The sequence below is a fragment of the Pipistrellus kuhlii genome, unplaced genomic scaffold (genome assembly GCF_014108245.1).
Source record: "Pipistrellus kuhlii isolate mPipKuh1 unplaced genomic scaffold, mPipKuh1.p scaffold_m20_p_4, whole genome shotgun sequence".
NCBI classification, from domain to species: domain Eukaryota; kingdom Metazoa; phylum Chordata; class Mammalia; order Chiroptera; family Vespertilionidae; genus Pipistrellus; species Pipistrellus kuhlii.
The window spans coordinates 34,097,162-34,167,969 of NW_023425540.1; the positions used below are offsets into that span (position 1 = coordinate 34,097,162).

General features: G+C 48.1%; 2 protein-coding genes across 3 annotated transcripts; both read left to right on the forward strand.

The window, feature by feature from the left end:
• Positions 1-286: 286 nt before the first annotated feature.
• TMEM171 (transmembrane protein 171) lies at positions 287-7,945 on the forward strand. Of its 2 annotated transcripts, none has more exons than XM_036410409.2 (3): positions 287-1,002; positions 5,278-5,419; positions 7,667-7,945. In XM_036410409.2, the coding sequence occupies exons 1-3, from the start codon at positions 360-362 to the stop codon at positions 7,863-7,865; spliced, it is 984 nt and encodes a 327-aa protein (XP_036266302.1). In that variant the 5' UTR covers positions 287-359; the 3' UTR covers positions 7,866-7,945. The 2 variants fall into 2 exon arrangements, with proteins under 2 accessions (XP_036266302.1, XP_036266303.1); XM_036410410.2 differs by having other exon boundaries at positions 7,670-7,945.
• A 23,319-nt stretch (positions 7,946-31,264) lies between these two features.
• On the forward strand, positions 31,265-32,731 carry TMEM174 (transmembrane protein 174). Its single transcript, XM_036410173.2, has 2 exons — positions 31,265-32,013; positions 32,201-32,731. The coding sequence occupies exons 1-2, from the start codon at positions 31,385-31,387 to the stop codon at positions 32,304-32,306; spliced, it is 735 nt and encodes a 244-aa protein (XP_036266066.1). The 5' UTR covers positions 31,265-31,384; the 3' UTR covers positions 32,307-32,731.
• The last annotated feature ends 38,077 nt before the right edge of the window (positions 32,732-70,808 follow it).

Sequence of the window (70,808 nt, forward strand, 5' to 3'; positions counted from 1 at the left end):
TACTTTACATCTCCGTAAAGAGTTTTATTTGTTTTAAAGATCCTCTTAGGTGCATGGTAATTGCATTTCTTCCTCTTGAATACCTTCATAAAGTTAACTACTCAGGAGTTTCTGAATGCCTGTCCTCCTGACTCATAAACCAGCTCATTGTTCTACAGTGGAGCGGTTGGATGGAGTTCTATTCCCCATGACTTCACCGTGGTGCGATTTCTGCAGTGGCCAGCAGAAGGACAGGAGGGTCGGGAACACCGTCCCGCTTTAATTCGGTGTTTGCTTCTGTTTGCAGAGCTGAGGCAGCCACTGGCGGGGAGGAAGCACGGCCCACCCACCCCGCTGCGGGGAGGGGGCCTCTTCTGGCCATGTCTCCTGCAGCAGCTGAACCAGCAGCAGATGGCGTCCAGCGAGACAGGCATGTCAGCATACTCATTTTCTTCCTGTTCGTCTTTGGAGCCATCCTGCTGTTTGTGGGAGTCCTGCTCTCCATCTTTGGGTTCCAGGCGTGCCAGTACAAACCCCTCCCAGACTGCAGCATGGTGCTGAGGGTCGCCGGGCCTGCGTGTGCCGCAGTTGGGCTCGGGGCCGTGATCCTGGCCCGCTCCCGGGCTCTCCTTCAGTTCCGGCAGGGGCGCCGAAGAGGCAGCCGGGCAGACCCTGACCGGCCCTTCATCTGCGGGGAGAGCCGCCAGTTTGCCCAGTGCCTCATCTTTGGGTTTCTGTTCCTGACCAGCGGCATGCTCATCAGCATACTGGGCATTTGGGTCCCAGGCTGTGGCTCAGACTGGGAGCAGGAGCCACTGAATGAGACAGACACTGCCGACGAGGAGCCCCAGATCTGTGGATTCCTGTCCCTGCAGATCATGGGACCTTTGATTGTGCTCATGGGACTGTGCTTCTTCGTGGTCGCCCATATTAAGAAGAGAAACAACTTGAACGAGGGCCAGAATGCCCCTGAAAGCGAAGAGAGACAGACCCAGAACACGGAGCCTGTGCAGGTCACTGTAGGTGCGTGGCTTCATTCCTGTGCGTGCTCACGTCACAGTGGCTGGGTCTGGCCTACGTTCTCTCTCTCTCTCTCTCTCTCTCTCTCTCTCTCTCTCTCTCTCTCTCACACACACACACACACACACACACACACACACACATACACACACGCAGTGCTGCTGCTATGGTAGGCCCCAAAGAAGTCCATGTACACATCATTTTGCTCCAGTAATTCCATATTATTCAGCAAATGCTTTGGGACATTGAGTGGTAACCTTGAGCAATGTCACAGAGCAAATTTAGGGGAAAGTTGAAAGAATCTCAAGGACAGCCTGCAAGTCCTCTATCACCATGGGGACCCTCCTCCCCCTGTTATTCTCACACTAAAACCTGCGGCACTTCGAATTGCTGGGCACATGAGTTCTCATCCCTGTCACTGGCTGACTGTCCTTGGCTAAGTCCTCACCCTCTCCCGGCCTTGGTTTATGTATCCATAGAGTGAGCCTTTCTAAGATTCCTTTCAGCACCAACTTCCCAGGATTATGAGTCTTTCCCAAGTCTATCAGTCTTCTATGTGTCAAGGGGGCCTTCTGTTCTCTGCATTGTTCTTTATTTTCTGTAACTTCAGGATTAGGGCAAAGTTGGGAAGTAGTGGCTTAAATGAAGATGAAATGGGGCAACAGCTGTCCCTTCTTTCCCCCACGGAATGCCTAGTAATCTCTTTTGGGCCCCGTGGGTTCTGCTGAATAGATGGGTTACCATTTCCCAGAGTCACCCTCCCCCGCAAGGACAATGTCAGTAACTTTGGCCTCAGCTTCACACAACCAAGGGAAAAAAAACCCGTTGCTACTCATTTATGCAAATGACTGTACTGTGGTTTTTCCTCAGTCTCCTTTAGAAAGCTCTGAAGCCACATCCGTGCCCTCTAAAAGGCGAGGCAAGGAGAACTGCAGAGCAGAAACTATGGAGGGCACAGAGGAGGCGAGTGGCGAGTGAGAGCTCCCTGTGTCCCGGGCTGTATACGGAGGCAGCAGTGCTCCCAGCAGAGACGGGCGGTCCCGGGGCTGTGGGCCGGCAGGGCACCAGCCTCAAAGAGGAAGGGCAGATGGACTTACAGACAGTCCTTGCGTTGAGCCAGCGTTGATACTCCCAGCTTATTTCATTGTGTATATACTACGGTGACAACACAAATATTAGTTATCTATTAATAACAGCTCACACATATGTAAAGCTTATTTATTCCTGTGCTAAACACGCATCTTAGTGTTCTTCAAGAGCCTGTTGTGTGAAATTCCCTCACTTCAACGAGGACCAACTGAGGCAGACACTCTTAGTGTCTCCATGTTAGCGATGAAGAGACGGAGGCCCAGGGATATTAACTTCGCAAGGTAGCGAGCGGCAGAGCCAGGATCCAAACCCAGGCGGGTGGGCGCTCATATACGATGGCCCTTGTACAGGACCTTCCCCGGGGCACGGTGCTGGAGTTCTGTCTCTGCTGGTTTTGTCTTCACCGAGTGTTCTGGGTAGTTGTCACATGAGACAGTATAGACTAGGGGTGTCGAACTCAATCAGAGAAGGGGCCAAAATCTACAATACAGCCTAAATCGCAGGCCGAATGGTTTACTGAACAGTCATAAACTGTCATTGTGATGGAAACGCAGCGGAGTGCAGTGATGACAGCGCGGTGCGGGCCACATTGCAAGGCCTGGCGGGACGGATTTGGCCCGCGGGCCTTGTGTTTGACACATGTGGTATAGACGGTCTCAGTCCTTTCAGGAGCACAGTGGGGTCCACGTGGACACCCTCATGGGATGCTCAGTGGTCACTTAGTTGAAGACGTTTTGAGGTGTGCCCTTCGGGTTTGATATCGGGAGAGTTTGGGGGCAGCCTTTGTCCTGGTGGCTGGAATGTGGGGGGCAGTGGGTAGTGGGGCTCTTCCCCCTGGGAAGTTCTGTCCTGCTGTCAGTCAGCACTGCATAGTTTAAAAACCTTCAAGTATTTTCTACTTAACTCTTTAAATTCCACCAAACCTGTGAAAATCAAGCACCCTAACTCCTTGTTTTTCTCTCCTTTGATATGATGGCATGGGGTTTACATTTTTAGAAATCAAGACTTTTAGTACAATTGATAAGACTCTGGACATGGTCTCTAATGGTCGGTTCAGCCTTATGAGGGAAACTGGGGCGATAAGGGGCAGTTTTGGCTCAGCCCCAGAATTCAGCTCTTCTCCCAACACCCCCCGGGAGAGAAGCCAATGATGTGCTGACTGTGAACATACTCAGTGCTGGGCCTGGACACGCAGCAGGTACAGGAGACAGCCCTCCCTTGACGGGTATATGATTCCAAGTCACGGAGGACATCAGGTCCTGCAGGGCCTAGTGACAGGGGAACCCGGGTGGACGTTTTTCCTGTTGAGAGCAGACTGTGAGTGTGGGAGGCTGGGAGCTGACTGGCAGATGGACTAGCCCAGAGATAACTGTTGGCTTTGCACATTTCCTTGTTTGCGTTTGATGTTTGATAGGCGACTGGCCTGCTTTAGAGGCTCATTCCCAGGTCCTATGTCCTACAGAGTGTAATTAAAGCGAACACTTAGCCTTACTTCCTCTGACCTACCCAGGCCTTCCGAAGAAAATGAAAAGCTGAGCATTACCCTTTATCGATTTAGGTTAGCAAGGTAAGCCCCAACAGCCAGGCGCGGTGGAGTTCATGCACCAGGTGCGGAGTGGGACCACTGCCAGGACTGCCAGTTGGGAGTGTTTCTTCAGACATGCAAATAGGTGCCACAGGCTGGCAGAGGGTGAAGAAAGCAGCTGGCAGGGCGTGGGGCAGCTGAGAGGGTTCGCTCTTTGCCCAGCACTGTTTTAGTGGCTGTGCGGGAAACCACTTCTCCTACCTGCCCCTAGGCAGGTTCAGGGATGGCCTACAATTGACAGATGTGGCAGCTGAGGCCTAGAGGGGTTCAGTAACTTGGTCAGGGCCGTACTGGATTGGTAACTGGCAAATGGAACCCGGGAGCTCTAAAGAATCCTGCCCCTGGCTAGGCAAGCATCAGATCTTCTGCCCAGCACAAACCTGGCTCCGTGCACAGAGAGGGCCTCTCTCCTCCTTCATTCTTCCTGAGCTCGCTGGTGCTGCCAGCTCTCCAAGGATGCCTCAGACCCTGAGCAGTGGTGCTGGCCTCGGGGCCAGAGTGCTCTGGGCAACTCCGGTGGTGCATTTGTTTTGAAATGGAAATGCAGGTTAGAGCTTGCTTCTGGTCCTCCCCAAATCACAGGTGACTGGCTAGAAATGCTAAAAACAAGCTTCTCTTTTAGTTTGACTTTGTTTTGTGAAGCTTGGTGACATATTGGTAGGTAAAGACTCTACAAGAGCATGAACCACAGCCATGGCGACACCAATGATAGGACGTAGGATAGCTAATCTGTTCAGAGGTGAAACTGCATTTGAGGAACAAGGCACTTGATCCAACAGCTAACTTCTGATGAATTAAAAATGTAAGTTAAGTCCAGCTGGTGTGGTTTAGTGTTTGAGTGTTGACCTATGAGCCAGGAGGTCACGGTTCGATTCCCAGTCAAGGCATGTGCCTAGGTTTTGGGCTTGATCCTGGGTGGGGAGCTTGCAAGAGGCAGCCAATTGATGATTCTCTCTCATCATTGATGTTTCTCTCTCTCTCTCTCTCTCTCTCTCTCTCTCTCTCTCTCTCTCCCTCCCTCCCTCCCTCCCTCCCTCCCTCCCCCCTCCTTCTCTCTCCTTGACTCTCTTCCTCTCTGAAATCAATAAAACAAAAAGAAAAGAAAATAAACTGTAAGTAAAAAACAAGAAAAACTTTAAAGCTGTACATATCCCAAGGCAGGCACACGGTTAGAAAATGCTCCACTGAAATGCTTTAGCTCAGACTTGAAATGAGATAGGCCTACTATTTAAAAAAAAAAAAAATTGTGGTAAGATATATAGAACATACATTTACCACTTTGACTGTTTTTAAGTGTGCGGTGGCATTGAGTACATTCACAATGTTGTGCAGCTGTCACCACTATCCATTTCCAGAAGCTTTTCCTCGTCCCAAACAGAAACTTGGCACCCATCAAACACGGACTCCATCTCCCCTGCCCCCAGCCCCTGGTGGCCTCTGTCTCTGTCTCTACATCTGGTCAAACCACTTTTTGATGCTAGAGTTGGCATACGTGTTTTGACTATTTCTATAGATGAGCCAAATACGTAATTTGTTTAGCGCGTGCTAATTTGTTTGCACTTATTACTTACCCATCTTCAACAAGACTGTGTGTGTTTCCCTAGGTGACACCATGATAATATTCCCGCCCCCTCCGCCACCTTACTTTCCTGAGTCTTCAGCTTCTGCCGGGACCAGAAGTCCAGGAGCGGACAGTGTGCTTCCAAATGAAAGTCCGCCTTCATATTACAGTATTTTTAACTATGGGTAAGACTTTGCCTTTGAACTTCAAGAGTAGCATCTTCATCTTTGCAGGCCTGTACCTCATTTGGGGCCAGATGAGCTTGGAGGCTGAGGTACAGAAGCAGTAAACATCAGAGTGTATCTTTTCTTGCCGATGCCATGTCAGAATCATTGCCTAATATTAACAGTACTTTTCAGGAAACTTTGGGCAGCACCTAAGTTAACAATTATAGAAGTGACTGTGCCAGGTGAAGGTGGAGCCTTCTCCAGGCATTCTTCTGTGCTCCTGGCAGGGGTGATCCTCACAATGTTTAACAGCCCATCGGCCAAACGGAGCTGGGCTCCGGAGGCCCCTGCTGGCTGCTTTAGATTGTAGGGAGGTGTGGGGGTCCCAGGCCACCCCCGGTAGATATGGAAGGTGTTAGTAGCTAATGGATGTCCTTGAGTGATCAGCTAAAGTCACCTGCACCATGACCTGACCAAGCTGCATTTCCCCTCCAATATTAAGTTGTTCCCTGGCCTCAGAGCCTCTCAGATTAACTGAAGATCCCCCATCCCCGTGCTCCCCATGTGCCACAAATTCGGAGGCATGCATGTGGTCAGATTAAAGAGCAGAAATCTAAGGGCTTTTTCTTTAGGCAGAGCAAAGCAGTTGAAGGTTTGGGGCTCGGAGCCCTTGGTTAGCATAGTTCATGATGGGAAAGGCTAGCCATGGTCAGATGGGTAGGCGCTAAGTCTCATGGACAGGCTGAGGTCCCAGGAGGCAGACTGTGGGGGTGAGTAGGGGGCTGGTTGATGGGGGGACCTGGGATGGAGAGAACAGTGAGGAGGAGCAGAGATTGTCATGTAAGGGGAGTGACAGGGACAGTGGCTGTCCCTGGCAGAGGAGGAGGTGACCGAGCTCAGGGTAAGTGGGAGAAGATGGTGCCCAGGCTTGTGGTAGAGGGGCAGGTAGTTTGATTGGCTAGGCCTGGACAGAGAGATGGAACTGGGAAGAGGTTGCTGAGGCAGGAGGGCAGCGGCATAATGACCTGAGGAGGACACACAGGGGCAGGCGTTACAGGAAGGAGTCCTGGGAAGTGCCAGGGAGGAGCAAAGGCTCTGGTGCCTTCTGAATGGGTGACCAGGGTGCAGGAGGTGAAATCTTCACTGCCAGAAGGTTCTATAGGGCAAGGTGAGTGGGTGAGCAGATCAGTGACAGCTGACTGCCGAGCATTGGGGCCTGCATTTTTGAAAGCAGTGGGAACAGGGCATGGGAGCTCCTGGGAGCCTGCGGGGACGGGTGCTTCCCGGGCTGGTCACTCACCACTGAGGCACGTGTTCCTGTGCTGCAGACGGGCGGTGAGCAGGATCTGACCAGAGACGAGTATAGGAACCGTCCTGCAGGGATGAAGGGGACATTTGTAGAATTCTGTTAATGACTTTTTTACTCTTTTCTCCAATGATGAACTTCTCCAAGCCCTAAAGTGAATGACTATTAACTTAAAACATCAACAACAAAAAACAGCTCCTGCTGCTGTGGTGATTTCTGTGTGCCAGAGGCGGGCTTTTCTTGCATTACCCCGTATAATCCTCATAGTCAGGCGGTCTGCACTCTGATCCCACTTTACAGACGAGGAACCGAGGCTTAGCCATCACGCAGCTACAATAGAAAGCAGCAGAGTGGAAATTCAGATGCGGTCTGCCTGGTGCTAAAGCCCACTCCGTTAATGGCTATACCTTCCTGCTTCCTTCAAGTTTTTGGCCCTATGATTTAGTTTCCTATTTGCATGACTACCTTACGTTAGCTGCCTCAGAAGACACACTAGCAGAGAACGGTGTGTGTGCTCTTTGTGGGTGGCACCTGTACATTTACACTCCAGGTCTTTTTAATGACAAAGGAAATGACAACAGGAAGGAGACAGTGCTAATGTTACCATCAGCTCTAAGGAAAGAAAGGGTCAAGGAATGGAAACATATCTATAATAATAAAAGAGTAATATGCTATTGATAATTAGACAGGGTGTCCTTTTGGACGACCTTCCAGATGAAGCCATGGGGCCAGGGAAGCCCTGGTCCTGGGTGCTGGAAGGAAGCCCAGGTCCTGGTGCTGGCATCTGGGGGAAGGAAGGCCTGCTCTTGCATGAATTTCGTGCACTGGGCCTCTAGTCTATAAATAATAGAATGTGAAAAAATGACTCCTTAGGTTCTTGCACATTTGAAAATAACCTTCTCCTTAAGGCGTGTTACTCTTTCCCTCTCCTCCCTCTCACGTTCTCTCTCTCTTTTCAGCAGGACCCCAGCTCCTGAGGGCCAAGGCACAGCCTCTGACAGAGAGCGTGTATCCATCTATACCATCTCGGGGACTCCTTCGTCCTCTGAGACCTCCCACACTCCACATCTCTCGTCTGAATTGCCTCCCAGATACGAAGAAAAAGAATCTGCTGTGGCCACATCCTTGTCTCCCTCTTCTCAGCCTTCCCCACCATGAACTAGTGGCTCTGGTTCAGTTTTATATAGAACTGATCACTATTTTATTTAATTTGTTTTTTAATAAAAAGTACAATAGCATCGGCTATGCTCTGATTTCCCTGGTGCAGCATCAACATCAATGACAAACCTTCACATACTTGAGAGGGTCAGAGACGGAAAGGTAAAATGAGGCGTATATGGCATTCTGAGCTAAGATGGGGTAGGCACTTTGGGGGCTTCAGGGAGTCATTGCAGGATGAGAAGAGCAGATAATCAATAATTAGTAGTTTGTCCTGCCCTAATCTATATAATAAAGAGGTAATATGCAAATTAACCCCCAAGCCCTCATAAGATGGCTGCCTACGACCAGGCCAGCAGGGGGGTTAGTGAGGGACAAACGACTGAACAAGCAGGCTGCATGTGGTAACCAGGCCAGCAGAGGGAAAGTGGGGGCAGTAAGAGGCAACCAGGCCGGCAGGGGTGTGGGAGGGCAGTTAGGGGCAACAAGGTTGGTGGGGATGCAGTTGGGGGTGACTAAACTGGCAGGGGAGGCAGCTGGGGGCAATTAGGCTGGCAAGGGAGGCAGTTGGGGGTAATTAGGATGGCAGGGGCGACAGTGAGATGTGACTAGGCCAGTAGGGGGGCAGTTAGGGGCAACCAGGCTGGCAGAGGGGAGCAGTTGAGGGTGACCAGGCTGGCAGGAGGGTCAGTAAGGGGTGACCAGGCAGGCAGGCAGGTGAGTGATTGGGAGCCAGTGGTCCAGGATTGTGAGAGGAATGTAAGGATTGGAGAGGGTGCAGGCTGGGTTGAGGGGACTCCCCTCCCATGCACGAATTTTGTGCACCAGGCCTCTAATAGGTAGATAAAAAAAGTTATCTCTGATAATTTCCTATTATGGGCAAGGCCCCTAATTCAAGTTCCTGTAATCTAGGTAGTTAAAGAGAGAGAAGGGCAGGAGTTTCCCTTGAAGCATTTTGGTTGCCTTTAGCTCAAAATAATTTGCATACTATAGAGGCCCGTCTCAGGCTGAACCCCCGCACACAGGTTAAGCTGTTAGGACCTCACACCCAGGAGAGGCAACGTGCCTCCAGCCGGCACAGACATGAAAGCAGGTTCTCTCACTCAGGCCTCTCTTCCAGGTGCTCGGTGGGGTCATTCCGATCGGATGAGGAAGAAAAGGCTCAGAGAAGCTAATTAACTCATCCAGGGTCACAGCTTCTACGCGGAGAGGTTGGGCTTGGACCCATCTAGATGGTTTCTGAAAGCCAGGCGCACGCGTCAGGACCCTGTGCTGTTGAAGGCCAACCAGAGCGGGTGTTGATGTTCAGTTCGGTCCATTCTGCCTCCAGTGCTAATTGCTTCTGGGACCAAGAAACCAGATGGCTCTCTTAATGTCGTTATTGTTTCTTCTTCCTTCTCTTTCCCTTTCTCTTCCTCTTCTTCCTCCTCCTCTTCCTTTTCCCTTTTCTCTTTCCCTCCTTTAGAAACAAAGCAATCATAGTAACTAAGTAATTTACACTGGGGCCATCGACATCCTGGCACCTCAGGGAGTCATTGAAGGACAAGAAGAACAGATATTCAATAATTAGTAGTTGGTCCTTATGTAGAACCGATCACTATGTTATCTAGTTTGTTTTTTAAAAGTGACACTTTAAAAAAACGTTTCTCGGGATACTTTGGGAGAAAGATTCCCCTGGAGAGGTTGGGGCAGGCGGTGTATTATCACAGCCCGGTGCCAAACTGTCCGGACCAACTTTTGTTCTCATAGGGCTACTGCTGAACAAAAACCTTTGTATAGTTGGGTACAATCACAAAAATATGTATTTAATTCTAAGTGACACAAAGCTTAAGAAATAACCTCTAAGTGTTAGCAGTTCTGCCTGGGAGAAAACTGATTATTAAAATATATTTTTTAATTGATTTCAGAGAGGAAAGGAGAGGGAGGGAGAGATAGAAACATGAATGATGAGAGAGAATCTTCCATCGGCTGCCTCCTGCACGCCCCCCACTAGGGATTGAGCCCGCAACCTGGGCATGTGTCCCTGTTTATAACAGAATCAAATCTGGGATCCTTCAGTCTGCAGGCCAACACTCCATCCACTGAGCCAAACCAGGTATGGCGAGAAACTGATTTTTAAAATATGAAATCGGTAGTAACTTAGCCTTCTGGGTAACAAAATTTGATGTAGCAAAAATGTGAACTTTTTTATGCCTTTTACACATGCCAAATCCCCATTACAATCAATATTGCCCAGCATGGAGGTGCCTGGTAGCAGAACTCTGGGCATTCCTGCTCCAGCAGTTGAGCTGAAGAATGACTGCTCCCATGGGAATTGCTGCCGCAATAAATCAGGCCAGTAGCCTCTCCAGCAGTGCCCATCCAGTCCCAAATTAGACATTTATTGGACTGAACTGCTCTTAACATTCTGCACCTTTTCCTGGAAGGTTAATTATTCACATTTTAAAATTAGAACAGAGGGCAGTTTATCACCACTTCCTTCTGCTGTTATTTATTTATAAAGATTAAGCTGAAACTTCTAGGTAGAATTAGTTTTAAACATTTATGAGTTCTCATATACAAACAGGAGCCCTTTTCACGGCTGTGAGCTGGGGTTTGACATGAAGTATTCTACCTTTGTATGCTAATCTACCTGCATAAGCTTTTAAAAACGCTGAGGTGTAAGTTTGACCTTCTGCTTAAGGAAAGGCCATTCTATTTCCACGAGTCTCTTCGGTACTCAGCAAAGTGGGGGCTGAAGCCACAGCACAGAAAGGGGTCTCAGTGGGACTGACATTGCAGGCTGCAGAGCTGGTGTGAATTATACGTAGAGTCAGAGAAGACACTGCCTTTGCCTGCCAAGGCTCCGGCAAAGGCTGGCAGCATCTGAAAACCCACCTGGCAGCTGTTATGTCTTGTTTTCCTTACATGTTGACATTAAAAAAAAAAAAAAAAATCAAGGTGAAATTCCTATGAAGGCATACCTCATTTTTTTCATTTTAATTTTTTTTCATTTTCATTTTCATTTTTTATTTTATTGATTATTGTCTCACATAATTGTCCTTATTCCCCCATTCCTATCCCAAACCCCTCTCTAGATATGCCCCCCCCCCACCCCGTTGTCCATGGCCACTGGCTAGGCCCATATGTATGCACACAAGTCCTTTGGTTGATCTCTTCCCCTTACCCCCACCCTCCCTTACTTTCCCTCTGAGGTTTGAAAGTCTGATCGCTGCTTCTCTTTCTCTGGGTCTGTTTATGTTGTTCATCATTTCCTCTAGATGTGTGAGATCATGTGATCCAAGAAATACCCTTGTAAGTACCTAAACTGCGACAAGCCAGAATGGTTATGCTGAGAGGCAAATGAATCAGTCTGTAGTGAGTTCCTTTCTGGGCCAACAGTTCTTTTGAGTCCCAATTTCAATGCCAGATAGTTTCTTATGTGTACATGCCAGCCATGATATTTCAGATCTGGTTGGTGGACGAATGGTGGTAATGCAGGTCCGACCGTCTTGTGTGGTTTTTAAAAAATATATATTTTATTGATTTTTTACAGAGAGGAAGAGAGAGGGATAGAAAGCTAAAAACATCGATGAGAGAGAAACATTGATCAGCTGCCTCTTGCACACTCCCTACTGGGGATGTGCCCACAACCAAGGTACATGCCCTTGACTGGTATCCAACCTGGGACCTTTTAGTCTGCAGGCCGATGCTCTATCCACTGAGCCAAACCGGTTTCAGCCAGGCATACCTAGTTTTATTGCACTTTGCGAATGTTGCATTTTCTTATAAATTGAAAGTTTGTAGTAACCCTTCAAAGAGCAATTTTACTGGCATCATTTTCCCAACAGGCTCAGATGAAGGTTAGCATTTTTTCCCCCCTTCTTTTTAGCAATAAATTACTATGTGTAAACAGAACTTTTATATGCATTGGGAAACAAATTTGTATGGCTCCCTTTATGGCAATATTCCCTTTAGTGCGGGAGTCTGGAGCTGAAGCTCAGTATCACAGGGTATGCCTGTACCATAACATTAAGCGTTCACAGTGAACAGTTCAGTGCACTTAGAACATTCACATGTTGTACAGCCACCACCTCTCTCGGGTTCCAAAACATTTTTATCACTCCAAAATAAAACTCATTCCTTTCAAACTGTCACTCCCATTCTCTTCCTCCCTCACACCAGCAGCCACCAATCTCTTTTCTGCTTCTATAGATTTACCCCTTTTGGGGTATTTCATGTAAGTGGGGTCATATCATATGTGACCTTTTGTCTGCCTTCTTTCATTTAGCACATGTTTTTAAGATTTATCCACATTGTAATATGTATCAGTGCTTTTTTCCTTTTAGAGCTGAATAATAGTCTTTTGTATGTATGAGCCACAGTTTTATTTATTCCTTCATCCGTTCATGGACATTGGGGTTGTATATATTTGACTTTTGGCTGTGGTGAATAATGCAGCTATGAACATTCGTGTATAAGTATTTGTTGGAGTTCCTGTTTTCAATTCTTTTGGTTATATACCTAGAAATGGAATTTCTGGATCATATACTAACTTGTTAAAAAATTTTTAAATTTATTTTAGAGCGAGAGGAAGGACATGGGAGAGAGAGAGAAAAAAAAAATCAATGTGAGAGGGAAATATTGATCTGCTGCCTCCTGTACGCCCTTCTGGGGACCAAGCCTACAACTCCAGGCATATGCCCTGATCAGGAATCAAACTGGCAACCTCCAGGTGCACAGGACAATGCCCAACCAACTAAGCCACACTGGCCAGGGCTCATGTGCTAACATTAGTCTGAATTTTTGAGGAACTGTAGTTGTTTTCCAAGGAAATTGCACTTTTTTTTTTTTATATTCCCACCAGCAATGGATAAGAGTTCCAATTCTTTCACACCCTTACCGATAGTAATTTATTTTTTTAATTAAGATTATATCATAGCCATCCCAGTTAGTATAAAGTGGTAACTCATGTTTTAATTTGAATTTCTCTAATGACTAATAATGTTAAACATTAGTCATTAGTCTTCTCATGTATTGCTTGTCTTTGAATATTATTATCAGTAGCCTAAGAAATACTAGACTTACTCCAGATTCTCCTCCTATGGTGTGGATGGTGTGATGACTCACCTTAGAGGAAATACTAGTAGTGAGGAAGTCTGCAAATTCAAGGGAGGCCATCCACACAAGGCGGGTGGTGCCACCATGCTTCTCTACACAGTGAACACCCCTTCTTGTGAATTCTTTGTCCTCCCTAGGGCCAGTTAAGGAACTGACCCAGTCAACCAACTCAACTGAAACTAAGGCAATTTTTGACTTTAAGCGGTTCACAGTGAACAGTTCAGTGGACTTTTAACATTCACCTTCTGCATCCTGGTCGCCCATTCAGAAGGTACCAGAGGACTTGAGGGTTAATATGCATATTACCTCTTTATTATTGGAATGTACCTTTGGTATTTCTCCAACTTATGAACTAAGGAGGAATGGGGCAGGCCAAGAGAAACAGATCTCAGAGAATGAGAGCCCAGGGGGAAGGTAAACCTGTGTCCATGCAGTTTCCATCTGAGAGGTGGGACTGGGGTGGGGAGAGGGACAGGAGGAGGTAAAGTGACCTCATGTGGAGTGACGGTTGGTCTTCTGCCATTGCTGCTGTGCGGAGGACTGGCTGGTTGTAGAAAAGGAATGGATCCAAGAGATAGGAAATCAGCCTTGGCAGGTGGCTTTACATGGGCAGAAGAGGGATGGTAGGCAGTCTGGATGGATCTTTTGAGGATCCGAGATGATAGGAACTATGACAATGATTGAAAAAAATTAAATTCCCGAGTCCCGTTCTAAACTAGCCCAAAGAATCCAGATCTCCGGAGGGGACAATGTTTATCGTGTGAGAAACCTGGGAAACACTGCCTGTGGGAATAATAGAAACTGCAGAGGCGACAACCACCTGTGGGCTCGATTGTCTGGGTGATGAGCACCTGGTAATTTCTAGGCCCTCTGGGCGCCCTGTTTACACACACCCGGCCTGTGCTGGTGTAGGTTCACAGTCGGGCCCCAGTGGTGATGGCTTCACACAGCCTCCTGGACCCAGCCTCCCCGCAGCTCCGCTGGGGATCCCTTAGAGCCCCGTGGGAGGGGAAACAAAGCCCTTTCCGCTCTCACCCGGGGAGTTCTCCTGTGCTTTCAGACTGGAGGACCTTGACCTCCCTTGTTAAGGAAGGCATGGTTCTACCTTTGCTTCTCTGTGTTGGAAGACAAGACTGCTGCATGACACAGGCGAAGGGAACATAGTCGGGTTCAAACAGAAAATGCTCGGGAGTGTGAGCATCACCCCTGCCGTCCTCATGGGGACTCCCCGCTCCAGGGAACCCAGCTGAGAAAGTTCCCCCATCCGTGTGATGGGCGGGGCTCTGCCAGCTGCCATTCTGGACACAGAAAATCTGCTCACTGAGCCCCTAATGCAGGAGTTTCTCCGAGAAGGAAGTCAGGAAGCACGCTGTGGAGGTGGTGGGAGAGCTGGAGGGGAGAAACGTCCTCTGACTGCTGGTGGGGAACCACGCATGGCCAGTCCCAGCCCTGAACCTCCTGGGACCTTGCATACCTGGGATTCCTGGAGTAGCATGCATGCTGCCACCAACGCCGAGGACCCCACCGGGAACACAGTGGGAACAAAGCGGAGGGCCTGGATGCAGCTTGCCCTAATGAGGAATGCTTTGGGGGAGAGCGGGGAGATTCCGGCTGGATGAAGCATGTGACTGCTGGAAAGTACTGTCTGCCCTTGCCCTCACTCTGGAGGTGCCCCAGCATCCGGCTGAGGTGGGGTGGTGCTGGGAGTGCAGAGTGACTTCATCCCTTCCCCGTCCGAGGGTGGCAGACGGCAATGCGATAGGAAGACTGGTGGGCCGTGCTCTCCTGGAGGCTGCTCCGGCCTGAAGGAGCCGGAATGTGGGCGGGGTGTGTTGTGGGGGCTGGATGAGCCACCACTGCTCTCATGTGCAAAGAGTCACTCATAGGACTTTTCCTTAAAGGCCTTTGAACTAGCGAGTGAACCCAGCCTACCTGTACTAGAGGGGCCAAGTGGATTATTTATCAGGGGCCAGGACTCAACATTATGGAAAGGTCCTGGGCTGGCCCTGCAGGGGCTTGATTCTTCCTCAAACTCAGACTCACCCCTGTGTCCTCAGCCCCCCGTAGGAAGTGGCCATTTCTCTGTTTGTCAGGTCTCCTGGCCTGGCAGACACTTCCTGTGGGAGCCCAGCCTTCGCCTTCAGGTGCCTCCAAGACCCCCTTCTGCAGGCGCCGACGCTCTGCCCCTCCTCTTTGAACTGGGCAGTGCCGCTGCTGGCAGCCCGGAGTCCCCAGGAGCCTGCAGGCTGGGTGAGGGCACAGCTCTGACAGGTGTCCCGGCCGAGCTGCTTCTCCGCTGTGTCCCACTGACCCGTCCCTGCCTCTCTGGGAAAAGGAGCGAGTGATTGTAGGTCCCACGAGTGGGATCTGGCAGAGCCGGATGTCCTTCCCCAGGCCTGTGTCCTTCACGGCTGCGCACTGGGAGGGAACCTCAGCGCCAGTCACACGAAGCCACAGGCAGGTCACTGTATTCCCCTCCCTGCCCATCACTGAGCAGTCCTTCCCTCTGGAAAGAAGCTAGGATTGCGGTCTGGCTCTTATGAAGGTCTTCTCCTTCGAGAGTAGGTTGCTGGCTTTGGAATTCTTCCTTTCTTTGAGTTACAATGTAATTATACTACTAATTAAACTGATTAAGGTAAAAGATTTTTTTGAATTTTAAAAAAATCCTTAAGATGTATCTAAGCACACATGTACAACTTGAGTAGTATGTTGAAAGTAGTAGGTTGAATTTAACAAATTGCTTTTGTATTACCAATCTGATATATAATTAGGGTCATTTATTCCCATTTACACTCAATATTAAGGTTAATATTGTTTTTAATTTAATAAATAATTATTTTTTTATTATCTTAAAATAATTTATTTTTAATTATAATTGACATACTGTTTTGCATTAATTTCCAGTGTACAGCAAAGTATTAGATATTTATATAATTTATAAAGTGATCACCTTGATAAGTCTAGTAACTGTCAATGAAAGAATGTCCAGCCTATGAAAAAGTTTTTAAGAGTTTACTTGAGCCGAAACCGGTTTGGCTCAGCGGTAGAGGGTTGGTCTGCAGACTGAAAAGTCCCAGGTTCGATTCCAGTCAAGGGTATATATGTTGGTTGCAGGCACATCCCTGGTAGGGAGTGTGCAAGAGGCAGCTGGTCGATGTTTCTCTCTCATTGATGTTTCTAGCTCTCTATCTCTCTCCCTTTCTCTTTGTAAAAAATCAATAAAATATATTAAAAAAAAAAAAAGGAATTTACTTGAGCCAAACTGACAGTTGCCAGGATGCCAAATCTCAACAAATGAAGAAAATGCTCTGGAGAATGGCAATTTTACAGCTTATTTTATACATTAAAATCGAAAGAGGAGCTGTAAGGAGGGTTACCTGAAACCCATTGGTGGTGGACTAGGGAGGCGGGAGAAAGCAAAGCGGGGAAATCTCTGAGGCTGGGTAAGAAGTAAAATGAGACACGTATTTCTCCTCCATGGCTGGTGCCGGGAAGGTAACATGTACAGCACACGGACACGGCATGTGGGCAGCCAGATAACAATGTGGTTTGTGCTCTGGTGCCGGTGGGAGAGAAGCTCACTCTGACATTTCAGAGGGGTGTTACCTCAGATGCCCAAGGACAGCCAGCATTGTCAATGTTAAAGACCGGCTTTTGTCAGGGAAGCGACAGGCTTAGGACCTGACTACCCACCATGACCCGCTTCTAGTGAGGAGTTTTATGTTCAGACCACCCAGTGCGATGACTTTGGTTTCTGGGTTTGTAAGGCCCACCAAGCAGGCCTCTCCTGAGCTTGTCTGCTTTAGTATGTGGCCCCTTTTATGCTGTTCATCTGACACCATACAGAGTTATTACAATGTTATTGACTATTCCCTGTGCTACTTTACATCCTTGTGACTATTTTTACAACTGGAATTTGAACATCTTATTTTTAAATGTTTTTATTGATTTCAGCGGGGAACAAAGAAGGAGAGAAATATGTCCTTATTCCTGGGAGATGTGCACAGAAGTGTTTAGAATTGAAATGTCGTGATGTCTGCAACTTATGTTCAAATGGCTCATCAGGAACAAAAATATGTATAGAAACACACACAGAGATTAAATAAATCTGGCAGATATTAATAACGGTTGAAGAAAGTAGGTGGTATATAGATTTTCCTTGTACTTGCAACTTTTTTGACTTCAACATTCCCCAGCAACTTTCTGTAATAATAATTGGGGTAAGGAAAGTCAATCTTGAGGTATAATGGTTTACCCTGAAGTCTAAAAATACTTCCTTAGAAGAGGACCCTTATAAAGAGATGGCCAGAGCTATTATATTTTCTCCCAATTCTTCTGAGTGTGTTTGTGCTTTTGAACAGAATTCCTGGAACAAAGAGCATTAGCTGACTGCAGCTCTGCTGACTTGGTTTCCCCGGCAGCTCGCTGGGCCCGGGAGGGACTCAGAACATGCTGTGTGAGGAGCACCAGGGCTGGGCCACTTCCCTGCTGCCCCTGGTCAGAGGCAGGGGAATAGCTGACTAGCTGCCCCCTGCATGTTGAAGTGTTCTCTGAGCCTGCCCAGGTCACCCCCTTGCTCAACTCTGCCAGCCAAGCTCAAAGTCTCATCGCAAAGGCACTGAGAAAACAAGGCCCAGGTGGCCCTGTCTGCGGAAGGGTGAAAACCAGGTTTAAATAGGCACCTTATAGAAGGTTACATTTTTTTTTTTTTTTGCATAAAAAATGTCTCCCCTCAAACCCCAAACACACTAATGCCCTGGATACTCTGCCTAGAGCCTAGGGCAGGTGAGGCCTTGGGGATGGTGAGAAAGAATATATAATAAGTCGCAGCCTTCTGTGGAAGGAGCATTTTCAGCAAGTTGGGGGCAGAGCCAGTGAAGGGCGGGGCTGCTGAGTCTGAGGCCAGGAGGAGAAAGGACTGCAGTGAAGTCCACACCTGGATCAGGGAGGGAACTGAGTTCAAGGCGCCTGAGTGTAGGCCATGTGACATGTTACAGAAATGTCTCAAAGTTAAAGGCTGAGAAAGATTCTCTGGACAAGGCTGGGGATCAGGGCCATGATCTCCTGGGGAAGGATGGGAGGAGATGGAGGCCCAGCTGCAAACAATTTTTTCCCAGAAGTTTGGACAACACTGTGACGACTGTGGAAGAAGCAGGGGGAGGGGAGAGGTTTTCGGTGACTGGAGCCCAAGTGTGTTCCGGACTGCACTGACAGGCTGGGGCCCCGACCCGGAGACAGGAAAGTTAAGAGAGGAGAGGGGAGGGGTGTGCTCATACTCCTTCGGTTTAGCAAGAAGAGACCTCTCTAGATGGAGGGAATGTGAGAGGGGGCAGATAAAGTTGCTAAGAGAGTAAATCTTAAAAGCTTTCATCACAAGAAAAGAAATTTGTAATCATATATGGTGACCGAGGTTAACCGGACTCCCTGTGGTGATCATTTCATGATATTTACAAATATCAAATCATGTCGTACACCTGAAACTAATATAATGTTTTCTCAATTATACTTCCAAAACAATAAAGAACCTCCGTAGATCTAGGCCTACTTCTAATAGTTAATTCAGAAAGAAAGAGAGAGACATAAAAAAAACCAACTGATATGTAGGGAGTCTGAGATAAGGGGGAAAGTCAAGCTACCAATGGAAAGAGAGGCAGAGCAGGAAAGATACAAAGAAGAAATCTCATAAAACCCACCAGGAGATGGGAAGCGGGGTCCCACACAGACCCGCTGTGGGATGGTCCCCCTGGGTGACTCATAGACTGTCACAGGGTAACACCCTCCTCAAGGGTCTTTCCGCTTTACCTCTGCTGCTTTCCTGCATCGCTAGGGAAAAGTCACGTGGTCGGAGGCCATTAGACCCAATTCAAGTATTTCGATCCAATAGATCTGTTTTACATTTTTTCTAAGTTGGTTGGGATCCAGTCTCATTTGGAGTAGACTGGCAAAGAAGGTAGATCAAATTAAATAAATAAAAGGCTAAATGACCAACTGCCCATCTGTCCTACTGGTACATATGACGTGCACTGGCAATTTAAAAGTAAACATTGACTCACACATGCACAATACATCTAAAGCTCTCGCTGGCGCTGATCGCACACATGTGTTTCGATCTTTCATTGTCCATTGTGAATTGCATCAACACTTCTATTATAGAGAAAGGGCAAATAGCAATATTAAAATATCTCTTCTAATTAATTTCCTTTCAATGTGCATGAATCCATGCACTGGGCCACGACTGTTTTATAAATATTGATTGACCTTCTAAGTGCAAACCTATTTTCTTAGTGCCCAGTCAGGTTAAAAAAAAAAAAATAATAAAAGTGGCTGTGTCCCTGAGGCACCTGTGTGGGACTTTTGTGAAGTGGGCTGCAGCACAGAGCCTGCTCTTAGGGGGTGTGGCCAGCTGTGTAGGCTTGGGGCCCGTGATTACCTGGAGGGAGGGGCTGGGTACCAGATTGGACCTTTTCTACCTGAAAATGGTGCCGTATTAAGGCTAAAGAGGCCCAAGTGGTTTCTAGTCATTCCTGCAGCCATTTTTTATTAGCAAGGTCCCTGTGGTGGCTGCCATAGGTATACAACACAATGGTTTTGCTATCAATGTTTGGGGCTGTAAAATGGGCTTTTCAGAAATACACCAGTTGGAAATAATATTATCTTCTGAGAGCTAACCCTGAATAAAATCAAGTCAATACATAAAGGACAGAACAGAGATAAGCAAATTTGCCAAAAGAGACTGGACGTTCCTACGCATGGCAGAGAACAGACGTGAGTCCTCAGCCTTTTGCATGTTGTTCCCTCTGCTGGAATGTGTTTCCCTGCATCCTCTAGTTACCCAAAAACTATCACCGTTGGAGTCTCAGTTGAAATGCGACCACCCCATGTACCTTTCTTTCCTGATCCTCTCAAAAACAATACTCCCTTCTCTACACCAAGCATGTCACACTTGTGGCCTGCAGGCCACATGCCTCTTTTGGCCCGTGCTAGCCTTTGAGTTTGACATGCTTGCTCTATACTCTAAAAGTTAAGTTTGTATTTAACTTCATTGTCATTCATATTTCACTCTCTCCTGGAGTAGAGTTAGTGGGTTATATGTAAGTTTCCCCTACTCCAGTATAAACTCTTTGACCACAGGAACCAGGTCTTATTCCATACTCATGCATATCACGCGTCAATAAATGTTAAAATGAAAGGCTGAGAAAATGAATGCATGTGAGATAACCACTTGGCTATACATTGAAAGGTCTGGAAACCAATCCCAATAGAACACATTGCTAGAGAGAATGCATTCTTACTAGTAGCTAATTATATAAGACACACACACACACAGATTTCAATAAATAGTGCACAGTTGTTACTTACCCCAGGAGAAGTCTGGGATGGGGTGGGGGGCATTTCTTGTCCACGTCACATGTTGAGGAAGCGCTCTCCAGGAAAACTAGTGAGGAAGAAGGAGGGGGGTGTGGGGGCGCCCTAAACAAGGCCGTGTATCAGCTGGAGACCAGCGTCAGCCTGCTCCCACAGAGCACTGGAGCATGAATTGTGCTCTTGCATTGGCACTCCGGGAAGGAGGAGGCTGGCCTTTGGTACCGCCATGTCAGCTTGACTTTGGCTGAGGTTCCCTTGGAGGTGGGTGTGGTTTCTGGGAGAGAAGGCCCCCATTGGCCCAGGGTAACGATCTGTATTGGGAACAGCTGTGAGCCATTAGCAGCCTAGCTAGGGCGTGGGTGCCAGAGCTTGGGTAAGGAAATCCAGGCTGGGATATTTAATCTATTTAGAGTTTATCGTTGATAGTCCACAGGTGCTCCCCTCCCCTGGTCTCCCTTTTTCTTCCTTTTCTCCCTCTCAGCCAGCCCTACAAGGTCTCGGTTCCAACCAACTGGTACCATGACTGGTGCTACTGCCAGGGCCACAGGGCATTCATGCAGCCGGTGGTCCCGGAAGGCTCAGGCCTAGTTCTGAGAGGCACACCACAGAGAAAAAACAACAACATTTTAGCCACTTATAATATTCACCTGTCACACTGTGACCCTGACGTGTCCTTCAGCTGAAAGATCTTTTCCTGCCCGTAGTGAGGAGGGTGGGGAATGCCAGGAACAAAAGAGATGAGCAGACTCTACTGTCACCCATGTGAAGATGCCAGCTTAGAATGTCCCCTCCTTGGTAAAAGGTGATCGTTCCTGCAACCTGTGACACTGGTTAGGGTTCGATTGGGCTGTCACAAACAGACCCCCACGTGTTAACTGAATAAGGCAGATGTGTGTTTGTCTCTCACAAGAACAGGCAGGAGGCAGATGCCTGTGGGCTGGAGAGATGGCTTTGCTCCTGGAGGTTGTCCAGGGACCAAGGACCAGGGACAAGAACCACTCTGTAATGGTGCATTGCCCTCCTCGATACGAAGCTGTGCTGCACTGTCTGACGGCTGCCCCCGCTCTTGCCATTGTATCTGTATTGTAGCCAGAGGACGGGGACATTTCTTCTATTTGTTTATTTGTTTGCTCACTCACTCATATAGTGTTAAAATACAAATAAAATCCAACTTCCCATTTTAACCACTTTTAAGTGTACAGTTCAATGACATTAAGGACATTCACATTGTTATACAACCATCATCACTGTCCATCTCTGGAGCTTTGCTCATTTCTTCTATGGGCATAATGCAGAAGTGGCATATATCACTTCCACTCACCTCCCCATAGCCAAAACTTAGTCATGTGGCTATAGCTGTCTGAAAGGGAGAATGGGGATAAATGGGTTCTCTACCCATTTACTTCTCATGAACTTCCCCCCTTAAAGGAAAGTGTGCAACCCTAATATCCCCTCTGCCTTTCATCCACCCGGAGGCTCTGTCCCTTTGCCAGTTCTTCTGTTTGGTCTATTATCTGCATGTTCTGTGTGTGTCTGCCGCCACCAGGGCTGGCTGCCTGGGGTTCTGACATCCAGAAGACACAGAAAATGGCTGCACAGATAAAAGAATATATGCATAAATCATTTGGTGAAACAAATAATTATTTTTGGGTGTTGGCCGCTCTGATCTGGTATTCACAGTAATGTGGGGTCATATTCCTCATGTGGTGTGGGCTGCCAACTGCACTTAGCTCGGTGCTTCTGAGGCCATGGATTTTATCACCTCTTCCAGGCCAGCTGCCCCTGGTATCTATTTATGTGTAAAAGTCACGCCCAAACTTAGTGGCTTAAAGCAACTAAGATCATTTTATTATCTCTAATAAGCGATGGGTCTAAGGACAGCTCATCTGGCCACTTCCAGCACAAGGTCTCTCCTGCAGTGTAATCACATAGTAGCTGGAGTTGGAAGAGAGCAGCTCAGAAGGAGCTGGGGCTGGCCAGGCACCTGCTTCTCTCTTCACGTGGTCTCAGTTTCCCCCATGTGGAATAGCTTGGGCTTCCTTATAGCATAGCTGCGCCAGGCAGTCATGGTGACTAAAAATTCCAGAGAGAGGGCTCCAGTGAGCAAGGCACAAGCTGTGTTTGATGACTTAGCTTTGGAGATCATGTTGTGTTGCTTCCACCTTACTCATGGGGACAGTCCCAAAAGCCCACTAGGTTCAGGGGCCGGGGAGACAGACCACCTCTTAATGAGAGCAGTGTCACTGTATCCATGTAAGATGAGAATGGGCAATATTGGCACAGCTATCTTTGGGGAAAACAATCTCCTGCCTCAGCTTTGGCTGATTAAGAGTGTCATGAGCTCCAGAAGGTGGAAGGGGGAAATCCCTTAGAGTTATTCTTGAGTTTCCCAACTTGAAATGTCTAGGTGTCCTAGACTTGGCTTACTTCTTTTTAATTTAGAGAAGCGTCTCTTGTTGTACCCTCTCCATGGCAGTGAAACCAGCAGCAGCAGCAACAGCAAACAGAAGCATCTGGAAAGAGTCTCCACAGGATCTGCAATTGGCCATGGTGGTTTTTAGGGAAGAAGCTGCTGGAAGTCAGTTTCCTAATATAATCCATGTCTAGCTCCTACTTTCTGCTCTTAAGTTTTGTTTATATGTGACCAGTATGGCAGCTCCTCAACTCTCTCGGTCCTCTTTCTATATTAGGGCACATCTATTGCAGCCAACCGCCTCAATCTTACAGTTTTCTACTTTCTAACTAGAAATCTGATTTCCCATGTTACAATTTTCCACCTGGCCACACAGGTCCTAAGTCCCACCTTGCTGGAGAGACTAGCCTGTCCTCGTTGGCTCAGGACTTTTCCAGCATTAGCACCGGAATTCCTGCGTCCTGGGAATTGTCAGTCCCAGACGAACCTAGATGGATGGCCACCCTTCCCCGCATCTATGGAAGTCAGACGCCAACCTCAAGCGGAGGAGAGCTGGGTCACCAGGTGCCCAGCTGGCCGCCGTCTTTCAGGAGCATGGGGCTGCTTCTCTGAGGATGTGGGATGAGTTGAGCCAGCAATGATCAACCTCTCTAGTTAAAACTAGACCTGGATGAATTACTCATTAGGAGGGAAGGAACTAAGGTATTATAAAAACGTGCAGCAGCTTGGCATCGTAGGAAGAGTAGTGAAGTAGGACTCAAAATACCTGGTTTCTGCCACCGACTTTACCTTCCTGAGCCTCAGTTTCTCCATCTGCAAAATGGAAGGATTAGACAAGGGCTTGACTCGTTTTTTCCCCCTCTTGTCTTAGAATTTCATTCTAGAGGGTAACGCTACTCATCCTTCTCAAGACAAGGTCTGCTATTATCAATGTTAGAGCAAACTTCTCCCCTCTTACCCTTCCCTCCTCTTGATTTTACTCAACATTATTTAAAAAATATCCTCATGGTGCTGGGCATTGGTCTCTAATCTTCTTCCCACAGTAACATTTGAAGAACGGTGTTTTAGGATTGCATAATGCTCTGTTATCCAGAGTTCTAGGCACCTGGTACCAAATTATTGGTGGGCTTTCTAGAGTGGCAGAAAAGAGAAGAAAGTATCTTTACTTCTTCTCCAAATTGTATCACTTTGATCTTCATGAGGGTTGATATGTGGAGCACATTAAGGAAATGAATGAGGTGCTGAGTGGCAAGAGCAGTTGTGAACGCATCTAACTCTCTGAGCTTGAAGCCTCCTCACAGCCTCCTAGACCTGCAGTCCTAGGAGCTCTCGCTGGAGGAGTTCACCGCCTGCATCAAGCTGGTATACATTATTCCTGAGGAAGGCGCGTTCCCTGGCTCTGGCTCTTATTTCACGAGGCACGGAAAAGTACCGCAGCTACTTCAGGCCTCGGCCAGAGATAGACCCCAAGTAGCACAAACATCTGCAAGCTGCTCCTCTTCCCCAGGCCGGGAGAGACCCTGTGGTGGTTAGTGGTTATTAGCAGAGCCATGTGTCCCAGGCCGAGAGGCTCTCTTGGTGGCATCGAGGCTGACGGAGCCATGTGGTGTCTGGGAACCAGCTGCGTGTGGGGAGCAGCTGTGGGGACCGGCCCTCTTGTCACTGCCTGCCTACGCCTGGGAAGACGGATTCCCTTTCCGGCTGCGGTGATTCACACTGGGTGGCCTCTGCCCTTCCTCCCAGATCGGCGTCACCGAGAACTACCCAGTGGGCTGAGAAGGGTGCAGCTCCCCCTGGAGAAAGCAGGCCCAGCTGGAGGGCCTCTCCTCTCTCCAAGTCTCTGGCTCACCAAGGCCTTAATCTCCACACAGGCCTCTCGCCAAGCTCAGGCAATCCCCGGAGCTGGACTGGTGAGGCCCATGGAAATCAGGGTGGGTGTGTATGTGTGTGTGGGGGGCTTTAGGCCCCGCCTCCCCCAGGGACACACTTTCTCACCTAAACTTCAAACAGAGATACATCTTGACTCCATTCCAGGCCTTAACTCTTTTTGCTCCTTCGAAGATGCAAAACAAAAAGAACAACAAAATGCAAAAAGAAAAATAACCAAATAGATACACACACACATACACTCGGCAAAGGCCTATGGTTCTCGCCAAGGGGTTTTTGAGCCTCTCGGAGGAGGCGATGAGTGCATTTACAGGATTATGTACACACTTCACCTGAATGTCGTCCTCTGCAGCGACAGGACTTAAGCTGATGCTAGAATCAGAGAGGGGTCACCTTGGCCTTCAGGCCTGGTAGCCCAGCTCCTCGGTAACCAGGCAACAGTTTCAGGGGCCTCCTGACAAGGACCTGGCTGTTCCTTTCCAGGGACCCCGGTCCTCAAGTACCCAAGGAGAAGGCTTTCAAAAACAGGAAGTAAGATAATTACAGCGGACTCCCTGAGCTTGCTGTGTTGCGCGCTCTCTGTATCATCCCACTGGATCTTCATGCTCTGAAGAAGTAGGGACTACTCTCAGTCTCTCTTATAAATGAGGCCCAAAGAGTCGAAGCCGCTGACCCAGCCACACAGCTAGTAATGGGTGGGGCCAGGATTTGATGGCAGGAAAGATTCCAGAGCCTGAGCTCTCAGCCGCAATGCATGTGTAAGCTCACATACACGCTGGAGGGCGCATGCATGCACCCTGTGGTTTATACAGTGTGATTATTTTATAATATCTACAGAATCATAGATGAGTGGCAGTGGAAGTCACCCTAGAGTTGTCGTATTTGACTCCCTTCCTCACTTTCGATTTCGCACACAAAAACCAATAAAAGGAACTGACAGGACTTGTCTTAGAGAAATAGTTCTCAAGTGAGCAAGTTTCAGAACCACCTGGGTAAAGCGCAGACCTCTGGATTCACAACAGGGTATCTAATTCAGCAGCTCTGGGATCTGCATTTCTGCAAGGTCCCAGGGGCTGCTGCCGCTGCTGGTCCTGGGACCTCGCTGTGAGCATCACGCCTGACTGTGAACTGGACGTGTTGGGCCCATCAGACCCTCTGCTGCGCTGTACCTTAAGCGTTCCCGGTGAGGCCTGGACAAACACATCCCCAACGGGGTCATTCTCACCCGAGTCACTTGTTCTTCAATAACTCCCTGTGGCTCCCAGCAGACTTCTAAAAATGCCCTCCTCCAAAAAAAGGGTCCACACGCCTCATTCCTCCAGAACTTGTGAATGTGATAAGAATATCACTCCCGTGACTATGTTGTTATAAGGTACCGTTGATGTAAAAGAGGAATTATCTAGGTGGGTAGACTTTAATCACACAGGTCCTTAAAAGGAGAGAACGTCTATGGCTGCCGCACCAGGAAAATAAGGTGGGAGGGGAAGGTAGAAGGGGAGGCCAGGAGATCTGGATTTCAAGAGTGACTCAGAGTGCGCAGGCGTACTGAAGGTGGGGAGGGCCACGGGAGAAGAAAAGCAGGTGACTGCCAGAAACAGAAGTAACCTCTGCCAGGAAAAGGGGTCCGAAGCCCTACTCTGCACAGGGCTGAACTTGCCAACAATCAAAATGAGCTTAGAACCTCCGGCTAAGACTGATGTCTGATCTACAGAATTCTGAGCTAGTAAACGAGGGTCATACCATAATAGAAACCAAATATACAACCACACAAACCCCTGAGTCCAGGAGGGAGCCACTGCCAGTGCCGACCCACCCCATCCAGGAGGGCCTCAGACCATGAGCTGGGCCCCTGGGAGGCTCACCTTGCTGTTTGCTAAAAGCATTAGTGGCTGAGGCCTACATTCAGTTTCATCTAAAAAAAAAATAGAAATTAAAAAAAAATCTAAAGGTTGTCTGAGGGAACACCTTGAGAACGGGCGGCCCCAGTGACCCTCAGCAGACACAGGCTGGCCCGAGACCACAGACAGATCCCTCGTCAGCAAGCGTGTGCCCTTCATGGAAGAGCAGTTTGAAAACAGTTTAGCAAAACAGATTGTCCTCCTGCCCTGCTGCTCGGTCACATAACATCCTTTCCTGTTGCTGCGATTAATCATCTATAGAGCTGAGCCCTGTCCCTCAGCAGGATGCGAGGAAACTTAAGCAAGAGGATGGGATGAATGTGCAGGTTGTTCAGCAATGATTCCTGCACCCCCAAATAGTTTTACGATTTTTGCAACTAAGTCAAATGCATGAGGACAGTTTCGGTTCTCAGCATGACCATAGCACCACTATGATAGTACTAGAGGCCCGGTGCACGAAATTTGTACATGGGGATGGGGTGGGTGTGGGTGGGGACTGTCCCTCAGCCCAGCCTGCACCCTCTCCTATCTGGGATCCCTCTCACAATCCAGGACTACTGACTCACAACTGCTTGCCTGCCTGCCTGCCTGATTGCCCCTAACTGCTTCTGCCTGCCAGCTTGATCAGCCCCTAACTACTCCCCTGTAGGCCTGGTTGCCCACAACTGCCCTCCCCTGCTAGCCAGGTCACTCCTAGCTGCCCTCCCTTGCCAGCCTGGTCGCCCCTAACTGCCCTCCCCTGTAGACCTGGTCATTCCTAACTGCCCTCCCCTGCTGGACTGATTGCCCCTAACTTCCCTCCCTTGACAGCCTGGTTGCTCCTAACTGCCCTTCCCTGCCAGTCTAATTGCCCCTAACTGCCCTCTCCTGCAGGCCTGGTCACCCCCAACTGCCCTCCCCTGCAGGCCTTGTCCCTTCCAACTGCCCTTCCCTGCAGGCCTGATCACCCCCAACTGCCTTTCCCTGCTGGCCATCTTGTGGTGGCCATCTTGCGTTTACATAGGGGTGGCCATCTTGTGTGTTGGCGTGATGGTCAATTTTCATATTACCTCTTTATTATATAGGAAAATAGCTATGGTCCAACCACTATGTCTTTTACTATAAAGGTGAATATAACTTTCTGCCACCATAGTCAGATACAATTCAAGCAAAGGGAACAGGGAGCACTGGATAGTTCTACCATTGAGGTTTTCCCCCTGACACCTCCCTCTAAATGACAGACAGACGCCAGACATTTACTGAAGTGTAGGCTCACCTCTCAGGGCCCAGGAGCCACATCTGTCCCATCAGGGCCCTTCCCAGAAGCATCCATCCTCTCACCACAAGTCCTGGCGGGGCAGCCGAGCAGCACATGGAGCCTTGCTAACGTTCCCTGCAAGCCTGCAACCTCGGCACGCTGCAGGCACAGAGCTGGTCAGGCCTGGCTTTCGGACCCTCTCCATGACAGCGGCCTGATGTGCTGCTTTAGCTGTGGTGACCAGCCATGCCAGGGAGGAGGTACCGCCTCGTGCGGGGCCCAGGACCAGTCGAGCTCCTGGATTCCCAAGCAGAGCCAGGAGCTGTGTGCTCAGATATTCTCCTCTCACAGTAACTGAATTCAGAGTTGAATCCAAGGACCAGCTGCCTTGACCGGATCATACCCTCCTGACCACTTCTGCTTTTGTTGATTTTCTCCTTGTTTCGAACGATGGTGGCCAGTGACAGGGTTCTGCTGTGCAGAGCAGAGCACCCAGCCCCCTTCCTGCGGCTGTGTTCTTTCCCCCCAGCCGCCTCTCCGGGCCTCCCCGCCCACAGTGTGCGAGGGATAAGGGGAGCCCAGCAGTGTCATTTCTATTCAAATGTTTGGGAAGACATTATTTTTGAATCCTGGGAATCCTGAAGGGCTTTGAGCCACTTTTTGAAAACAGAACTAGCAGATCATTGTTTTTCCATGCTGTCCAAGCTCATGGTTTTATTTTATTTTGCTTTTACTGTGCTTTGAGTGGTTGAGATATTTGGTACTTTTTTTTTGTTACTGGAGACCTGGTGGTATTTCGTGTGTGGTCAGATCAGGTGGGTATGGCCCACATTGCTGTGAAACAGGTTACACTGTAGGATCATGGTTGGAACACACATACACACACACACACACACACACACAACATCCACAAAGCAGTTTACTTCCTACCATGACATATTCAATCATCTGTTTTGCTAACAAATACAGGACTGTGCTAGTTTCATTTCCTGAGAGTTCTCTGATAAGCTCTGAAAACTTGGTTTTTGTGGTTTTAGCGTCACTTTTCATTCATCTCTTTGAACTGTCATCATTTCAAAATTACAATTTTTAACCAGGAATGTGAACTGGGGTTAAAAACAGGAGGTTTGATATGCAGGTCTGAGAAACAGTGAAAATATACAAGCAACTCAGGAAAATCCAGAACGAGACATTCTTGATGGCTGTGACAGAGTGTTGCCCTCACGGGTCCCATCAAGAACTGGCCAGTAAGTAAGAATGAGTGAGTGAGGACACAACACGGCTGGTCTAAAGTCTTGAGACACCCTTGCCTGTCCACACGAACAAAAATTCAAGCAGTATCACAGACTAAACAGGGACAAGTCAATCAACACTCCTCTGGGCAAGACTGCATTTTCCAGAGAGCAGCAGTAACATCTCCTATCCCACAGGTTCTTCTGCACAGTGACCTTGACATTCTCCCCAGAAAGGAAGAATCTAATTTCCTTCCTTCCTTTAGTATCTGGCTTTGCTTAGTGACTTGCTTAAGCAATAGACTGAAATGGGGGAGACCACTCCAACTGCAACACACCCCATCCTTGCTGTTCAAAGACAGCAAGGGAAGATACCTGAGGGGGTCATCTGCTTGGTTTCCATCTGGTTGGCAGGAAGTTGGAGATTGCAGGCTTTGTCCAGGAAGAGAGGCATTTTGGTGGAGAGATAAGTTCCCTGGTCTCCCAGGAGCACTTGGGATTAACTTGGAGTCGGGTTTCCTAAGATTCCTGATGATAAGAGCTACTGTTTTCCTGAGTTGGGAACTCTGATTTTACTTTTTTTTTTTTTTTTTTTTTTTAAAGTGGCCTGGATGATTTTTATCAACTGGGAAGTTTGGAAAGCCTTGAGTTAGGGCTAGAGAGCAACTCTTTTCCTTCTGCTCAACGTTGCAAAAAAAAGGAGCTGATATAATACTTAACCACTGAAGAGAAACGTCCGCTTGCATAAGCTCTGTCTGGGAAAGAAAGAGGAGGAAATCCGTGGGGTTGTTTTGAAGAGGTTCTGTGGTTATGAATGACAGGTACCATCTCTGAAGATGGGGCTTTCTTCTCTAGACGAGCTTGGGTTTGATTGCAAAACACAGAAGGCGTGATAATGCCGCCGTTTACTTCACCCGAGGCCAGGGACTGTGCTGCCATGGAGCGAGGGTCTGAAGCATGTGTCCGCTGATGCTAAGTCATGCCTGATGCTCATTCATCCTCCGCCAGTGATGTGGTGCATGGGGAGGTTTCCTGTGGCACCCCTCCTGTCCTGAAGCTGGAATCAGTCCCCAAAGGCTGAAAGCAAAAGGCACATGGGAAGTGGGGAAGAGAACACTGGTCAACTCTGCTTCTTTTTTCCTTCCTTCCTTCCTTCCTTTCCTTTCCTTTCCCTCCCTCCCTCCCTCCCTCCCTCCCTCCCTCCCTCCCTTCCTTTCCTTTCCTTTCCTTTCCTTTCCTTTCCTTTCCTTCCTTCCTTCCTTCCCTTCCCTTCCCTTCCCTTCCCTTCCCTTCCCTTCCCTTCCCTTCCCTTCCCTTCCCTTCCCTTCCCTTCCCTTCCCTTCCCTTCCCTTCCCTTCCTTCCTTCCTTTCTTCCTCCCTTCCTTCCTTCCTTTCTTCCTTCCTTCCTTCCTTCCTTCCTTCCTTCTTTCCTTCCTTCCTTCCTTCCTTCCTTCCTTCCTTCCTTCCTTCCTTCCTTCCTGATCCTCATCTGGGGATTTTTTCCCCATTGATTTTTAGAGAGAGGGAAAGACAGAGAGAAATATTGATATGAGAGAAACACATCAATTGGTTGCCTCCTGCATGGGCCCTGACCAGGGCAGGGTCTGGGGAAGAGCCTACAACTGAGATATGTGCCTTTAAACTGGAATCGAACCTGGGACTCTTCCATCCACAGGCCAACACTCTATGCTCCGAGCCAAACCAACTAGGGCAAGTCTGCCTGATTCTAATGAGCTGACCCAGCAGGAAAATTGGGGTTGATACATCAAGAGACCTGGATTGCCATTTCTACAATCCTGGTTTGGTAAGACACAAACAGGGCCTTGGAACAGGGCCTTGGAACAGTGCCTAAGTGTCTATAAAAGTACCTCCTAGCACAGTGGTCGGCAAACTGAGGCTCTCGAGCCACATGTGGCTCTTTGGCCCTTTGAGTGTGGCTCTTCCACAGAATACCACGGCCTGGGCGAATCTATTTTGAAGAAGTGGTGTTAGAAGAAGTTTAAGTTTAAAAAGTGTGGCTCTCAAAAGAAATTTCAGTCATTGTACTGTTGATATTTGGCTCTGTTGGCTAATGAGTTTGCCGACCACTGTGCTAGCACATAAGGCAGCTCAATAGACATGTTGTGAATGAATGAATGTGAATGAGAGAGAGCTTGAGTTGCAAAACAGGGACCTTCAATTATTGACAATTATGAGAAAACTTCAGGCTTCACTTCTCAGACCTTTATTTTTCTACACAAAGTTCAGGCTTCTGCCTGTTCTACTCTGTTAACCACAGAAGCCCAAAGTTCTCCCATAACTAATCTGAACCTGTGACCGTGTGCTCTGCTCTTAGGAGCTCTCACACTCCCTTTCCCTTCTAAGGAACGGGTGGCTGTGTGAGAACCATGGAGCAGGGCAGCAGGCCCTTGGAGGACTTCCCTGTCAGCGTGTTTTCCGTCACTCCTTACACACCCAGTACGGCGGACATCCAGGTGTCCGACGATGACAAGGCAGGGGCCACCTTACTCTTCTCAGGCGTATTCCTAGGACTGGTGGGGATCACGTTCACCATCATAGGCTGGATCAAATACCAAGGGGTCTCCCACTTTGAATGGACCCAGCTCCTCGGGCCCATCCTGCTGTCGGTCGGGGTGACCTTCATCCTGATTGCTGTGTGCAAGTTCCAGATGCTCTCCTGCCAGTTGTGCAAAGAGAGCGAGGAAAGGGTCCTTGACATGGAGCAGGCGGCAGGAGGACAATCGTTTGTTTTCACTGGTATCAACCAGCCCATCACCTTCCACGGGGCTACTGTGGTGCAGTATATCCCTCCCCCTTACGGCTCTCAAGAGCCCCTGGGGGTGAACACCACGTACCTGCAGCCTGTGGTGAACCCTTGCTGCCTCACACCACCACCTGGAGTGGTGGCCACTGCCACGCCAAGCCCTCCTCAGTACTACACCATCTACCCTTCGGAGAACTCTGCCTTCGTCGACGACCAGGATTACCCTGCCTTCGTGGATGGCGGAGATGACAGGTACGGTGTCTGTGGTGGGGACCCTCTCCTTCCCGCAGTCACCGCCACAGCCAATGGCTGTGTTTGGTCTCTAGAGAAGCGGTGGGCAAATACAATCTCTGTGCAGCCTCTTGCCAGGCAGGGGGTGTTGGTTCTGGGAGCGGTGCCGTGGGCTGTAACGCATCTGTGTTTTCCACTCACATTTCAGGTCCAGCCCTGATGCTGAGCTGCTAGAAGAGACACAGCGGGGAGGTGAGGACTCTGCCGGCTTCTCTCCTCCCCCCTATGAGGAGATATTCTCCCTCCCTCGATAGACTAATGCCGCTGCCGCCGAGGGAGTAGCGCTCAAGTCATTGTTGCTGATAAATGAAGTGTTCTGTGCTGCAGCCTTCAGGAGGTAGACAGCAGAGCAGCCCTGGCAGCCTGACAGACACCATTCCAGGGGGGTGGGAGGTGAAATGTCTCAAATTGGTAAAAATTAGGCTGAGGAGGATAAATTACCTTCTGATACAGCGAGGGATTCCCCCACCGACAGTGCACCAACAGCATGCCCACCAGCAGGAATCTCAACTGTTTATCCACAGCCGTGAGAGTGGGCTGGGAGGGAGGCAGGAAGAGAAAACTGTGGCTTTCCCAGGCTTTTCCTTCTCAGTTCCCAGGGGAGATTTGCATATCCCATCAGGTATCCCTGAGGACTCTGGGTATTTTAAAGGCTGCAATAAACAAACAAATAAATGGAATAAGAAATAAAGAATATCTTCTGTTAGATATTAGACAGGTATCTGAACCATACCAAATAAATAAGAACAGGACAATGATGTCATTAAATACTTAAGTTATCATTGGGTCGCAGGGACTCTTGGCTGCAGATGCTCTTGTGGGAAAGTTTAGGCTCGATGTGTCCGCCCAGGTTGGGATCGGGGTTGGGCATGAGCTGCCTGGGCGCAGTGCTGGCGGAACCTGGGGCTTCTCTCAGCACCTCACAGGAGTCTGTGGAGTGAGAGAACGGAGCTGCCATGCCAATGCCTGGGAAATCACGGATCATGGAAACAATCATTGCCAAAACAAGCTCATCTCTTTTATAAAACAAAACAAAACAAAACAAAACTCTGCTGCCCTTAATTTCCATGAATCTGGACTATGTAATAAACAACCAGAACAGACTCACGGACTTTGGAAGAGACAGTTAAAATCATCAGGGTTTTAAAAGAAACGATTTTCCTTGGGCTACAAAGGGAGGCTTCCCCAAACAGAGAGGATTTAGCTGTCCTTTAAAGTTTTGATGCTATTTTTATCAGAAATATTTAGTTTTCCAAGGACATGATTCACATAGGCCATGGCATATTATTGTGATTTTTATTCTATCTCGGGAACAAAATCTTCTCATATGGAAATTCGTTTTTATGTTCGATGATAGGATGTGATGGAAAAATACAGTTGGGTTCACAGAAACCAACTTTACACTCATTTCAAGAAATGCTGGACCCCCAGCTGAGGGCCTGCGCTCTGGGCAGGACGTTGGATGATGGGGCCATGGCTGAGCCTCACCAGCAGCGTGCCTACCAGGAGTGAGACTCAGAGGCCCCCATGCCCGCCTCCCTCACCCCTGTCCCTCCTCACTCTCACCCGTCCTGCAGTGCTGTATTCCTGGGCTTGGGTTTGGCATGAAGGGATGTGCCAATTGGAAAAAGATGTTAGTGTGAAAGCTGGGAGGGCAGGACAGCCAATCTGTCTGGGTGACGCCAGGAGTCCCATATGCAAGGCAGTGGCTCGGGGGCGTTTGTAGCTCCAGACAGCAGCAGCTAAATGGTCCCTGTTCTAAGACAGTGGAAGAATGCTACCTGGAGAAGTGACTGATGCTTCTGAGGACAGGGCATCGGCGCTCACCGCTTCGGGAGCTCAAGGTGGGAGGCTGGCCGGCAACCGTCGGGGGTCAGCAAATAGGAATGCGTTCATTCCATCCATATTTGTTGACGGAGCATCTACTCTGCGTCAGGACCAACAGAAGAGCAGATATGGCTCTGCCCTTGAAGAGCTTCACTGATCATTATTCTCTGACAGCAAGGAGGGTTTCCTGAACTGGCCAGGAGAGGCACAGAGTTTGCTTGGGGAGTGCAGTCAAGGTCCTCGCCACACCTTGCCCCAGGGAGTAACATTTATAAGGATAGCCAGATGGCTGGCGTCCTGGGCTCAGAGGACTGTCCTGGGAACTGAGTAGCCGATACCTGTACAAGGAGGAGGGGACGCTTGGCACATCCCCTGAGTGGGAGAGGTCGTAGGGCTGCTCTGCAGGCTGTGTAATCCTGTATTTCACTGCTGCTCCCACCCTCAGACAGAGCTGCCTTCCAGTGCCTGGCCAGTTACACCCACCAGCTCTCTTGCCTCAGGACAATCCCACAATGCTCTTTCTGTCTTTGTGTGGAGATTGCACACGGTGTGACAGGAAGCCCCGAGTGGCCCCTGAACTCGGACTCTTTCGGGTCTGTGACCAGGGAGGGCGCATTCATGGCCGAGCGCCTGGTTTGTTGCCTGGGTGTTGCCATTTTCTCTCCTCTCAGCATCTTACAGGGGGGAATGGAGAACGGGGATGTGGGAATGATAGACTGGAGTTTGGCCCAGACACCCTATCCACCCCGTGGTTATGGTATGGGAAGGGCCCAGCCATAGCCCAAGTGCTCAAAAGCTCAGTGTCCAGGCCAGAGCCCAGGGCCTTGTCAGCCTTGTCAAACACTTTGGTAGGTGTCCACAGAGCGGCTGGGAAGCCACAGAAGGGTTTTAATAATGCCCATGACCTGACTCTGAGCACTTACTCTGGGCCAGACCCAGAGGCATAGAGGGTGTAGCATAGAGGGTCTTGCTGGCAACGTTCAGATCTAAGTGACCAGAGCGCCAGCGGACCTCGGTCTCCTCCACCGCAGCCTCCGTGGGGCCACAAGCGTGGGCACTTTCTGGTGAGCTACATGGAATCCAGAATTAAGCTAAAAGATCTTGTTAATCAAAGGAGACAGGTTTCTTAAGAACTTGAGGTTCTCTGGAAACCTCCCGCCAGCCCGCGGGTTCCTCTTGGCTGGAGAGGCTGCAGATGGCGGACAATCCTGGTGGAACGGGGAAGGGACCGCCCCGGCCTGGGAAACGAGGCCCAGACGCCAGGGGAAGAAGCTCTCGTGAAGCTCTTAGCTCTCCTTTCTCCCCTGGGACCCACGTGTGGCCGCCTCGCCCTTGGCTGGACTCCGAGGTGTTTCAGGGGCGGAGAACTTCCCTCTGGCTCCACTGAGCCCGGCAGCACAGACAGGTCTACATTTCAAATGCGCAGTAAGTAGATCTCCGTGACAAAGCCAGCCCTTTTGCTCTACCTACGTTTTGGGGGTGGGGCGGGGTACAGTATGAAAACAAAGACTCTTATTTGTGAAGAGCTGGCCAGGGGTGTCTGTTTTCAGCTTCTAACCTCTGGGCCTCACCTCGGCATGTTTACTGTTGGATCGGTGGAGTAGGGTTGCCATGAAGCCCAGCACCCCAGGGCAGCTGGTGTTTCTCCTCCAAACAGAGACTGCTCACAGTGACCACGGGGTGGGTACCTTCTTACCAGCTGAGAGAAGAGAGGTTCACACACATCACTGAGGTGACTGTGCCCAGCGCTCAGGAGTGTGCCCGCCTGTCCCGGTAACCAGGGTGCTGTCTGCAGCCCCAGCACTCGGCACTCAGGCTCATGGTGCCTGTTGAACAGCAAATGTGAAATGGGCAAATGAGTTCTCCAAATAGGTAAGGAACGTTCTCGCTCAACTTAGCTGCTTCATTGTTTTCTACACTATGAAAAATTTCAAGTAAATACACGAGCAGAGAGCATAGTATATGAAACCTATGTAGCCATCACGTAACCTCAACTCATGGCCAATCTTGTTTCATTTATACCCCCAACCACAGTCCCTCAACTGGAGTGTTAAAGCAAATCTAAACCACTAAATCATTTCACTCAAAAATACTCCATGTGTATTTTTAAAAGATAAAGAAGAAAAAAAACAAACCAACAACACCATTACACCTAAAAAAATGTACAATTCTTAATGTCATTAAGTATCTAGTCTGTGTTTAACTTTCCCCAATTTTCCACTTTAAAAAAAAAGTTTTTATTGTTTTTTGAAGAGAGAGGAAGGGAGAAGGAGAAAGAAAAACATTGATCAGAGAGAAACATCCTCAATTAGCTGCCTCCTATATGCCTCCCTACTGGGGACTGAGCCTGCAACCTGGGCATGTACCCCAGTGATCTCTTGGTTCATGGGTCTACACTCAACCACTGAACCACCCAGGCCAGGCCAGGCCAGGCCAATTTTCTACTTTTTATTTTTACCTCTTTGTTTTGTTTGAATCAGGATCCATTCTGCTAATAATGCATCATTTCTAGCTGTAGTACACTATCTTTGGGGAGGTAGACAGCTGGCACCCTAGACATGGTAGCAGATCCATATTTATTAAATTTCACTTTCCAAACAAAAATGTTTTTCAAGATATTTTTTACTCTATATCTCCTTCTTTGTCGGCTCCCTGAAACTCTAGGTATCCTTTGGAATTGGAAACTTATTTCCCCCTACTTTTAGCATATTATAATATTTTTCTAAATATAGGCCCAGAAAAACTTGTACATGAAAAGAAAAATATCTTTAAGTGAGTGTTTAGTTGAGAAATATCTGTTGCAGATTAGTTTCAAAAGTATCAGAAAACTCTGACAACCTTTAGCATTTTTTGGCTTGGTCAGTAAAACGTTTTTAGAAAGGAAAAAAAAAATGTTTTTTTCCTCCAGAGACCAGAAAAACTCCTTTGAACATATCTAAAGTGGGAACTAGAGTCTCCTCCTTAAGAATTAAAGGGCAAAGCCTCTTGCTCTGTATTATAATATTACCTGCTGTAATTTAACTTCTAGAGGTTATTGACTGTGGGCCTCTTACCAACAAGCTCTCAATTCTCAAGTTAAAAGTGAATCTATTTTTCTGCATATGCCTGCAACTCTCCTTTTGAGGGTGAATGTGTGTGTGTGAGTGTGTGTGTGTGAGTGAGCGCATATGTGATCCCCTACACTCCCTTCGTATAGTATGTGATTTATGGATTTCTTGCTCACTTACTACTTGTAAATCATCAGGAGTTTTATGTCCCAAGCAGTCAGCAGTTGGTTATAAAATCAACAGCGAGCTGAACTAAAGAAGCCCTGACTGGCTTCCTCTCAGAACTGATGACAAATCAGAAAGTGAAGACAACGCCACAGAAAGAGTCTCACCTGCCTCGGAGACCGCAGAGGTCTCAGATAGGGGAGTTGTGTTTGTCTTGAGCTTTTAGGAAGATTAATAACCAGATGAACTGGGGAGGAAATCCGTTTTCTAGATTCCAGAAGTTTTCTTATAACAAAGAACTTGTCCTCCGACATAAACCCAATACGTGTGTAAATCACAGGCATGTGCGCTGGAATCTGTGCCTACACACCAGGGGCTGCACATGAAGATGAAGGAAGAAGACAGATATTTTTTCCTATTAACCCTCCCATTCATTCGTTTAAAAGAACACCTTTAAAAAGGGGGGATGGATGAATACCTCTTGAAGAATGCATAAGAACTGTGATAATCATTTCCGGGGCAGAAGATAGGAGACTTACTCTTCATTTTACACCCTGCTAATGAATTAAAACTTCTTAACCAGGTTCATATATTACCTGTTTGTAAAATTATTTTTAGAACAGAAGAAGGAGGAAAGGAAATGATCTTACTCTATGCACTTTTACCGTCAACATCATCTTCTTGGTCCTAACGGAAATAATGTTCATCGCCACTGCTGCTTCTATATGTAACAGCTAAACATACGTGAAGCATACAGGTACTAGTGTGGTATGTACACATACACCCATGTGGACAAATACACTGCCATATGAAGATCACTTTACATTTAGCATATACAGTATATGTTGTTGCTACAATCCTCTGCTGGCTAATGTCTGACACCAGGTAAACACTGACCAATATCAATGATAGTAACATGATAGCAGCACACAACCGAGTCACGAGTCCGATTCCACAGAGTTCTTTTCTTTGAAGTTTTCCTCAACCCAGCCTCCACCTTCATACCTAAAGGACAGTTCATGGCGAACAGTAATTCGCTTACCAAAGAGCCCCACCTTTGAACCTTTAGGGGTGAAACCAGGGGAACCGAAGTAAACTGATTCCTCCTCAGAGCAGCTGCAGGGGACAACTTTGCAGAGGTCCCCACGCTGGACAAATGGGTATGAGAGAGAATCAGTTCCCCCTCCCAGCAGGTGCCCCCTGCTGCCGGGCCAGGCCAGGGCTCCTCCTGCTGGACCTCAGGGACTGGTCTGATCCCACTTCAGCCAGGAAGGAGCCTCCATCCCTCATCAGCCAGAACGGGAGCCACACAAACACGCTCGGAATTTTTCAGAGGGAAAGTAGACTGCAGAGGGAAAACAAAAAGCCCTGTCTAAAAGCTCCAGGCAGACGACAGGTTTAGATTAGAGCGTGTCTGCACCTCGTTTGCACCCCGGAGAGGCCACTGGGGGCTCCCTAGTGGGGGGTCACCTTTCTGGTCCCTCTGCGCAAGTAATACCCTGACTTCCCAGCTCACTCTGTGGTCCTTGAAGGCCTGTGGCCGGAGCCAGGGTGGTTACGGAGACTTAAGTTCTTGGCAGACATTTTCTCAAAACTGAACGAAATCAGCCCATTACTCCAAGGGAAATAACTGACAGCATTGGTTGCCAATGATAACATTCAACATTTTAAGTGAAAACCGAAATCCTTGAGAACTTATATTTGTCATCATGAGCTTGACAACATCCCCCAAAGTGGGCTTTTCTTTTGAGATTCGTAGTGGTATTTCTTTTTCAAAACGTGATTTAAAAAGTTTTATATCATAAAAATATATCAACATTTGAACTGTCTACATAACTCAGTGAACAGATATTTTCCTCATGACCACGACACAGTATTACAAAACCATTCTCAGGTAAAAAAATCCATTTCCAGTGCAAGATAAACCAGCGGGTTTTAATGTAAGAGAATACAAAGTATTCGTTGATATGATTTCAGGTGTCACATTGCAACTAGCCTTTAAAAAACAACTAGGTGAGTTTTGGTATAGCATCAAAGAATAATATCCACAATTACCTGAAAAGCTTTTAAAATAATTCTATATTCTCTAACTATATATCTGTATGAGGCTAGATTCTCTTTATATAATTTAACCAAACTCTGCAAATGCAAGATAGCATGAAGAAGAATGCAGAAGCAAATATGAGAATCTGGCTGTGTTCTGTGAAGTCAAATATTTAAAAAGTTTGCAAAAATGGAAAACAATAACACCCTTCTAACTTTTTGATTTTTTTGCTTTGGAAAATATGTTATTTAACATGTAAGTGTTTTATAGTTATAATTTAAATTTTATTTTTTAAAATTTTGGAGGTCTTAGAGCTGGTTTTTTAGTGTGTGCCTATTATTGAGGTATAATTGACATACAATTTTAAGGCATTTAAAGTGTAATGAATAAATATTATATTTGGTTTTAATTCCTAACATGGTAAATACTAATAGATGTTACTTATATAAATAATAGCATTTGGGGCTCCTCAATAAATTGTAAAGATATAATGGTTCACAAGACCAAAAGGTTGAGACTTCTGGCCTATATTATTAAGGGGGAGGGGGAGTGGCAATGTTCCTAGTTAAAAGATTATTTCCCAGCCTCCTTTGCAACTAAGTTTGGCCATGTGGTTAAGATCTAGATCATTGGAAGTAAGAAGTTTTCAAAGGAGGTTTCCTGAGAGACTATTGGAGAAGAGAGAGCCGGGGACGAATTCCTTTTTGACTTTCTGTTTTTTCTCATTCTTGAACACTAGGACTTGTATGTGACTACAGAATCCCCAGCAGTCACCTTGACCCAAGAGGCAACCTTGAGGATTAAGGCTACTTGTTACAAAGATAGGCAGAAAAATAAAGGCTGGGTCCCCAGTGACTATGAGGCTGCCTGACTCCAGATTTCTTTTAAATGAGAGAGAAGTAAATCTTTAAATGTTGTATAACCACGATTATTTTGCTTTTCTGTCACATGTGGCAGAACCCAATTATTCTTCCTTTAAGTGTGATAATATGTGAACATGCAAACTACAAAAGGTCCAGCTTTATGTGGATTATATAATTATTTAATATGTATTTTTTTAAGATTGGGTTTTATTCTCTGTCAACCACTGTCTTAAGGTGTGCTGTTACAAAAACATTATTCGGGGTCACTATTATAAACACCCAGAAATCTGTTCAACTCTCTGAGCAACAAGCACTTAGGAAGCCCATCGTGTTGGCAGGGGGAAGCCAGCACTGGGTATGCCTGCCCTTGGAGCCCCGGGGGTCCAGGGAGGCGACCACCTCACTCCAGGCCTAACACTGTCCTCACAGCTCTGCTGTGGGCCCCACGTTAGGATAACAGACTATGCTCAGCATCTAGAGAGAAGCAGACAGCTTGTCACATAATTGGTATTTCTGGGGTAGGAATTAAACTTCTCTTGAGTACATTGTATTGTCACCCATGCTCAGTGAACCAGGATGGCCCAAATAAACAATGAGGCTTCCCTCTCCCCACTCCCCGCTCCTTAGCTTTGGTGGGTTGACACATCTCATTTCCCCGATTATCCCTGTCAGTCGTTGAATGCTCTCTCATGTTACTTTATCATGGTATCAATAAAGCGACTGGCTGGCTTTGGAAGTATAGTTGTAGGAGGCCAACAAATCTTGTCCATGGAACTATCTATAATTAAAATCCTCCAAGCAAATGTAACTTTCTGTGGAAAAGGGACTTGAGCTGTCCTTCCTTCCTGTTACAGAGTCCATTTCCACTTATTGGGGGCATCGTAGGTGGGAGCTGGATGAAGGATACGCAGAAGCCTCACTTACAAAGGCCAGCAAATTCCAAAAGGGGTAACATCTTTGTAGTAAGCAAATCTCTCTCAGGCTCTTTGGGTTTGGGATGGACTCAGGCCAGACCTCACCACTGCTGAGGATCAAACATAAAATGTTGTCGATAAAAAACTGCCAACGCTACAGAGCTGTAGTTATTACTCATGCTCACTTTAGAGGGAAAGCAGGCTCAAGTGAGAGCATAGGCTGAATTAGAATACTGGCTCTGTCGCTTGTTAACGGGGTGACTTCAGGCAAGTTGCTTAACCTTGCCGAGCACAAGAAACAGTTTTTTACCTTTTTTTTTTTTTCAAATAATGCTGTTCTCTCCAGCAGAAAGACTGACATTTTTGTGCTGGTATAGTTTGAGAATGACTTTTCTATTAATTTTACTCTACCATAATCTATCACTTAGAATTGGATTTGTTTTCATACAGCTAAAAGACCCAACTAACTTAAACAAGTTTACAGTCAAACCGCAACAATTCATTTCTCAGCCCGATAAACCTTTCATGCCGATACCTGTATGATTAGTCATGCATCTCTCAGGCAACAAACAAAAGAGAGAATGTCCGAGAATGAGTCACTTTACCGCTGCTAACATCTCAGGATACTGTGCTGTGAATATTTTCATGGTGGTTTTGTTGTTGTTTTGTCTTTAGCTTTTGTTGCTGCTTATTATTAAATTTTCATTTTTTACCGTGCATTTCTTTTCCTTTTTGTTAAATTTTCATTTACATTTCATGTCCTCTTTGTTTTTAAAGCGTTTATTTATAGATTAAAAAGTACATTAGACATGTACTGTATATAAGCATTAAAACATTTGGGGTTCTAGAAAAGATTGATTCAATTTACAGTATTTCTACTGGTTTCTGAACAGCCTTCCGGAACAAATTAAATTAGAGAACAGAGGTCCCACTGTATTTCTCTCTCATGTATAAAAAGTTTAGAGGTAGGTAGTATAGGGTTGACCCCTTGGCTCTCAGCGGCCCATATTCCTTTCTTTCTGCCGTCTTCACCTAGCACCTGGCTTTCCTCTTAAAGTCATCTCCTGATCAAAGATGGTGCTGAAGCTCCATTGTGTCTACATGCCAGAAGGTAGAAGGAAAAAGGGCACACGTCACACCAGATTCAACTCTTATAAAGAAGCCTCCTTGGGAGTTCCAGGTTATCCTTCCACTTCCACCTCACTGACCATGGCCATACTAGCAAAGTATTCTGGTAAATGTAGCCATATTTGTTACTGTTGTTCCATTACAAAGGGGAAAGAGTAGAATAGACATTAGCTAAGCAACTAGCAGCCTCTTCCATACTTGGTTCTCTCTTTCTCTCTCTCATTTTGGTCTAGATTCAAAATATCTGATCAAGAATGTGGAACTTTTCAGAAAATGTTTGTCTTGAATCCCTCTGCTGAACCAGAAATATTAATTTTGAAATGCCAAGTATAAATACACATGCCAGATGCAAGGTTTTAGCCAAAGAAGCTGGACTTGTAATTTTAGAACTACGAATGCATCCATCAGCAGGGGACCATCAATGACTTACAGAGCATGTGAGCTGTAAAACAGGCAACCTCCTGGCTGAGCCTCGGCACCACGGACTTGCATGTGTCACATATTTGTCTCATTTCTCTGGGTCTTGTGGTACTTTGGGTCTCCCCCATCTTCCCGTTTGAAGGGCATTAGCTGTTATGGAAACAGAGACATTAAATGCATATGGCAGGGTTTGATGATACCGACATGCGCAAAACACAGTTCATCCCAGAAGCTGGGATTGAATAAGCTTGAGTTGTTCAGGGTTTGAACTTGCTCCTTGAGTTTGGGGAGGTGGAAGCGGGGCAGCGTGGGGGAAGCCAGACACCTTTGGGAGCTGCCATAACTTCTTCGGAGCACTGGAGCTATATTTAGTGCAATTAAGTTGCTAATCCAGTAAAAACTGTACAGTTCCCTTGCGGCCTGAGAGAGTAAAATGCAGCTGCTAATGGTGGCTGATTTATAACCAGGGAATGACCTAGGCACCAGGGGAAATGAGCCAGATTCTTCTGAAGGCCTAAATCACTCTTAGCCCGAGGATCAAAACAGCATGCTCACCCTGGGCAGAGCACCAGAGTTGGGTCGCCTCCAAAAGCAGCCTTGAAAAGGTCCCAGTTTTTGCCGAAACCGGTTTGGCTCAGTGGATAGAGCGACGGTCTGCAGACTGAAAGGTCCCAGGTTCGATTCCAGTCAAGGGCATATACGTTGGTTGCGGGCAATCCCCAATAGGGGGAGTGCAAGAGGCAGCTGATTGATGTTTCTCTCTCATCGATGTTTCTAACTCTCTATCCCTCTCCCTTCCTCTATGTAAAAAATCAAAATATTTTTTTAAAAAAAAAGAAAAAATAAAGTGACCTTTAAAAAAAACCAAAAACGTCCCAGTTTTCAACAGGATTAGACCCCTGTCTCTCCCTCATCCCTCAGGAGGATGCAAAACGTGTAAGAGAGCTTCCAAAATCAGTACCTCAGGCTCAATCCTGGCGGGAAAATGATTCCAAAGGCAGAGAAGTATGTATTTAACCTGTGATCTCTCCTATGAGCAGTTTCAGGTCGCTGGAGATCATGCATGGGGGTGAGCAGGACAAATCCGAAGGGCAAGCAGGTTGTATGCCATCCGCAGCGTAGTCTAATTCAGTGGTTCTCAAACATGTCTACATACTAGAATCACCTGGGCAGCTTGAAAAAATCGTAATGGCCGAAACCGGTTTAGCTCAGTGGATAGAGTGTCAGCCTGCAAACTGAAGGGTCCCAGGTTCGATTACGGTCAAGGGCATGCACATTGGTTGCGGGCACATCCCCAGTGGGAGGTGTGCAGCTGGTCGATGTTTGTCTCTCATTGATGTTTCTAGCTCTCTATCCCTCTCCCTTCCTCTCTATTAAAAAAAAAAAAAAATCAATAAAAAAGAAAAAGCGTGATGCCCAGCCTGCCCCCCTCAGACCAATTAAATCAGGTTATCTGGAGGGGGGGACCATGACATCAAACAATGTTGAAAGTCCGCCAAGGGATTCCAATGTGCAGCCAAGTTTAAGAGCCAGTGGTCTGAGGTCTGACTTCACAGACTTGGATATGAATGACTCCCCTGCAGCTGCATGGCGGACAGCCTGCACCGGGCGGGCTGGAGAAACAAAGAGGTGACGGAGGACAGCAGGAAGATGGGTGTGTCTTCCAGACTCCTGTGCTGTCTTGGAGAGCCAGCCTGCAGGCCCCGGTCCCGGGCCTGGTCCTCGTTGGCCCTGGCGCTCACAGGCAGCCGCGCAGAGCACCCAGGAGCTGACTTCCATACCGAAGGACAGCCCCTTAGCGGCTGAGCGACTTGGACAACTTCACTGACGTTTGTCCCGCTCTGTGTCTTTTTTTCTGTCCATGGAATAGTCTGGGCTGCTTAACGCTGTGGGGAGGCTCAGCTCCGGCTCAAGCCCGGGCCTGCAGCCCTGGAAGGGCTCTGTAAGTGGAGGCAGTGGCTTCTCCCATTGCTGCAGGTCTCAGCTCACTGCCTGCATCTGGTCTGACGGGCCCTGGGTCACTGTGCGTGATGTGTGCTTCATGAGTCCAGTGATAAACACTTTTAGCAAAAAACATCTGAACTCTAAGGTTCTGGTTCCATCCTTTTCTTCCTTCCTTCCTTCCTTCCTTCCTTCCTTCCTTCCTTCCTTCCTTCCTTCCTTTCTTTCACCGGATTATGCTGAAGATTTTATTTATTTATTTATTTATTTATTTATTTATTTTCCCATTCCCTCTCTCCCCCCATTCTTTTCTTTAAGGACCGCAGACCGGTGTCTAAGAAAGTAGGTTCCGGACTCGAATGGCCTCATCTGGTTCCATCATTCTGCCATGACCTTTGGCAAGTTCTTGTCCTTCCTGAGTCTCAGTTCCCACATCTGGGAGGTGGAAGTAACACTATCACTCACCCCTGAGGGTTTAAAATGTATATTGGTTGCTGAAAGATGTCCCCTTCCCCCCAGGGGCCCCCTGTGTCCCACACCATGCCCTAAGGCAGTGGTCGGCAAACTGTGGCTCACAAGCCACCTGCGACCCACACCCCCACCGCCTCAAAACAGACTCGCCCGGGCCGAAAACCGACTTCTGCACATGGGCCACGAAGTTTCAATCGCACTGTATGTGCGCCCACACATGGTGTTTTGTGGAAGAGCCACAATCAAGGGGCCAAAGAGCCACTTGTGGCTCAAGAGCCGTGGTTTACCAACCACTGCCCTAAGGTTTATTGAAAATCAAAGGAGATAACACCTTTGGCACATAATTAGCACCTGGCTTTAAAAATGTGAAAAGCGCTGATCATTCTGGGCTGTCCTGTTCATCCTCCGTCCCCATGAGCCGGGTGTAACACTCTCTTCATGGCCCCGTGGCTTTCCGTGCCAGTTCCTGCCAACTTAAGGTCTGCTCTGCTACAAGGACTCCCAAAAGCCTCATCTCCCAGGAGTGCCCTTTCCAACGTGTCCCCCCCTCATAGAAACTCCTCGCCTCTGGCATCCTAGGGCAACAGCCACTCGAGGAAACGTTCCAACACTCCATCACCTCTCCCGGTGCCCCGGTGAGCTGCCCTCCCTTCTCCCCGCGGCTCCTGGGGGCCGTCCCCGTGCCATCTCCGCAAGGCCGATACACCTGTGCCAGGACGCTCGAGCAGTTTAAAATGAACACTTTCACCGAAACCGGTTTGGCTCAGTGGATAGAGCGTTGGCCTGCAGACTGAAGGGTCCCGGGTTTGATTCCAGTCAAGGGCATGTACCTTGGTTGCAGGCACATCCCCAGTAGGGGCTGTGCAAGAGGCAGCTGATGGATGATTCTCTCTCATCGATGTTTCTAACTCTCTATCCCTCTCTCTTCCTCTCTGTAAAAAAATTTAATAAAATATATTTTAAAAAATAATAAAATAAAATGGACACTTTCTCTCACGTGTGCCACCGCTGCCGGATGGACCGCTCCACCCACAACACAGGCTGGGAGGGGTGGCCTAATAATAACTCCAGTTTATTCCCGGCCCGGAGCCCCACCCAGATCAACGTGGCATCCCTGTTTCCCCAGGAAACAATCATCTTCAAATGGAAGAAAGCAGGAGCTGAACGCCCCACAAAACGCAGCCAAATGAGACCAGCATGTTCCCGAAACAATGGCCACAGCGGCGTGGTGTGACGGCAAGCCTGTGAGCGTCTCTTCCCGCTGCCTTCCCGCCCCAGCGCCGGGTTCCTCCACGGCCTCCGCCGCCGGGGGATGCAGGAGCCTTGCAGCTACGAGAGCGGCACAGCCCAGCCTCCCACCACCAACAGGAGCCCATCTCCACAGTGGCCCGGCTCCCGCAGGAAAAGTCCAGACTTCCTCATGCAGTCCGCATCTGGAGCATGTGTTAATCCTCAGCATTTCAAAGTCAGTATGGGGATGCTAGTTCTCCACGGAACTCAAAACACACGCTCGGCTTGCTCTCTGCCACGGCCTGTAGCCCTCAGCACCAGGACAGGGGGCTGTCCGCCTTACTATGTTTAGGTGCTGAGTACAAGCTCCTTCAACAGAGGGGCCCAGCTGTATAACAGAAACCGTGAGCCTCCAGGATCCACACAGGTAGGTGTTTATATTTAGCAATAAACAGAAGGACATAATACTGCGCAAGAGAGAAGGAAATCCACATTAAGGTATTATCTGAACACCTTCAGGGCACTTTGTTCCAGGAAGTCCTAAAAGGATATTAACTTATCTTCACCCTCAAGCCTCAAAAGGGAGGGCCCTCAGCCGGCATTGTGAGAGCACTGGGAGCTTGTCAGAAATGCAGAATCTGGGATCCAGCCCAGACCCTGGCCAGAACCTGCATTTGAATAAGATTGCCATTTACTAAGGTCATTCATATACATATGAAAGTTTGAGAAACTCTGGTCAGTCCATACCACTTTCATGCCTGAGAGAAGTACTCAAGTAAGATTCTAGGGAGAGAGAGAGGGGCTTGGCGGGGTGGGGGGTGGGGGTGTGTGAGACAGAGAGAGAGAAGACAATAACAATAGCTAACATTTACTGAGTGCTCAATAAGAGCCAGGGAGGCCGGCACTATCATCAGTCCATTTCACCGGCTAGCAAGCTGGGGAGCTACCATCACGCCTGCAGAGTGCACACTCGTGCCCATTCTGTTGTATGTCAGGAGGTGCCGTCCTTACCTGGTCAGTGCCTGGGAGGCTGAGGCCGGGGCTCCCTGCTGTTGCATGCCCATCTCTCCCACGAGGCTGCTGCCTCCCGGCCTCACTCAGGCACAAACACTCCACATTGCTCAGCGGTGTCAGCCGGGCCCTTGTTGTAATTAGCCTCCCGCTTCCACCGGCTTGTGGGGAGCGCGTGTGGGATCCTGTTGGCAGACTCAGTCCAGCTTGGGGTTCTGGCAGCATCCCTTGCTAGTTTGTGTCAACTTCTTTGGCTTCTCAGGGTCTCAGTTTTCTCATCTGTGAAAAGAGGACAATAAGAGGGCCTGCTGCACTGGGGAGTTTTCAGACTTAAATGGCTCAGAACGCAGAAAGCAGTGCCTACAACTTACAAAACCTGCTTAAAGGCACTGGCCACCACCTCTCTCTCCTCTCAGGACTCTGAACAGATGCCTGGAGAGTGAGGGGCGGCACCTGGGAGCGACAGGCCGTGTTTCTGTGTTAATTACACAGACTGCAGTGAGGGCAGGCGAGCCAGTGAGGGGGGGGCTCTAGTGGAGGCTGAGTCAGGGGGAGGCTGTGCCCGTCTCCTCGTTCCTGACCACATGCATCCCCCCCAAACCCCTCCTCCCCGCTGCATTTCCACAAAAGGACCCACGGACACGCAGGTGCCTGCAGGCCGCCTCTGGAAGCCTCAGACTGAAACACCATGAATTCCAGAACTCTGGAAAAGTGTCCTCACTCCGTAGGAATCATTTTAAGCTCCAAGGGCTCTGACGGCTTCGAAAGCACTTCGTTAAAACATACACAGAAAGTCCAGATTGATGTCTAACTTTTTAAAAAAATATGTATGTTTTATTGATTTTTTTTTACAGATGGGAAGAGAGAGGGCTAGAGAGTTAGAAACATCGATGAGAGAGAAACATCGATCAGCACACTTCCTACCGGGGATGTGCCCGCAACCAAGGTACCTGCCCTTGACCGGAATCGAACCTGAGACCCTTCAGTCTGCAGGCCGACGCTCTATCCACTGAGCCAAACCGGTTTTGACTGATGTCTAACTTCTGAAGATCTGGGCAAACACGGGGCAGGGAGAGAGGCTCCGACCGGCCGCGCTGGGCCAGGCTCCCGAGGGGCGCAGCCTGGGACACGCGTGTTACGGTTTCCAGGCCTCCCTGGCCCTTGCAGCCTCTCCATCGGAATCCGCCAGCCGCGGCCCCAACAGCTTCGCTGTCATCTCGGCCGCCCCCTTTGTGCACCACCATGCTTTTCATATTTAGTCTCATAATGACACATGTTGAGCTTATAGTTAGCTCTATGGTCATAGAGAAGACGTGGAACAGGAAGCACAAATCGAGGTGGTCCTGAGGCAGGTGGTGGTGTGGTGGGCTTGCCCGGGGGTTAGCATTCTCAGGGCTCCAGCTCTCAGGGAGGATTTCCTCTGAAGACACAAGATGCTTGAGACTTCTGCCAGGGGCATGCAGCCGGCATGCCTTTCTGCAGGACCAGCTACATAACCTGCATGTTAAGTACAAAGTGAAAACGTGAGGCGTCTTGTTCAAAGATTATTCAGAGTCTCGTGTTGAGCCCGGTGCAGGGGTCTGGTAAAGGTGAGTCTCTGGGTGACAGCACAGATCACACAGCATCTGGTCAACCCTGCATCTTAGGCCACAATATCGCATTCTAGGGGTGTCATATTCCCTTTTTGTCTCTGAAATTCAACTTAAAAAATTAGGGTGTTCCCTCCCCCATCCTGGGAGCCTCAGGAAAGCCGGGCTTCCGTGGTGCTAACAAGGGCAGGGGCGGGAGGGAGGCCCCCAGGGCTCCTCTGGCCACATGGAGCTACAGCCAGCCTTGGCCCTCCCCGCTGGGGCTCTCCGGGGCTCAGAGAGGCCTCCACAGCGCTCTTTCCACTGACCACAGACTCCGCTTCCACCAGCTGCCAAATCTCTACCACCCGCCCATGTTCCTGGGCCCCCCTCCCCCTCCTCACAGCTGGGAGAAGTCAGACCCTCTTGTGGTTCTGGCTTCACACGGAAGCCCCTTCAGGCCCGGGGGTAACTGCTAATACAAACGTAGGGTGCTTCCGTTGAGTGCTTTTCGTGCTTTATATATTAGTGCGCGAGCATGTGTGTGTGTGTGTGTGTGTGTATTGTGCTTTTAACATATACATAAAGGACATCTGAACTTGATTTTTTTTACTCAGAATTATATTTTGAGATTTGACACAGGGAGATACTGTATATATACTCACTCTTCATAATTCAGTACCTGAGTATATATATCACCTTCTAGTATTCAACTTCCTGTTGATGTAAGCTATGGTCTGAATGTTTGTGTCTCCCCCAAACTCAAATGTTTAAACCTAATTCTATTCTCCAGGTTATGGTATTAGGAGGTGGGGCCCCCAGGAAGTGATCAGGTCATGAGGACAGATCACATGATATAGAAACACAAACAGGGCTCAGTGGAGGCACCCCACATTTATATCAGCAGTTACCCCAGGATGTAAGGGTAGAGATGTGTGTATGAAGCAAATACAACTGCAGAGGGTGTTGGGAGCTGGGCACACGCTCCAATATGACTGTAATGCTTTATTTCCTTCATAAAAAGATCTAAAGTAAATGTGACAACATTTTAACAACTGTGAGACCTGGGTTGTGGGAGCTGGGGTATTTGTTGTTTATTTTTGTCCTGGTCTGTATTTTAAATTTTTCTCCAAAAGGAGAAGGGGGTAGGGTGGGGGTGGAAGACCAGTTCTGGCAAACATAAATGCACAGCCACATGCCACCATATAACCACGTACCTCATATCTCCAAAAGAAAAGAATCGTACAGAGAGTGTGGGGAAACGGTATTTTAAAGCACCGTCTATCCTCTATATTGAAGAATGTAGGAAGTTGTACAAGGACAGAAAACTGAGAAGGAAAGGTGAGTATATTAGTCAGTGTAGGCTAGGTTTTGATGCATGAACAAGCTTCCTTTGAATCTCAGTGTTCAACACAACAGAAGTTAATTTTTTCTTTCATGCGAAGTCCACTGCATATCCCGCTGACTCCCCAGGCAGTCTCCTCCAAGAGGAGGTTCTGTGACTCCACAGTGCCGCTCCAGGCTCCCACCATAGCTGGGGAAGAGGGAAACCGGAGAGCCACACCGGGGTTCACTGCCTCAGCCCACAAGTAATGGGGGCATTTCCACTCGCATTTTACTGGTCAGAACTGGTCACATATCCTGGCCAGACTACAAGGAGTCCTTTCAAATGAGGACAGAGGTAAATGTATCTGTATGTTGGCTTTGCTCTTTAAAAATAGTCATGTGTGGCTTTGTCTAAACATTTGTCAACAGATTTGCGATGTGTTTTTAAAAAACAGGTAAGACGATCTTATAATCATGTCTGGGTCTGTTTAAGCAGCTCATTGTTATGTGAAGAAACTGCATTCAGAAGCAGGAAACCACTTTATCTGCCTAAGAAACCATCCCACTGTCCCAGACAGCGGCCACGTGCATTTCTTAAACTCTGTGGGAAGCAGGGGCTTCATCTGACCCCTCACCTCCCCCTCCTCTCCCGTGAGCTTCTCTAGGTAAACCCCTGCGGTTCCTACGGAACAGACTCCCCTCCCAGCCATGTCCCCGCTTCTGCCTCCACCTCAGGCCAGAGTCGGTCGTGGCTTTGTGTTCATTATTAAGTTTCATATGTTGAAGTGTTAGTAAGACATTCTGCATGTACCAGTGTCTGCCCTGGGGTTGCGGAAGCCCCTTGTCTGTGTGAAGAGCCCAAGTCTGACGTTCTGGTGCCATGTCCTCCTGGAAAAAGCAGGAGCTCCCAGAATCCGAAGCTCCGCAGGGACCGCAGCGCCAGGAGCAGAGCGGCCTGCCTGCAGCGTTTGTCTTCTAAGAACCACCAGGACTCTTCCTGGGAAGAAGCACAGTTGAGATGCGGTGTGTGGTGAGCCTGCCTGTTGCCCTCAGAGGACAGACGAATGCAGAATTTGTCTTTGCCATTCAGGCCCTGTGAGTTCTGGTTCTGTCCGTGGAGCCATCACGGCCCATCACCCTCAGACAAAACCAAGTGCCCCATCTTTCTGCCCTGGGTCCCTAGGGAGAGTCCTACTGTGTTGGAACCTGCTCTTTCCTGGCCCCTGTCAGGTCTCCTGGCATTTGTTCCTGGGCGAGTCTTCTAGCCTCCAGTTTCTCCCCACCCCAGAGTCTTCTGCTGCCCACCGCCCCCACACACCCTGCGGGCAGTCCTTCCTTCAAAATCGCAGCAGCTCCCCCTACAGGACAAAGGAAGACACTCAGCGAGGCCAAGAGCTTTCTCCAACGGATCCAAGCTAACACGTCTATTTCCCCCCCTTTCCCCAGCGCAGTCCTTCAGCCACACTGGGCAGGGTCTACCACGGGGTGAGGGTAGGGAGGGCAGGCAGGAGGCCATTTGGTGGAACCCCCATTTTCATAGAGCGCTCAAATGTAGAATTCTGACATAATTTGCAAATGAGGTAATGCATACAATCCCAGGGATGAACTGTCAAGCATTCCCAGGCAGCTTTCTCTTCGGCCTGTTCCTGGACCACATTGCCTGTGAGAAACTTAATATATTTTTAACAAACTCTAATTTTGTGAACAGTACAATTCTCTAGCATTATGTTTTATATTAAAATAATTTAATCGTTCCATGTAAACATATTTTAAAATGACCACAAAGGTGATCACTTTCTTGAACATTTCTTTCTCTTAGTCTTTTCTTTTTTTTTTCTTTTCTTTTTCTGGTGGTGGGGAAGGATTAATTTCTTAGCATAGAAAAAAAAGTTTTAAAGAAAAAAAAAAAAGGTCTGGTCTGGCTTTCCCTGTCTGTGCCCTGGGTGTGGCTTTCTCTTCTTTTCCCCAAAGCATCTCCGAGTCCCCTCTTCCCAGAATGCTCTCCTTCCTCTTCCCAGAATGCTCTCCTTCCTCCCGAGCTCAGTCCAGGCTCCTCCAACGCTTAGCCTCACCGCTCAGCCTCTCAGTCCTCCCTCAGCTCCTGACACCTCACGGAGCTGCACGTAGTGTCAGCCCTTGTTGCACTTGCCATAAACCACCTTGAACTTCGCACTGTTGTTCTACCTGTGCAGTCGTGTCTTTGCCACTGAACCGGAAGCAGGGGCTGTGTCTGATCCCCTCTTCCTGTACCCATGGCATCCCCAACGCGCCCCGAAGTCCCGGGACCTCTCAGTAAGTGCCTCAGGCCCTTACCAGGCTGCTGAGGAGCCAGCTCGGGGCGCCTGAGTGTGGGCTCTCCTTCACGATGGGCATTCTTACCCAGAGGTCCTGGGGGGGCTTCAGGAGGCTCCGTGAACCTCTGAAGTTGTGCAAAATCTCATGTGCATGTGCAGCTTCACCGTGAGGGATTTGTAGTTCTTATTCGTCTCCAAAAGGCCTGTGGACTCAGAATCATGGTGACTCCTGCCCCAAGGCGATCCAGGATACAGCAGAGAGACGGATGGAGGGACTCTGTTGCCTCATCTGCAGAATGGGAATCATCGAGATGGGCGGCTGCCTGGGAGGGAGGCTCGGGAAATGGCCACGGTCAGTATCCCCACCCAGGAAGGGGTTACTCCCGCACCCAGCCTCAGGCAGGGCTGAGCATCAGAATCCCCTGGACAGCTTTAAAAAGACAGCTCCGGTCTCCATGCCGAAGAATCAGTCTCAGGAGAGGGCCTGGAGAGCTAGGTCTCACTGAGCCTTCTCCCTGGGGTTCTGATAAACGGCCAGGACAGGGAGTCCGTCAGGGCGGCCAGCCTCCACCCTGTGCTCCGTGCTCCGCAGGCATCCTCACCCCTGCCTGCACTCATTCTCCGAGGGACACATGTTTGAGGAAGCTGCCTGAGCCTCGGAGGGAGCAGTGGGCTGCAAAAGTCTTCCAGAACAAAGAATTAAGTATCTTTATAATTATATCCAGGCCTATATTTAGGTCATGGCTCACATGGCCTCTTGAACTTCAAATGAATGCCTATCCTGGTCCTTGTTTGAACAGGTGTAAGAAGATCGGGGGAGACGAGCTGCATCAGGCAGGAAGGCAGCTCCCCCAGCTGTCAGAAAGCACACTGCCCTTTCATTCTCGCCAGAGAAAAAGCTAATTACACTGTCACGGCGCAGAATAGATGGGCGAGCTCTAACCCGGAGCTCACGGAGCCACTCGGAGCAGCGTTCCTGTGGGCTGCTCCGGGCCGGACTCCGGGCCCGCCCTCAGATGGCGCAGAGGCCACCGCAGGGGCCACACAGGGCTGGCAAGGCCTGCCGTCCCCAGCATGCCTACACTGTCACACACACACACACACACACACACACACACTCCTGCAACACGTTCCCACCCACCCAATGCTACCACCCGACCATGAGAGTTTACTTCTGTGGACCTCAGACTTCCAGTTCCCTGTTAAAATGCCGAATTTTAGCATTAACATCTCACGCTCAGGACGCCCTCTCCCCCAGAGTCTCGGGCAAGCAACAGTGCTGGTCACCCTCACACACACTTACCCGTGGAGAGCCGGAGGCACTCCTCAGCCACACCGTGTCCTGTGACTCGGTTTCTCCACGCCTTCTGAGAGGGGCGCCCGGGCACTCACTGGCTCACTGGAGCTGACACACCCGGACACGTACTCACGGTGCAGCACGCATGTGCACGTCTCGGTGGAGGGTAGAACCTGGCTGCATATTGGAATCACCTGGGAGGCTGGCCGGCGCTGCAGAGGGAGGTTAATGGGCGGGGGTGGGGCCTGGCCACCGATGGGTATCGCTTGGTCATGTTTTGGTGACCCAGGCCCTGGCTCAGGGAGGGCAGTGAGTAAATGGCATACGACAGCTATTAAAAAAAAAAAAAAAAAAAAAAAAAAAAAAAAAAAAGAAAAAAGAAAGAGGAAGAATGGGATAAGGTTTTATTCTCCATGTTGTCGGCTTTAAACTAGTTCATCTTCCAAAAGTTTTCCTCCAGTCTCTGACACATGCTCCCACTTGCCTGGAAGCAAATGCTGGCGGAAGGCTGAAAAAAATTTGTTGAGCAAATTAGCACTGACAGAACATTCGGAAACTGCCAATCAGGGAGCTCAGTCCTTTCCTTGCTGCGTGTGTGTGAACCTGTTTACTTGTGTTTTTTTAGTACATGCCTTTTTTTAAAAAAAAGTAGGGTCATGGTTTTTGCTTGTAAACCTGTTCTTGCACCTTGGCGGGGACTCACCTGGGACGTGGCGCCTGGCAGAGCTGACTGACTGTGCAGGCACTCTCACCTCGGACAAAGCTGTCAGGCCACCCCTCCCTGGAGAGGGCGCCAGGGGCCATCTGCGCCAGAGAAGAGGCTTGACTGTGCAGCAGCTCCCGCGTTCTTCAGAGTTCTTCAGATCCGTGGGGAGCTCAGATCTGGAGTTTGGACGGGGAAACTAGAACTCCGTGGGAGGTCTGCAAGGGTGGAGGATGTTGGGGGTGCTTCCAGGCTTTCAAAACACAAAACAGGTGGTTTCGGTGGTGCTGGCTGGCCAGGGGAGAGCCGGACAGGGAGGAGTACAAAGTAGGCAGGCTTCTGCAGGGGCAGGGCCAGTGCCCGCGCCTGGGCTGGCTGCCAGAGAGGAGAGAGTGACAGATGAGGGCTCTGCACCTCCCTGCATGCTGCGCAGGGAGATCTTGGTACTGCCAGGAGGTGCAGGAAGGAACCCCAACACTGGGCTGGAAAGTGCTTTTCTCGGGCTCAGAGGCCATCGGTGGGGGGTGCACAAAAGTAGGATCCAGCCAGGCTGGAGGTCCCCCCCCACCGCAAAGAAGCCCAGGGAGCAGGGTGGCGGGAACTGACTCTGGCGAAGCAGTATTGATGTGGGTGACAAGGAATCTGAAGCCATGAGCCCCGCCAGGGGCAGGACCAGCCAAGTCCGACAGGCTTTAATTATTCCAGGGTAAGAAAGCTGTGCTTTGTAAACACGCCAGATGTCTGTGCCTCTGTCTATCTATTTTGATTTTTGTTGGTTTTACTTTTGGTTGCTGTTGAGGATGTTGTTTTAGTAAAACTCTAAATAAGAAAAGGGTGACTGAGTCCTTGCCTGGGAAGGCCCAGCTGGAGCCTCCGGGGTGCTGGCGCAGTGGAGGCCCAGGGGAGGCGAATCATTGAAATGTGACAAATCTCAACTCCAGAAGCGGCTGCTCTTGAATCTCCCAGGAAGATTCCTCTTCCTCACATGGTCTGAGTGAGGGAAATGGCGACTGGAGCGGCCTGTTCGGTGTGGCAACAGGAAGAGCAGGCATCGAGGTGGGTAGCTTAGCCATGCCCATCCTGCTCTCAGAGAAGGCGGGATGACAGGGATTTTTTCTTTTAAAGTAGGTTGGCAGATCATGCAAAATGCCTCCTTCGCTGCCCGTTTTCCCATTCCCCTCTCTAGCCCTTATGCAAACAACAAAAAAGTCTGCAGTCCGCACAGCAGACCTGCCTGACACCAGTTAGCCGTAACCTTTGACAAGTGGCAGCCCTCAAAGAAGCGCCACGATGCTTTCATGTGAGGATTTCAGCGTGTGCTCTAAATGTGGATTCTAAGGGCCGTTTTCCCTGCAAGGCCACCAGGCTCCAGAAAGTAAATGGTGACATTCGGTAAGTGACCCTGCAAGCAGGGGATACATCTGTGCACAGAATAAGGCCAATACCCTGACTATTCTGTCAGACCAGTGATCGGCAAACTCACTAGTCAACAGAGCCAAATATCAACAGTGTGATGACTGAAATTTCTTTTGAGAGCCACATTTTTTAAACTTAAACTTCTTCTAACGCTACTTCTTCAAAATAGACTCGCCCAGGCCATGGTATTTTGTGGAAGAGCCACACTCAAGGGGCCAAAGAGCCGCCCGCAGGTGGCTCACGAGCCACAGTTTGCCGACCACTGTGTCAGACGTTTCGAAACCTCTCTGTCCAGCAGGTAGCAAACGGACTGGCAGCCGAGGGCTGTGCCCCAGAGGTTTTGTTCCAAGCTGTTTTCCAGGGACTTTTCCACGGCTCACACTTGATGGAGGCAGAGGGAGTGGCAGCTGAGAGAAGGGGCAAGCGATTTATTCAGGATCTTGAAGCTGAGAAATAGATTTGGTAAAAAAAAAAAAAAAAAAATACTTCAGAGCCCCCTGGAGAACTCCCATAAAACACAGGCCCGCTGCGGCAACCGGGGAGTGATTGAAATCCACTTGGAATTTCTCTGGGGGAGGAGTGAGACTTATCAACTCCACTCAGAGCCTCATGAATAATTTCACCTGTCGTGGGACACTGAGCCAGCAGAAATCTGGGATGCACAAAGGAAAATAAGTTTAAACTAATCTTTGTTATGCTAGCCTCTCTCTTTTTATTTATTTATATTTTTTATCCTCACTTGAGGATATTTTTCCCATTACTCTTCAGGGTGTGTAGAAGGGAAGAGGAGAGAGAGAGAGAGAGAGAGAGAGAGAGAGAGAGAGAGAGAGAGAGAGAGAGAGAGAGACAGACAGACAGGCAGACAGACAGACATTGATTGTCTGCCTAACCAGGGGCGGGGAGGAAACCTGCAACCCAGCACATGCCCTTCAGGAATCAAACCCAAGACCCTTCCGTGTGCGCAGGCCGACGCTCCAACCACTGGGAAACACCGTCCAGGACTATGACTCTAGTCTCATTCCTAAGTGGGAATCGGGTGGGTGAGGGAAGCCCAGTCAGGAAGCTCACCACTTTCAGACACATTCTATTTTGTCCTTGTGCAAGAATGCTAGATGGGAAACACATTTTCTGGCAGCGGAAACGTCGCTGGCTGGCTTGGTTAGGGAAAGGCCACGCACCTACAAGCTACCAGGATGTGGAAGTCATTTGTAACCCCCTCTGGGCTAGTAGAGGCAGTGAGTGTGTGTGTGTGTGTGTGTGTGTGTGTGTGGTGGGGGGAGAGGGAGGGAGAGTTTAAAATGAAATAAACACCTCATCACGGCTCTGCAAACGTGGTGGCCATGTAACTACTGCCTTAACCCCCAGGCTGTGACGCCCGGGCCCACCTCCCTGCACACGCAGAGCCTCGCTTAGTAGGTCATCAGGTCATTGCCAGAGAAGCCGCCAGCCCAGGCCTTGGAAGGAAGGGTTTCCCAGCTGGTGGAAGGGGCGGTGCAGAGTTGCCTGAACCTTCTCGGAGATCCCAGGCGGCCTGGGTCCCGCAGGAATCACCGCCGTCCTCCCACAGGTGAGGCCTTTTCTGCAGCCCAGATGCCCGCGGACCAGGGGGCAGCGGCGGTGGCTCTGGGTGGCCAGGGCCCCGGAACGGCGCTTTCTCCTCCGCGGCCGCAGGGGGGCAGGAGAGAGGACGGAAGGCGAAGGCCAGCCTAGGAGCCTGCTGCTCCGGGAGGGGAGCGGGGACCGGGAGGGATCCAGGCAGCACAGCCCTCCACACCCTCCAGGGCATCGGCCCAGACGCCCGCTGGCACTCCGCCTGGGAGGGGCCGCTGCCTGTGCTGGGGAAGGACCGGCCCCCCGGAGCCGGCAATCACTGCAGCCACCGAGAGGCTGCGCCCTGGGTCCTTCCTTCCCCAAGATCCGCGCCCAGCCTCCCAGCCACTGGCGCGTTTGCAGACACTGAGGCCTGGAGATGCTGTGAGCCTGAAGGATATAATATTTAGAACATAGATCAAGTATGCTAATCCTGAGCTCGGTGAATCAGAACCTTCACATGCAGAAGCCAGCCTTTTAAATCTAACTGGCTGGACACCGTTTTTTTCCTGTTTGTTTGTTTTAATTATTATTATTTTTCCCAACCGTGGCCCCTCCACACCCGTGGCCCCTTTATGAACATCTCCGCCAGGGGGCGGGCAGGCGAGCAGGGAGCTTCAGCCTCGCCCTTCTCAGCGGTGCCTCCAGGCTGGGCGTGGTGGGAAAAGCGCTGTGCTGCTGGCTGAAACGAGATCTGGGGATTATCTGTGGGTTTAATCTGGCCTTCTCACATCGAGCATTTCCACAAATAATTAGAGATTACTCGATACACTCAGAAGTTGCATTAGCCTTAAAGAATTTGGAGAAAATCTAAATAGGCTTACTTACCACCTCGAAGTCCAGAATGTTAAGCTCTGTGCTCCAGGTAATTAGCACGCTTAAGGCATTTCCCCTCTGCGGCTGCAATCACTCCTGTGTAACAATGTAAATATGACATATTTCGCAGGAAGGGTGTGCTCAGTAGAAAAGTAGCGAGTGCACTGCAGTAGGAGAGAGAGAGAGAGAGAGAGAGAGAGAGAGAGAGAGAGAGAGAGAGAGAGAGAGAGAGAGAGAGAGAAAGCAGGCCAGACAGCACTGGCAACCGGGCACTTCTCTGTCCTGCAAAGGCACACGCTGGTCTGGGAGGGTGAGAGGAGCTTTAGGATCCACACCCGTGTGGGAGGCAGAGGGCCTCTGTGAGCATGTGTGCCGGGCCTCAGCCTGGAGAAGATCCGGACACAGAGCGTCTGTGGGGAGAGTGGCCGACCCCAGTGCCCAGCAGCTCCTTCCAGAGGGCTGGAGTGGGAGCCCCCCTACCCCCTGTCTTCCGGCTGTTCTCTTTCTGGTGGGAGCCCTCCCTTAGCGCTGACATGGAAATGGCACCTCGTTATTGCAGGGTGATGAAGAATATGGTGACAATAGTGTCTCGTGTGGAGCATTTGACGGCTCTCTAAACAACACTTGATTGTTATCTTATTGAATCATCATAATATTGGTCATCCCCGAGGCTGCCCTTACTTGCTCTGCCCTGACTAGCTTTCTCACTGTGCTGTCTCCCAGGAGAAAGCTAGTCGGGGCAGAGCAGAACCATCACCCAGGACTTCTGCCCCTGCCCCACACACCATGGAAGCTCCGTAAGGAGACACCACGGTCGTTTCTTATTTGACTACATTAGCATGCCTGCTGTGTGTTCTTTAGAAGGCTCTTTCAATGGTGACTGTGCTCAAGTATGCTAGTTGGACACTGGCTTAATTATGTAAATTATATTTATAAAAATGTTTGCGTGTTATTTCTAACTCTCTCTCTCCTTTGGAATTCCATTATTGCAATTCAGCCTATGAGTTGTATTTTCCCTCCATAATAATCAGCAGGGTTTTAAGGTAGCTGTGTTGGAGTTTCCCAAAGTTGTTAAAATTCCCTTATAAAATAGCACTCAATGTATCCCACCGATCTTCTTTTCCATTGCTAGACTTCTACTGCACACTGAGATAGTCCTCAAAGGAATGGGTCAAGGTCACAACTTACACACACACACACACACACACACAAGCCCACAAAAAAACCTGGAACAAATAATATGTTAGTATATAGAATAACTTCAAATATTTATATCTATAGATATTTTTAGAAGGATTGATTAAAAAAAAAATTCTCTGACATACCTCACACGGTGACAGTCCAATGCAAGCTCAGAAAAGCATTTCAGCTTTTTCCATCAGCACCATTGGTATCTCAGAAGACAGACTTTGCAGGGGCCTCCCCACAGTATTTCCTTAAACCTCTGCCAACCTGGGGAGAGAGGGGTGGAGATATTACATAAATATCTGCACCAAATTCTTGGCTAGAGTTGCATGTTGGCCATATATGGTGAAAGGTAGATTTCCCCCTGGGACCGTGCTCTTGGCATATGTTAAAATGCACATGTCTCCATTTCTGCTCCCAAGAAGCTGGCGTACAGATGTTAAGTATTGGGGTGGGTGGTGGAAACGCTGCTGTCTGCAGCTTACATGATGTCTAATAGGCCTCTAGAATGTACTTAAAAGGCAGTGTTCAGAATTAGGCCCCTAACCTTCTTTGACGTAATTGTCTTGCTTTGGAGTCACATCTTGAAGGAAGGAATGAAGATTTGGACAGGAATTAATTTTCTCAACCAAACTTACCATTCCTCCTCCACCCCTCACCCCCACACTTTCTAGTTAATCGTTAAACTCAGAATAATTCAGCTAATTATGGATTTCTACCAGAATAATGCTGCAATGTGAGTGGCCGCATGTCACGGTCTCTGGTTCCTGACTCCCTGTCAGGCCAATTCTGCCTGATTTCACTCATGTGCTGCTGCTTTTTATCATCGGAACATTATTTCCACCGAAAGGTTTTCAGCTTTGCAGAAAACCCAAGAATTCGAAAGGAGGCGGGAACCTTTATCACTGTCATTTGGATAATTAACTCTTGGAGCTATTCTGATTTTTTGCTATAAAAAGGACACCCTAAGAGAAACGCTTGGAAAAAAGGTTAGAAGTTGGAGTTTAACAGCTAAATTTTCTAATTTCTATTTAAAAACCGGAGCTTGGGCAGTCTCTCTGTCATTAAAATATGATTTCCCTTCTACTTTATAGGCTCAATAAACTCTGTTACAGTGTGTTTTGAAATGTAGGATGTTGCGTCTAGGGCATTAGCAGAGAAGTTAAAAGGTTTTGGGAGGATTTTTTTCCTAATGTGTAAAATGGAGCTTGGAAAGACTTCATGGTGTTTAATGTGTTTTTTCCCTATCTTCTAAACGCAATAATCTCTAACCACCACTTGATCATTAGAGATTTATATTCACTATAATTTATGTGAACTTATATCTGGGACTCTTTTTAAAAAAATAATGTTTGGCAGCCAACTGCTGGTGGAAACTAGAATGTTTCACATTAGTCAGCAGCCCTCTTAAATTATTTCTGTGAAATAATTTACTGTGGATTACAAATTCTTATATGGCATTTAAAGTTAATGATTAGGCAGAGAGATATATCACAAATATGATTAGTCACATATGTACCTGACTTGCATGGTTTTAACTCTATGCATGTTTTATAAGAATTGCTTTTTAAAAAAATATTTTAGGGCTTATATATTTTTCCACTAAACATTTTTTGCCATTTTGAAAGGAAAGTAAAAATAGATGCACAGGTGCTTATAAACTCTCTTCTCTAACTAAATGTCCATAAAATCATTTTCCATTTCATGATGGCCATTTATGGCATAGGTACTGTTGTGGGGTCTGAAACTACAAGAACTGACAATGATAAATATCTCTTGCAGCATCGTTTGAAGCCAAGATGTAGAAATCCTAACAAAACATGAGATTTTCCAAACTTGTAATTCGTCTCTTTTTTTGCTGCAAGGAACGAGTAACACAGTGATCTGCCTCCAACAGAACAAAAATGAATGCAACCCAGAGTTCCTCATTCGAATCTCAGAATGAGTCACTTCCTCATTCATTTTTATTTCTCTGCATAGTGCCAGTGAAGGCTTTTAGATATTTCTCTGTTCGATTTCATTTAGGGAAATAGGATGTAGAAGGATGGCCCTGAAAGTTGAAGTGAAATTTTTATTTTTCATGGGCATGGCTCCTAGAGCATTTCGTTTGTATCTCAAACAAATATGCCTTTTTCCTCTTCCCTTCCCCTCTCTTCCTATTTAACAGTGGTTGTCTTTGCTCAACTATTTATGATTCATTTCATGAAGGGCTAGGTTTTCTCCGAGGGCACTAAAATGTCTTAAAGTGGTTTTAGAGACTAGCAGGAACAAGGAACTAGTTTCCTTCGTGCTGTAAAATAAAGCCATTGTCAATAGCCCACAACCTGCAATAAACTATTAAAACAGGAATTTATGATGGCTGGTTATTATCCTCCTGAAATAATGTTGTTACAAGTCTGCCCTTGTCAGTCATCTGCAAGAGTCACTGCTGGATTTCAAACAAAGGGAGGGTCAGGACCCACACGGAGCCTCATGGCGAGCAACACAGGGACAGATGGCCTCCTAGTCCCTTACGCCCTTCATCGCCTTTTCAAAGCAACCCAATAATCGCCTCAGGTGTATTTTACCCTGATTGCACAAAAAGGCACCTGTTGGTGAGGTGGCGATTGCAGTGGGAATTAGGAAAAAAAAAAAAGTAGTTGCATGTCTGGTAACAGCACATTACGTGGAAGTGCCTTGCGGGTGGGCATTGGGGGAGTAGAAGGCAGGACTTTACGAAGATGACTGGAAGCACACTCCACACCCTTCAAGCTGCATGCCAAGTTCTTTCCTTGTTTATAACGTTCATCGAAGTCCTCCCTCTTCCCCGAAGACCCTGTGAGCACTCTCCTTTGCTGAACCTGGGTTTGTTGGACAAGCTTCTTGGGCAGTCCTCTTTGGTGTTGGCGAGGAAGAGAGAACGTGAGCATGCGCGTTTGCTGCTGGGAGTGATGTGGGAAGGGAAGGGGGTACATGTCAGGAAGAAATAGACTTATTCACCAGTAGTTGGATAGGCCTAAGGCTTGGGTCAAGGAGGAGGAGGACAAGGAGGAAGAAGGAGGGAGGAGGTGGAGGTGTAAAGAGGAGGCAAAGGCCTGAAAAACGGCTTGATTGCATTCCAGGAGCTACAGATAAAAAAAATAAAAATAAAAATAAATCCAAGTTCTAAACCTTTATCATTCCCCAAAGAAAGCAATAGAATTTTACTGGTTAAATAATGGCTTTGTTTATGTGAATATTGATTGCTTAATAGTAAATGCTAAAGCAAAGAAAGTTGGAGAATAAAAATGTGAAACTAAGAACCATCACCTTTTGGACATTCATTTACATAAGCATACTCTAACATACTGTGTTGTTCCTTACTTGTTTCAGAAAGTTTTCAGAAGCACATGCTGAGTATGCTTTGAAAACAGAATGGCTTCGTTCTGAGAAGCAACGTCTGGAGTTAGGGACTGTGGAAACAGAATAGCACACACACACACACACACACACACAAACTTCAATCCCATCACTTTGAAAACTTAAAAACACTTTGGCATCATCTGAAATGGTTGATTTTCTTATTTTGTTTACCTAAACAAATTTAGGGGGGACATTACGTAGTTTTAGAAAACTGAAAGTCAAAATCTAGAATTAAAATGATCACTTAAGTCCGGCTGGTGTGCTCAGTGGTTAAGCATTGACCTATGAACCAAGAGGTCACAGTTTGATTCCTGGTCAGGGCATATACCTGGGTTGCAGACTCTATCCCCAGTGAGGGGCGTGCAGGAGGCAGCCAATCAATGATTTTCTTTCATCATTGATGTTTCTCTTTCTCTCTCTCTCCCTCTCCTTTCCTCTTTGAAATCAATACAATATATATTCTTAAAAAAAATTTGTCACTTAACACAAGGCTTTGATTTGTAATTGTCTCAATATGTGACATCGCTTTTTCATTCCCTCAGAGCATTACCTCTCCAGTTTAAACTTTCTAAAACTCATCTCTAAAGGAAAATCTGAAATCTACTAAAATATTGTTATAAATTTTTGAAAATTAAAACCTAGTGGAAATAAATATAATGAAACATTAAACAATGCCATCTGCCAAAGTAATGCTAATTTATATTAGCAACCTGTTTAGTTTTCTATGCAAAATTTTGGAGCAGCCCCTATCCACTAACATTTATGGAATAATGGGCCGTGTAGCAGTGCTTGACCTTTAATTAATCACCTTCAGTTCAAAGTTGGGATATTTTCAGCAACATTTATCAAGAGTCAGCTTTAAGTGATTGAAACTGTCCATGATAGCCTTTTAGTAGACTATCTAGTTTTGGTCACAATTTTACTGTAGAATTCATCCCCCTTTGAAGTGCCATGTATTACATCTGTAATCATGCTGTCAAAATAAAATGCATTTAACACATAAGGAAGAGAATTTCTTAAGTAAACATAGAAAAAAGCCACAGAAGACAATGTTCCTTCTTGTAACATGGTCCTAACCCATGATTATCTGTAACAGCCAGAGTAAAGGAAACTCAAACCAGTTTCCTGGCCAAAAGAAGGAAAGAAACTCTGATACGTTTGGCCATTGAAAATGTATAAGAATTTGTCATTGTCCCGGAAAAATAAAATCCAATAAAAAGTATTATTTTCTAAATATTGTTCTAATTATCACCTCAGATCTCTGTGGTTTTGCAAATATGAATAAACAGGACACTAAGTCCTTTATTTATTCCCAACTGCAAGCCTAGCTACAAAATTAAATGAAAACAGTTTCCTGGTATTCTAGATGTCAAGAGTGGTAAAGAATAGAGATGCAGGAATTCCAAGAAAGACTGTGGAGCAGTTAGGGCTGTGAAGAATGCTCCTTCATAGCAAAGAGTGCTTTGCTAAGAGACCATTTGGACAAGTGGAGCTGCTAATGCTGGGTTCACCGTCAGAGGAAAAACTGAACTAGTGATCCTCCGTGTTGCCATTCCTCCTTGGTAGTAAGAAAATGCCAAAATAAGAATTGTTGAATCCCAAATGTTAGGGCTGGAAGGGACATTAAAGTAGTTTCTCTGGGTACAGTTTCCAGCTAACTTGGGGCTACACTGGGAATAGAATAACTTTTGACTCTCAATCTACAGCTGTTTAATATATAAATATTAAAAATTGGTTTAGCCAAGGGAATATTGATTAGAACATATTTTGTTAGATTTATTCCCACCTACACCAAAATTTGGGTCCAGCTACCCAGTGTCCCAAATTAAACCTGGAGAACCTTTGCCTCATCTAAGACATAGAAACCAGTGCTATCAAAGTAGAAATATAATGTGAACCACACACGTAACTTAAACTTTTCCTGAGGCCACATTTTAAGAAATAACAAGTGACATTCATTTTAATAACAGCGTGTTGGTTATTTATTGCTGTGTAACAAATCATCCCCAAGGTTAGCTTACAACACACATTTATTAAGTCACAGCTGCTGTGGGACAGCATGCACGAGCTGCATAGCTGGATTGTTCTGGCTCAGGTTTCTCCTGAGTTTGCAGTCAAGTTATCAGCCTACATCATCTGAAGCACTGACCTGGGCAGCAGGGCCTGCTGCCAAAAGGTGTCACTCACGTGGCTGGCGGTTGGTGCTGGCTATTGGCTGACAGGCCTCAGTTCTCCATGTGACTCTCACCCTCCAGGTCTCTCTTCTCTATTTGGCATCTTCATCGCGAGAGTCTATTCTTTACTGGTGGCTGGGCTCTGAGACAGAACTAGAGAGGAAGCAAGCTAATGAGTGAGAGAAGGAGAACTTCAGATAGAAGCTGCAGTCTTTTCATCTTGGAAGTTCTCCATCACTCCTGCCATATTCTGTTGGAATTAAGCCACTGAGTCCAGCCTACATTCTAGGGGAGGGAATTACTTATGGACATGAATACCAGGAGGTTGAAGTCATTGAGGGTCATTGTAGAGGTAGCCTACCACAAATATATTTTAACTAGAGGCCCAGTGCATGAAATTCATGCATGGATAGGGTCCCTAGGCCTGGCCGGTGATCCGGACCAATCAGGGCCTTCTGGCTGCTGGCAGGGGTGGGGGGTGGAGGGGGCTTCCTTCATTCTGCGCTGCCCCCTGGTGGTCAGTGAATGTCATAGTGAAGGATCAAACTCCCAGTCTCCTGGTCGATCTCCCGAGGGGACACTTTGCATGTTAGCTTTCTCTATATATATATATATATATATATATATATATATATATATATATATATATATATATATATGTATATATATATATAGATAGATTACTACCCAAAGACACTAACTAAGGGAATCTTTTTTACTAGGAACTTAAGTGATTTATCAGACCTGAAGCAAGAGCTTACTATGTACCAGGTTCTGGGTTAAATGTGGGAAACCCCAAATCAATAAATCATAGGACCCACCTTAAAGGAACTCAGGTAAATAAGTAGTTAAGTTCTGAATCTAGATCTAACATGTTGGGTCCACTTCAGAGAACTCTAACCTGCGGTAGGTTCTGGAATAAAGCAGAGCTCAGTCTCTCCACAGTCCTTTGGAAGATGGGTAACCCAGAGTCTGTTTGGCCCAGCCAGAACCTCTGACAATGACCACACACATCATTCACTCCCCAACCGGAGGCCACGTCTCCAGGCTTAGCTGGAGCCCATATGTTGGCCTGAAATCTGATTTGCCTTGGACATGGAGCAAGTTAAATATTTGTTTAACTCAGTACATTGTACTTTCCACTATTCTTCCCAAACAGGCCTATGGGGGAAAGGAGATGTATGGGGGTGCTTTCAGTATTTTAGGGTTCTTAGGTGCTCTGGAGGAGCCCCACAGAAATGCTGGTACATGTCATCTTGCACCAAGCTTCGTGTATATGTGACTTATACAGGCAAAGAATGTCCTTCATTGTCTCACCAGCTGTGAATGGGTTTCAGATCAGAGAGAATTATTTTTAGTTATTCTCTGTCCTAACCCTGATAATGCAAATTTATTTGCTTTTGCAGAATGTACCTGCGTACTTGACTTGCATTTTCTTACAATGAATGTCCTGAATTTTATTCATGGTAAGTTATAAGATTCTTGAGAGTATAACTCTGCTGCCAGGGCCTGCCAGAGGAGCGGCCTGTCTTCCAAAATAGCTATTTGTTTAAAATGCTATTTAAATAATGGTGCTGCAACTGGCCGTTCAGTTAAAGAATCCTGGGTTTCATCTGGGAGAAATGTGATATACTTTTCATTTGCAGTAGAGGTAAGCAGCTTTCGGAGCAGCCATTCCACCAATGTAACTAGTAGCCATTTGTTTTAAAGTCAGAGGAAAACCCACACACACCTGTCTCAATGAAAAGAAATTAGTTTCTTTCAGATGATGTCTGGAAAAATGGTCTTGAGCATGGTCTTTATTTTTTGTCTTCACAAAAATACGGTTTAAAAAAAATAAAAGAACTGTGTGAAGGCATTTTCAAGAAAAGGATTACAAAGAAAAGATATTGTTTTTACATGTAAAACCTATCTCCAAATTTGTATCAGTGCTATAGTAGTTGCATCTTTAACAAAAAATGTCTTTGGACCACAACGTGGACACAATAAAAAGAAAAAAAAATGACACATCTCATTGCTGTGTCTAATAATGTCATGATTTCTGTTGAGCTGCCATTGACTATGGCTCAACCATAAAACCTGGAAAAACATTCAGGGGGTCTGGAACGTAGAAAAATCCCCAGTTCTTTGGCTGGAATTTGAAGGGTGAAGGGAAAGCTTCTGTTCTGTGTAAATCTGTCCAGCGTTAGTGTTTTACAGCATCAGGCGCTGCTCTGGGAGCCAAGAGCTGCTCTGCCTGGCAGCCCCTCCAAGAAGAGAATCCCCCATGCCCTGAGTCAAGGGAAGAAATGAATTTCAAACATTCCATTGTAAATACAATTTATGTGCGTCATACCTTCACACGTAGAGTGGCTTCATTCTGGAAGTTCCGTTTGTTCCTGTTTGGGAGGTTCTAAATAAAAACTAAAAGGACGTATCATTTTTACTGGCCTTGGCAAAGACCTGCATACTCAAGCGTGGCGTATGTGAGGGGCATGCATGACTATTTTTGCAGAGTTTTAGGATGCAAATGTAAATCCACAGAATGTACTCTCCAGATATGTATGTATCTATGTCTCCATAGATACACATTCGCACATGATGTGCATAGAGACCCTGGTAAAAAAAAAAATCGGTCTTCTTTTTAAATTATAGGTTTTATTGTCATTTATCCCAACATCCCACAAAACAAATGTTCCGTGGCTGCAGTATTGCAGGCAGCTATGAAGGGTGGGGATGCGCAGCTCTTCGGAGAAAGAGGGAGGCTCAGAGGTGAATAACATCTTTTAGTTTTTTTCCATATGAACTGGTTGGCTTCTCAAAGGTAGAAGCTGAGTTCATCCGCTAAACCTCGACTCTAGGGATTTGCTTTAAAAGGGGAACTCGCCCAAGCCGGTTTGGCGACTGCCTGCAGACTGAAGGGTCCCAGGTTCAATGCTAGTCAAGGGCACACGCCTGGGTTGCAGGCTTGATCCCCAGCAGGGGGCGTGCAAGGAGGCAGCTGATCAATGATTCTCTGATCAGTGATGTTTCTCTCTCTCTCTCTCTCTCTCTCTCTCTCTCTCTCTCTCTCTCTCTCTCTCTCTCCTCCCCGCTCCCTCTCCCTCTCTCTGAAATCAATAAAAATATTAAAATAATAAATAAATAAATAAATAAATAAATAAATAAATAAATAAAACGGGAACTCCCTCCATTTGGCTGGGAGGGCTTGCTTGCCCTGCTTACCGGGCCTGGTGTGCGAGGGGGGGGGGGGGGGAAGTGGGGGGGGCTTCCCATCCCAGACAAGACCTTGCTTGCTGCCCTCTCCCCCGCGGCCCTGAGCCCGCTGCACCCCGCTCCTCCGCTCCCGGCGGGAGGCGGCGCTGGCCCTCGCTCCAAGGCTGGCTGTCAGTCCATCTTGATGTTGCGTCCTTCGGCCCGGACACCCAGGTCCCTAGAGCCGCTGCAGAGGTCCGGGCCGGGCTAGGAGACCGGCCTGTGGGGCGCAGCCTCCGGACCCTCCTGACAGCCGGCGGGACCAGGAGGAGAAGAGAGCGTCCAAGCCCCGAGCGCCCGGCTGGAGGCGCTCACGTCCCGGTCACTCCACTCAGACCTTTGAGGGGGTGGAGGGCAGAGTTCCTTGAAAAAGTCCTAAACTTCTCGGGGCATTCGTCATTTAGGCGCGGACCCCACGCCAGGTAGGACTGGCCGGCTCCCGCGCGGGCAGGAGAGCTTCGGCGGCCGCCCTGGCGGGGACCTGTCCGCAGCAGATACATTTTAACCCCCAAAGCGAGTTCGTGGTAAAACTCGCGAAGATGACGCTCTCGGTGCCTTCACTTGCACCAACTGCGCCTTCCAAGTGCCTGGGAGGGCCTGGCAATGCTGCATTAGGAGATGTGCTCTAGATTGTAAGCCTCTCCTCCCGCTGTCTGAGCTCCGTCCCTTCCCTCCCCCCCCCCCCCCCCCCCCCCCCCCCCCCCCGCCCTGCCGCCGCCGCCGCCGGATCCGCCCGCCCTCACCAGCAACGCGCCCTGGGTGCCCGAAGGCTGGGGGCGAGGCCCGCAGGCTAACCCCTCGGGTAACTCCACAACGTCAAACCCTCTTCCTCAGGGCACAGGGCCAGACTTATTCCATCACTCTCACGCCTCCCTTTTCGGATGGTCTCCCCTGTGCTGAGCCCACTAAGGGAACAGGCCCCACAAGGCAGCTTACGCCAAAGTGTTGGCAATCCCAAGGAAGTACAGATTCGATGGGAATTCTCATTTTCCTACGTATACTTCATTTTTCTTGGTATAATGATTTCACCTCTTGGCCGAGGTTCTGAAATTGGATATTGCATTTCATGGCTTTTCTATGTTGTTGAAGCCAGCGTGGCGTGATGAGATATATATGAGCATTAAATCTCCAAAACAAAACAAAACAGAACCCCAAACCAAAGCCTCGTCTTCGGGCCGCCTGATTAAGCAGCTGGAGAGGGGAGAGGGGAGAGGGGAGAGGGAGGGTTCCGGAATCCCAGGCAGGCAGCAGGGAGGTCTCCCTTGCTGTCATCAGAACCACACCCCCTCCCGAAACAAATAAATATAACACTGATTGCCTCGATTCTTTGAAAAATCTTGCATCTACAGACTAGGAATAAACATGATTGCCTCTAAACCCGAGGCCTACCCTGAACCCTGTGATGTTGCCTGCACATTCAGAGAGCACCGCCCGTCTCTATGCAAAACAGCTGTTGGGTACTTTTCGAACGCAGGCTTTTAAATTTCCTGACTTTTCATTTTTTAAATGTATTTTATTGATTTTTTTTTACAGAGGGGAAGAGAGAGTGGGTAGAGAGTTAGAAACATCGAAGAGAGAGAATCATCGAGCAGCTGCCTCCTGCACACCCCCTACTGGGGATGTGCCCTTGCCCACACTCTATCCACTGAGCCAAACCGGTTTCGGCTACATTTCCTGACTTTTTATACACCCAGAAGGGAGGTGGGCTAAGCCATCCTTATTGGCAGAGCCACACAATGCCTTTCCTTATTTAGAATCTTCCCACATATTCTCTGGCCAAGAAGGTAACCAAAGCCTGCCATACAGACATTGTAAACCTACCTACAGCGATAACCTTCGTTTTGTATTTAATCCTCAATAGGCTGAGGGTGTTTTTAACAAACGCTGCCATTAGAAGTAAAATGAAAATAGGTATTGGGCAAGTAACATTCTTCCTGTATTTGTCGCTCTCATTGGGCTTTGGGGGCGGGGCAAAGGAGAGGAAAATGTGGGCAAGAAAGTGTGCTTTGTGCCTGGATCCGAACCTTTCCATCCACCACAGTCATGTCTGGTGAACCCAAGCTGACTCTCTTGGCTTACTAGCCCAGATTTCTGCTGTGTAGACTCAGAGCCCCGGTGAGTTAGGCCATTCCCCCAGCGCTACCAGGTGCTGCAGCCAGCCAGCAGGAGGCCCAGAAACCTTCCCAGCCGCTTCCCCCAGTCTCCGGCCAACCCGGACTCTTTTAACCTTGAGCTTTATTTAAGGCTCACAGTTTCGCCCAGCCAGGTCCGCTCCTCTAGAGCAGCCAGCAGGCCCCAGCGCGCTGGAGGGCGAGGCAGCTGGCGGTCCGTCTGGGCCACAGCTGTAGGGTCGGGAGCTCCTCTCTCCCTCTCTCCCTCTCTCCCTCTCTCCCTCTCTCCCTCTCTCCCTCTCTCCCTCTCTCCCTCTCTCCCTCTCTCCCTCTCTCCCTCCCTCTCTCCCTCCCTCTCTCTCTCTCTCTCTCTCTCTCTCTCTCTCTCTCTCTCTCTCTCTCTCTCTCTCTCTCTCTCTCTCTCTCTCTCTCGGACTCGGGTCGGATGTGGTTTCCCTTTAATTAATCACTCACGTCTCTTCCTCCCGCCCCACATATGATCCGTGTTTGGGAGCCGGAGCGCAGGCCGAGCATCTGGGGGCTCCGGGTGTGGGCCCTGCCAGCCGCCACGGAGAGACCCCCGTGGTGATACTCTGTAGA

Bases quoted from the DNA above. Each gene is read 5' to 3' on its own strand.
- TMEM171 (XM_036410409.2), top strand. From the start codon at position 360: ATGTCTCCTGCAGCAGCTGAACCAGCAGCAGATGGCGTCCAGCGAGAC. The intron at 1,003-5,277 runs GTGCGTGGCTTC...GTGTTTCCCTAG, and splicing joins GCCTGTGCAGGTCACTGTAG to GTGACACCATGATAATATTC. The intron at 5,420-7,666 runs GTAAGACTTTGC...CTCTCTTTTCAG, and splicing joins TACAGTATTTTTAACTATGG to CAGGACCCCAGCTCCTGAGG.
- TMEM174 (XM_036410173.2), top strand. From the start codon at position 31,385: ATGGAGCAGGGCAGCAGGCCCTTGGAGGACTTCCCTGTCAGCGTGTTT. The intron at 32,014-32,200 runs GTACGGTGTCTG...CTCACATTTCAG, and splicing joins GTGGATGGCGGAGATGACAG to GTCCAGCCCTGATGCTGAGC.